The sequence below is a fragment of the Medicago truncatula genome, chromosome 2 (assembly GCF_003473485.1).
Source record: "Medicago truncatula cultivar Jemalong A17 chromosome 2, MtrunA17r5.0-ANR, whole genome shotgun sequence".
In the NCBI taxonomy this organism is placed as follows: domain Eukaryota; kingdom Viridiplantae; phylum Streptophyta; class Magnoliopsida; order Fabales; family Fabaceae; genus Medicago; species Medicago truncatula.
Genome location: NC_053043.1, coordinates 20,564,369 through 20,636,457, shown reverse-complemented (window position 1 = coordinate 20,636,457; position 72,089 = coordinate 20,564,369). Strand labels below are relative to the sequence as shown.

The window sequence follows — 72,089 nt, the reverse complement described above, 5'->3', positions numbered from 1 at the left end:
ATATACGTACATATGCATTTGTCGTTGAGTTGTATGCAGATATACACAAGTGGAGTCAGTTGCATAAGCATAAAAACGATGAGGACTTCGGTCCTGGAACGCCTTGTCGTTCAAAACGATGGAACACTATGTTGTTCAAAACGATGTTAACGATGAGGACTCATGTCCTGATAAAAGAATGCTTTAACCATTCTATAACGATGAGGGCTTCGGCTCTGATATGGTACCACATGCATAGTTGCATTTGTTGAGGAGTCTTAGTGGAGTTGTCATGTCTTGCATGAGTCTTAGCGGTGGTGTCGAGTTGTTGCATGAGTCGTTGTTGTTGGTTTTAATTATCATTTGGTTGATGTTGTTAATGATGATATACTTATATATTGATGAATTATTATTATGACAGGGTGTTAGATTTAATTGATGAGTTAGATATCTATTATTGATGATATTGTTCATTATGAAATATATACATATATTGGATAATTGTAGTTATCGTCGTTGTTGGTTGAATTAGTAACTGTTACTAAAGTTAAAGGAGTAAGAACATTATTGTAAAATATATGTAGTTGTTTATATTGTTATGATGTGATGATTATGTTGTGTCGTTTATAATATTATGAGAAGATGTTTATGATATTGATTACGATGTTATGATGACTATTTATGGTGTTGAATATGAGGTTGTTATGATTTTACATGATGATGATTATGAATGTTGTGATGATGATTATGTGATGTTATCTATGAGTTGTTAAATGTACTTGATGATGGTTATGTTACGTTGATAAGTTGTCTTTTATTCATGAAATGCTAATGGAATGTTTGATGAATAATTATTATTATGAAATAATGATGTTACGTATAGTTGCTAAGTTGTCCCCTATTCATGAGTTGTTAATAAGGTGCTTAGTGGAGAATGTTAATACGAATTAATGATGTTGTTATGTGTATATGAACTATGAATATGATGTTGTTACGTTGTTTATGTCATTGATTATGAAGTTGTCATGTTGTATATGAATTATGAGTATGATGTTATATGATTATGATTAAGATGTTGATTATGAAGTTAAATGATGCTGTTATGATGATTGTTTATGATATCGGGTTATGACTGTTGATATGATGAGTACATGATATGGTTTAGGAGTCGTTAAAAGGATTATTATTACTAACTGATGGAGTTTAAGTTGTTAGATGCATTTGATGAATTATATATTATTATTATTGATTGTGAATCTCACCCCTTCTGCTTGAAAATGTTGCTCTTCGTATGAGTAACTTGTAGGTGATCGAGAGTAGGTTGCTGTGTTTTTGCTGTCGTGAGTGGCTATCCCTTACTGAGTCGTTTAGGTGCTCTGATACGTAACGGGATGGGAACTTTGTTGCATGCTTTTCTATTCCTTACGTATTGTTTATAAATTTACATAATTAAGTTGTTAATTAGATTTTTATGAGATGTTTTGATGAGGCCTTCGTGCCAAGACTTTTGATGTTTATGAATTTAATCCGCTGCAAAGTTTGAATTGATATGTTGAAGGATAAATTAGTTAATTAATTTATTTATGATATTATGAAGTGTAGCATTCCGTTTACATGTTGAATACTCTGATTTATTAAATGAAATTTTTAAGTCGGGAAAACGGGGTGTTACAGCGGCAGAAATCGCCATGAATCGAAGCACAAACAGAAGTTGCCAACAATTAAACCATAGGCAGAAGACACGATTTCATCTAACCACTTAGTAGAAGTTCTCATTTGTAAATCAGTACAAAGTGATTCTTCCAATCGACCCACTTGAGCTGTGATGCCTCTGTTTTTTCATTTTTCATTTCAATTTTTTTTTTTTAATCCCTAACTTTTGCCTGGACCGCCGTTTCGGGTTTTCAATCCACCGGGAATATATTCTTTTTTTGTATGCCCCAAATTTTTGCCTAGACCGCCCTTTCGGGTTTTCAGTCCACCAGGACGCTCATTTTTTTTTTTGCTTAAGCCGCCCTTTCGGGTTTTCGGCTTAGCAAGCTTTTTTTTTTTTTGTATATATATATATATTTTTGACAGAGGTCATCTCACAACTTTTGGTCATGCTTACCTTGCGGAGTTTAACTGTACTGGAAACGGATGTGGATGTATGTTTCACCTACTCATAAGTTCAAAGAAGATGTACCTGTTGTTTATGCTTTTCAGAAGACATGAAAAAAGTTTTTTTTTTTTTTTTTTTTTTTTTTGCTTTACGTATTAACATCAAAAATAGAAGAAAAATTTGCAAACAGAATAAATGAGAAATTCAAATAAATGGGCATAGACTCAAATTAATGTAAATGGAGTGGTGGCCTGCCAAAGGCGTGGCTCCACGGATTTTAAAAAGTTTGGAAAATGGTAATTATATGAAAAAGGTACATTGAACACAATAACTATTGTTTCCTTTACCAACTTTGAATTCCACTGTTCTGAGTCTTTGATTTGCAGACGCTTCAGATCGGAAGCCCTTGAACAGCTAAAATGCCCCAGATGTATCAAATCTGATTTGGTGCAATTACCTTTCAATGAGCCAGAGGTCTTTTGACAGCTGAAATGCCCCAAGTGAGTCATGTCCGACCAGATGCAGTTACTTTGTCATGATCCTTAACTTTTGCATAGATCGCCCTCGCGGGTTTCAACCTATCAGGATAATCTTTTTTTTTTTTTTTATCATTTTTTTGTATAAATGTCTCTAACTTTTGCATGGATCGCCCTTTCGGGTTTTCAGTCCATCGAGACGCTCTATTTTGCCTAAGCCGCCTTTTCAAGTTTGCGACTTATCGAGCTTTTTTATTTTAACAAAGTATTTCTTGACTGCATCAGTATTCACATGACATACAAGTTTACCACCATCTTTTGTAATTTGGCATCCATCTGCCCCTAGAATTTGGTAGCATATTTTTGAGCACAAAGCGTCTTTCTTGACATTCACGGGGACGAGCATTCTTTGTCGAATACTCGTTTTATCCTTTTGATATAAGTGTCCATGACACATAAATTACACTTTTAAATTCAATTAAGCTTAGCTTTCATTGGAACTTCGGTTGACAGGACTTTGACCTCCATGTGGCACAGTGCCTTTGAATACTGAGGGATGGCGGGGGGGCTTCCCCTGTTGAAATGTGCATGAAGTACAATATCCCTGCAAGGCAGATGGTAGCATCTCGTGCCAATCTTTGTACATGAAAGCCTTTTCTGGACATTCTTTCTTGATATTTGCAGCTACGACGGCCAAGATGCCCTAGTAGGCGAGAAATCTCAGTGGAAACTTCTTCACCATCCTCTTCTTCAGCCTCAGATACAAAGAAACTCAAAGTCGAGAGAGAGTACAGGGTTAAAGTGTTCAATGGGTTTATTAATGCATGATTTGATTATTGATATGTATATTATGATTATGCAGATATGTGGAAATGATTAAAGAAAAAGAATTTTTTGGTTTTTGTATTACCATTTTTCCAGAAAAAGCACAAAATAAAAACAAGGTCGGGATCAAGACGACCTTTCATTAATGATGAAAATACATAAAGCAAAAAGCCCTAAACAAATTCACTCTCGCCTCGAGTGGGACGGAAGGATTTTTATTTTTTATTTTTTTTTTGAAAAACATAAAGCAACAAACAAACATATTAATTGAACAAATGAGTAGTAGAAATAAACATCAGCAAAGACCCAATTGTAGCTAAACATTCCATGTATCAACATTAGGCTTCAAGATCCGATAGCGGATTAACTTGCATGTCTGCGTTCAATCTTAGAAGCATAAGACCTTATCTTGGATCAACTTCTGAACTTCATTCCTAAAAGCAAAACAGCGCTCAATATCATGACTAGGTGCCCCTTGATGGAAGACACAAAAGAGGTCGGGCCTATACCCAGCTGGCAATTTCTTAGGCATACAAGGAGGTGGTCTGGACAAGCTTCCTCCTAAGCAAATCGGGAAACAACACTGCATATTTCATGGGGATCAGATCAAACTGTGGTTGTCCCGAAGCTTGTTGTCGAGGCTGTTGTTGATATTGCTGAAATTGGGATTGATAGCCTGGATCTTGAACAACATTGGTGATGGGCCTAAGGGTGGCAACAGAGTGAGAAGACATATGTTGTCGTTTGAAGTAGCACTTTTATATCAGGGTCATCGAAGGACCAGACATTATTTTCAATCAACTTCTGAACTTCTTCCTTCAAAGGATAGCACTTCTCAGTGTCATGACCTGGCGCCCCTTGATGGAATACACAGTTGAGGTCAGGGCGATACCAAGGTGGCAGCGGATTCGGCACCCGAGGAGGTGGCAGGGTTTGAACAAGGTTCTTCTTAAGCAAAATGGGAAGCAAATCCGCATATTTCACCGGAATTGGGTCACACTGAGATGCTTTTCAGACCTGATTTTGAGGAATAAGCGGCTGAGAACCGTGTTGTCGAGGCCGTTTCATGCATGTTGGCTGACATAGTAGCTGAGGCCTTTGCATGGTACAGCAAGGAAAACTGAAAGTTCAACATGTTTGTACAGTTGATCAGCTGGCCGATTGTCTCACCAAACCGCTTTCGAAGTCTCGTCATCAACTGTTATGGAACAAGATTGGTGTTACCGACGGAACACCAATCTTGCGGGGGCGTGTTAGACCAACAAAATAATCCTAATGTTAAGGATAGTGATCTGTCATACATATCTCTTGTTATTATTTCAAATTTGAATTGCACAGCTGTTTGTAGATAAAGCTGTTACCATAGAATAAGCTAGGTAGTTATCTCTTAATGCCAAGGCATATCGTTGTACTTAAATACATGTATCAGCAATACATAATAAAAACAATTGCCATTCAAACTCTTATAGTTACACTTTTTAAAGCATAGAGGAAAACAAACTGAACATATATTCATATGTTTGTTACATTTTTTTTTATTTTGAATTTACTCACATAAATTATTTTTTTTAAGAAATAAGGAAAAGGAAAAAAATTGTTATATCGTGAAAAATAAAGATTGAATTTGTTACATTTTTTTAATATTTAAATATACTCTTATCTATTTGAATTTACCTGTAACAATAACCAAAATAAAATAAAAATCTACAAATCAAATTAGATTGTAAAAAATTTTCAAACTAATACTAAATAAAAGAAAGAGCCTATTCCTTAAAAAAATTGAATAACCTGTTTGTTATAGCTTTTTTTTAATAAAAAATCACTTAAAAAAGAAACCACTTTTAAGAGTTTTGCATCCGTTTGTTACAGTTTTTTAAAAAATTATCAGAATCTTAAATTTTTTTAAAAACAACTTTAAATGAGAATCTGTTAAGAGCAGCTTCTCAAAAAATAGATTTTTTTAAAGGAGAGAAAAAATATGGTTTAAAAGATTAAACTAATTTTGAAACAAAAAATCCCTTTTATATAGTTGTATCTAAATAAACTAGATTATAACCAAGTTGCTTGGGCTCCAGTGGCAAGGAGCTCCTTCCAAGGTTGTATTCGGGGAATACCGGGTTCGATTCTCAGGAGGGAACAACACTTGGCCAGTGCGCATGCCTCTATGCATGAGCCGGGATTAGTCGTCCACCATTGGTGGGTCGGAAACCGGTGCGAAAACCAAAAAAAATAAAAATAAACTAGATTATTTGTTTAAAAAAAAATGATTTTTATTACCGTAAACAAACATAAAATAGGTTCTGATTTTTCATAACATATCTGAATACTTTTATTTTAATCCGTAGTAAACGGGCCATAAATCCTAGGTGAAAATACTAGGTTAAAAAGGTATAATCATTGTGTATTACAAGACACGACGCGGTCTCAATTTCAATGAGTGAAGAAGAAAACGACACCCAGTTTTCTCCTACGGGCGATGGTTTACTTCACCGGCAACCATTTTTACCGGATGAACTTGTTTTTGAAATCCTCTCGAGGCTTCCGGTGAAAACCCTCCTGCAATACAAGTGCGTGTGTAAATCATGGAAAACCCTAATCTCCGATCCTCAGTTTGCACAAACTCACCTTCGGAACTTAATCTTGGATCCAACCGTAACCTATCAACGATTTTTCTATAACCCGAATATTGTACAGTGCAAAATTGCATCTATCCCTTTGAAGCCATTATTGGAAAACATATCAGAGCCTCCTAAAGCTATTAAGTTCAGTATGGAACACAAGTATCGTATTCTTGGTTCATGCAATGGGTTGTTGTGTCTATTTTTTGTCAAAGAAGGTTATGTTAGATTGTTGAACCCTTCTATCGAATGGAAATCCAAAAAATCTCCAACCCTTGATTCTTATGAATCTCATAAATATTGGATCACATATTATGGCTTTGGCTATGATCATGTGAATGACAAATACAAGGTTCTAGCAGTTCATGCTAATGAATTTGGTGGAAAAGTGATACAAATTCATACTTTTGGTGAAAATTCTTGGACAACTATTCCGAATTTCCCTCTTCCTGTCGGTAGCGTTTCATGGTCAGGGAGGTTTGTGAGTGGCACTCTGAATTGGGTAGGTAACAGTTGCAGTTCTAACCGAGACGTGATTCTTTCTTTTGATCTTGCAAATGAGACTTATAAGGAAGTGTTGCTGCCTGAACCTGATGGTGTCAATGTCAGCAAGCCCGTGCTGGGTGTTTTGAGTAACTGTCTTTGTGTATGTTTTGACTCCAATAATACTCATTGGGATTTTTGGTTAATGAAAAAATATGGAATTGCTGAGTCCTGGACTAGATTGATGATCATCCCTCTTAACAAGATATGGCACTGCTTACAATCCCGGCCTTCTTTTATTCAACCCTTGTTCATGTCTGAAAATAGTTCTGTTTTTCTGAGAACATATAGCAAATTTTTCCTATATAACTTAAATAATGGTAGATTGGATTGCTTTCCAGGTTATTATGAGTTTGATCATCATATTTACTACGAGAGTCTCGTATCACCAAAATTTTGAATACACATTTGTGGAGTGGAGTGTTCAAGGTTTTGCTTACATTACTTTTTAGTTCTTTTTGTGAATTTTGTTTCAACTCTCTTTCCAGATAGTGGTTTTGTTATAACTGGTTTGGCATTTTTTAACTCAATAACGAGTTTGTTATTTTGTTTACATTTACTATTATTGGTTTGGATTTTTCTATTGCTCTCAAACATTATTATATTACCAGGAGCAGTTATGTTAATTAATTTTGTAGGTTCATTTTAGTTAGTTTTGTTTGTTTATATTGGGAAAGACATTGGATAGTTTGTTATCTAGAACTTATTTTATCGGTTCTTGCAATCTTGGAAGAAGCATCTCCTTGTTTTCTTTCATTGTAATCTACTTGTTAAGAATTGTACTGTTGCGTGTAAGACACTCTATGATTGAGAACCATTCTCTAGAGAATTTATCAATAAAATTCAAGTATTATTCCTATACAATCAATGTTTTCAAATAACAGTACGATACTCTAGTGGAATTTGAACAAAACGATATTGTTCCAAGATACGCTCTGTATACAAAGTCTTATCAAATAGCGGCTATAGTAGAGTTATAGAAATGTAGCATAGTGGAATTTGAAGAAAACACTATTTTCCACAATCCACAATTGACAACATAGTTACTAACGATTTCAGACTGATTTTGCAGAATGATTTTGCTTCATGTGATTGCAGACCTGATTTCTATTGTTTTTCCTTTTCTGTTAGTAGTGATGCATCCATCGTTTTAGAAATGATTTATAGAAATATATGATGGATAGAGTTTGCGCAGAACTTTGGAAAGACAGTTAGATTATGTTCTTGTGTGTCTTGGAAAATGGAAACAGTGAGCACGTCATTACATTCATAACAAGTAATCGTTTAAAATGTGTTAATTTAATAAAGCTAGCATTTTAAGGGGAAAAGTTTAACAGATCAGCAAATAGAAAGGTTAAAAAAATTCAGCTACATATTAATAGGGTAGGAAATTTTATAGATTAGAATTAGATGATTCTTTTTAGATTCTATTTCCGCAGTGTGCTTGCAGCCTTGAACCAGCTGGGTGACACCTCTATTAGAAACGCTATATCGTTACAACTAGCACATGATTTTCTGGGAATGGTGATGGAGGAATTTGTGCTGCTTGATGGAGAGAGAGAACAACAACTGCGGCCGATCAACGTGTAATGAATATGATACAAGAGCGAAATAGAATTAATCATACAATTTTGTTATGCCTTTTTTTGTTGTCTTTGGAACCTAAACATGCAAGCTGCACACAAACTATTAATGAATTTGTTGGCATACGTAGGGGCCAATGTTGCTAACTTAAACTTGCAAATGTTAAGAGACTATTTTGCAAAATATTAGGGTTTTTATTGGACGATGTCTTCTTCTTACTCAGTCTTTCCTCCATTTTGTCTTCTTAAACCTCTTATCAGTGTTCGTTGAAACCCAAAAAATCCATATTTATTTACAAAAGCAAAATGAAGAGAATGAGTGGTGGTTCTCAAATTTAACCAATCTCTGAATATATTGATCTTTCTCCAAATTTTAATAACTTATTATGACTCATTCAATGAACATTGCAAATTATAGACTTGGGTAAATCTTTAGTGTTCATTTGATTTGTGTGTGTTGATGTAATTTAGGTGGTCTTCTAAGTTTGAACATATAAAATCATCTCCATTCTTACTTGGCTATTGGCTGATCATTGTAATTTAGGTGTTTTTTTTTTTTTTTTTTTTTTTTTTTAATAAAAGATGGTTATAACATTTCATTAATAATAATAGTCTATTCAATACAATGTGGGATACCATAATAAATATTGAGATTGAGACTAGCTAAGGAAGTGGCTTTTCTTGCTAAAGCATGAGCGACCGCATTCTCTTGTTGCCAAAAAACTCAACTCTTGAGTTTGTGAAAGAAATGTAGAACAACTATCGACACGCACCAATAATACTTCCAATTTCTGTAACATCCGTCGTGCGGGAATGGAACACATCTCTTGTGATCTTGGAATCTAGCTAGAAATTGATAGTATCGAGTTGCATATCTTTCATCCATTGGAGAGCATGATAGAGTCCCAAGACTTAACCGATTGCTACTGGATAAATGTGACTAAACTGCTGCACCTTAGCTAACACAAAATTTCCCGTCTCATCCTGAACTTAAACCTCAATACCTGTCTGCTGAAATTGGTCCGAGAAAGCCGTGTCTACATTGCATATAAACCTCCTGTTACTAGGCGGCTGCCACTGTGGAATGGCAGGTTCAGTTTGAGGATGTTGCTGATGTACACTGCTGCACAAACGCGGCAGAATGCATCTGCTGATTGCCCGCCTGCAGCAGCACCTCTGTCCGCAAAAAATTGGCATCCTGCCAAAAATCCAGTAAGTGTCTAGCTCTGTCAACAACTTGTACGCTAGTCTCAGCTACATCTTCCCATATTTTGAGGTTCCGATGCTTCCAAAAACTGAAATAAATTGCGGAAGAACACGGTTGAAGATTCATAGGTGAATTTTGGAGCAAATAGAAAATTGTGTTAACCGCATAATCCGAATTCGTGGCTGCATTTCGGACATCCTGCCAAATTCCAGCTGAATTCCAAACCTGAATAGCAAGCGGACACTCGAATATAAGGAGGTTTAGATCCTCATAATCATAACTACAGTTTGCACAATTCGTTGGACACGAAACCCCCTTGTCTTGCATCCGAACTCTAGTGGGAAAACATCCCTTACCCACACGCCAAACCAAATGCTTGACCTTTGCTGGAATCTTGAGTCGCCAAATGTCTCGCCAATTACCCGGACGATGGAGGTGGGAAGCATCAACCAACTCCTTAACACATAGACGGTAAGCACTTCACACCAAATAACAACTATTCATCTTCGCTTTCGATATAAGGCGATCATTTTGAACTTGTTCATACAAGGGCGTATTCAAAATGGCTTCAACAATGTCATTACTAAACACCTGCCTAATAAGAGGCGCATTCCAAACCTTGCCATGCTCAAACAGTAAACATTGAACTTTATAATCACAAACATGGTAGTCCTCCGCTATATTACCTTCAATAAACTCACCATTAGACAACAAGGGTACATCAAGAATTGGAATTTTTGCACCAGAACCAATACTCCATCTCGCCCTACCCCGCACAATATAACAGGCATGCAAAATGCTACGCCACCCATAACTCGGGTTGTGACTGATGGTAGAAGTAACATAGGGTTTAGTCAGAAAATATCGAGCCTTGAAAATGCGAGAAACAAGAGATGAAGCCTCGGCGGGTTGTGTTGCCGATTGTTTCACTTTGAAGTTATAGATGATTCCGGAAATGCCAAAGTCCAGGATCTCCCGCCGAAAGTTGATATTCCTTCCAGTGATGCGAAAGTAGAGGATGCTCAAACATATGGTCTGTCATTTAGTTTTTTATGCATATTGTTGTTAATTATGCCTCTCGTTAGTAAATATAATCAGACTGTTATTATGTTACCAGGAGCAGTTATGTTAATTAATTATGGAGCCTTTTGCAATTGTTGTTTTGTTTTGTTATTAACCACGAGTTATAGAAATAAGCACTTGCTTGAAAGAGTGGTAGACAATTAATTAATAAGAAAGTTCGATTATATTCTTTGAAAATGGAAAAGGTGAACAACATTTATACCACCATATTGCCTTTCCCTTTCCCAAACTCTAGCCAAACACAACTTTAATTGCGTTTGATCTACCAAAGAGGGTGATTTAGGGTCAATAAAATGAAATCGTTCCTCCGATTTGTTTTTCTTTCTTTTTTAGTTAACTAAGTGATTTTCACATATTTTCAGTTTTCTTTCGTTTGTTTTTGTGATTTCTTCATCTAGCACGACTTTGTTATTTTGATTTCCCATCTTTGTGCGATGTGTTCTTAATTTTCCTTCTTAGTTCGGTGTTTATTTGATTCAGGTTGAAAGATTAGTTTTAATCAAGTGTAGATCCAGCCAATTCACATATTCATCATTTTTATTTTTAGCGACTTTGAATTTGTATTGTATCGATGTTCTCTATCAATTTATATTGACAAGAACCTAAGCATTTCCTTCAAAGACACACCCTCCTCAATCTACTCAAATTTTCACAAAAGCCAAATCTCTAACAACATATACTCTAAGAAACTAGAACTCATCAAATCATAAACCTTTTCTAAATGCTTAGTATAAATCAATCTAAAAAAATAGGTGAATTCTAGGGTGAGGGTTCAATTAAGTCCCTCACCGGTGAACCACTATAAACAATAATTAAGAGCCATTAGATCAATCAAGAGTATAGATTCTATTATACACTATATGCACTAGATCTTTTTATCTCTTCTCTCCCATCTTCCTCTTTCATTTTCGGTTTAAAAATCATTCATGCTTCATTATTCTCATTGAAATTATGAAGATGAAGGGTTTATTTTTAAATTAACAAATTATTTATGCATTGAATTTGAATATAATCAAGGGGGTCATGAATCAATTTTGTAGAGAGGGGACCATACGTGTAACAAATTGTTACTTAAATTTGCTTAACCAAAAATGGTGAGGAGAAACGTATTCGAGAAAGCATAAATGCTTATTAAAATAGAAAAATAAAAAGTGGTGCACATCCATATTTCCATTGCACACCTTCGATTATGGCTTAAATCATTATGTTTTAGTGTGTCGAGGTTAGAATAAGCTATGGCAGAAACCATTTGTGCAGAATTTTGGTTAGAAAGGAACTGGAAGAGAAAAGGAAAAGGATGTAATTGTGTGTAGCAATGTAAAGTTGTTCTCATTTTTTATTTTTAACAAAATCTAACCATTAATTAAATCTAACGTTATTTTATTCACAGTCCATCGGTGAGGGACTTAATTAAACCCTCACCCTAAAATCCACCAAAAAAATAGGGTGTAATGTATAAAAAACAAATGCTAACTTGCTCCCTCGAGGCAAGGGTTTAGAAACTAAACAAGATTTTTTACTAGAAAAGGGTGCATTACATTACATATATTAATGAGAAAATTACACTAAATGTCCTTTATCTTATTTATTTGTAACACATTAGTCCTTTATTTATGTTTTGTCCCGTTTAGATCCTTTATCTATTAAAATGTGCACAAGTTAATCCTTTTGTTCATTTTTCTATTAAAAAAATGAAAATATTAATTTTATTAATAACTATATTTTATAAAATATTTTCGTAATAAATTAATAAAAATAAATGAATTCATAAACCATATGAACATGTTCATCCTCATCTTCATCTTCTTCCATAAGTTAAAAAATTGTCTAAAAGTGATTAGGAATAAAAATAAATGAATCATAAACCATATGAAAACTTGAATTCCAAAAGTGATTTATTTTTTCAGTACCCAGCCTTGTATTCAAAAAAATCCCAGTTCTCATTCATGGAGATAAAGCCATTTGAAAAAAATAATGGTACTCCTTTTATCCTTCCTTCAAATGCTTATGACCGAGCCAGTGCTAGATTTTGGGCTGCATGCATCTGCCTGTTTAAAATTCCAAATTTTAGGTTTTTTTTTTTTAATCCAAAATCAAAATTTATGAGTTTGATAAACTTAGGGGGGTGTATTGGATTAGGATTTTAAAGGATAATTTTTGTTTAAAAAAGTCTTGAGGATTTTAAAAGACTTTTTCATGAGAGAGAGAGAGAGAGAGAGAGGAGGAGAGAAGGGAGGAGAGAGAGGGAGAGATAGTAAAATCTTAAAAGAAAAAAACAATCCTAAGAAATCTCATGTTTTCATGAAAGACTTTTTCATGCTAAAATTTCACTAGAAAATCCCACAAAATCCATCAAAATCTGATTTATTAAACAATCCTTCGAAATTTTAATGATTTTGAATACCACTAGACTTTTTTTAAGTGATTAAGAGTCTTGATTGAATACCACAAGACTTTTTTTAAATGACAAAGAATCTTGATTGAATAACACAAGACTTTTTTTAAATTGGAAAGAGTCTTGATTGAATACCACAAGACTTTTTCATGATTAAAAAGTCTTTTAAAATCCCTTAGAATCATGATCCAATACACCCCATGGTTCATGAAATTTGAGGATTTTGAATGTTGTGTTAAGAAAAAAAGTAGATGTGAAAATATTTAAGGAATTTGAAAGTGTATTTGAATGGACATTTTTTTGATTTAAGGAAGAAGATGACTATGATGAACATGTTTATATGATTTATGAATTCATTTATTTTATTAAAAAAATATTTTATAAAATAAATTTATTAATAAAATTAATATTTTCATTATTTTAATAGAAAAATTAACAAAATGATTAACTTGTGCACATTTTAATAGATAAAGGACTGATGTGTTACAAATAATAAGAAAAAAGATCTTTAATGTAATTTTGCCTCTATTAATATTTTAAATATATCTTTCTAATGCAAAGGTTTTTTTTTTTAAATTCGGTTTTTACTTCTTAGCTTATTATCTGTCCCTTAAAAAAAATAACTCGTTACCCTATAAAGAAAAGTTGTAACAAGAAACAAAATAAACATAAATCCTAGGTTAAAAACTTTTCACCGCTGCGGAGGCATTATCATGGGTGAAGAAAACGACACCTCTAAGAGACAACTATATCTTTCTTCTACTGGTGATGGTTTACTTCACCGGCAACCATTCTTGCCGGATGAACTTGTCTTTGAAATCCTCTCGAGGCTTCCGGTGAAATCCCTCCTTCAATACAAGTGCGTGAGTAAATCCTGGAAAACCCTAATCTCCGATCCTCAATTTACACAAACTCACCTTCGGAACTTAATCGTGGATCCAACCATAAACCATCAACGATTTTTCTATTCCCCAGAGAGTAAACCAAGCAAAATCGCATCTATCCCTGTGAAGCCATTATTCGAAAACCTATCAGAGCCTCCTAAAGCTACTGAGTTCAGCATGGAACATGAGTATGGTATTCTTGGTTCATGCAATGGGTTGTTGTGTCTATTTTCTTTCAAAGAAGGTTATGTTACATTGTTGAACCCTTCTATCGAATGGAAATCCAAAATATCTCCAACCCTTGATTCTTATGAATATCATAAATATTGGATCACATATCATGGCTTTGGCTATGATCATGTGAATGACCGATACAAGGTGCTAGCAGTTGTGTGTGTTGTGGCTAATGGAATTGTTAAAAAATTGACACAAATTCATACTTTTGGTGAAAATTCTTGGACAAGTATTCCGAATTTCCCTTCCCCTTCTCCTATGATCAGCCGCTTTTCGTGGGTAGGGAAATTTGTGAGTGGCACTTTAAATTGGGTAATAATTAAAACAGGGGTCATTCCTAAACGAAACGTGATTCTTTCTTTTGATCTTGCAAAGGAGACTTATAAGGAAGTGTTGCTGCCTGAACCTGATGGTGTCGATGTCAGCAACCACGTGCTGGGTGTTTTGAGTAACTGTCTTTGTGTATGTTTTGACTCCAATAAAACTCATTCGGATTTTTGGTTAATGAAAAAATATGGAGTTGCTGAGTCATGGACTAGATTGATGATGATCCCTCTTAACAAGATATGGCACTGCTTACAATCCCGACCTGATTTTATTCAACCCTTGTTCATGTCTGAAAATAGTTCTGTTTTGCTTAGAACATATAGCAAATTTTTGCTATATAACTTAAATAATGGTAGATTGGATTGCCTTCAAGGTTATAATGAGTTTGATCCTGATATTTATCACGAGAGTCTCGTATCACCGAAATTTTGAATACACATTTGAGGAGTTGAGTCTTCAAGGTTTTGCTTACATTGCTTTTTTGTTCTCTTTGTGAATTTTGTTTCAACTCTCTTCCAGATAGTGGTTTTGTTGTTTGGCATTTTTGAACTCTATAACGAGTTTGGTATTATTGGTTTGGATTTATCTATTGCTCTCAAACATATGGCCTATCATTTAGTTTTGTATGCATACCGTTGTTAATTATACCTCTCGTTAGTAAATATAATCAAACATTATTATATTACCAGGATCAGTAATGTTAATTAATTTTGTCGGTTCATTTTAGTTAGTTTTGTTTGTTTATATTGGGAAAGACATTGGATAGTTTGTTATCTAGAAGTTATTTTAGTGGTTCCTGAAATACTTGGAAGAAACATCTTCTTGTTTCTCTCTTTCATTGGAATCTATTTGGCAAGAATTGTACCGATGCATTTAAGAAACTCTATAATTGAGAACCATTCTTTAGAGAAGTTATCAAAAAGATTTAAGCATTAATCCGATACAATCAGTGTTGTCAAATAGCAGCGCTATAGTGTAGTGGAAATTGAACAAATCAATATTGTTCCAAGATACGCTTTGTATACAAAGTCTTATCAAATAGCGGCTATAGCAGAGTTATAGAAATTTAGCATAGTGGAATTTGAAGAAACCACTATTTTCCACAATCCACAGTTGACAACATGGTTACTAACGATTGCAGACTGATTTTGCAGAATGGTTTTGCTTCATGTGATGGCAGACCTGATTTCTATTGTTTTTCCTTTTCTATGGATAGAGTTTGCGCAGAACTTTGGAAAGACAGTTAGATTATGTTCTTGTGTGTCTTGGAAAATGGGAACAGTGAGCATGTCATTACATTCATAACAAGTAATCGTTTAAAATGTGTTAATTCAATAAAAAGCTAGCAATTTAAGGGGGAAAAGTTAAACAAAGCAAATAGAAAGGATAAAAAATTTCAGCTACATATTAATCGGGTAGGAAATTTTATAGATTAGAATTAGATGGTTCTATTTTTACTGAAGATATGGCTGTTTCTATTAAGATGGAATGGAAATTCTAAGAAACTACAAAATGGATTCTTTTATAGATTCTATTTCCGCAGTGTGCTTGCAGCCTTGAACCAGCTGGGTGACACCTCTATTGGAAACGATATATCCGTAGAACTAGCACATGATTTTCCGGGAATGGTGATGGAGGAATTTGCGGTCGTTGATTATGATATGCCTGATGAAGGGAGAGAACAAAAACTGCTGCCGATCAACGTGTAATGACTATGAGACAAGAGCGAAATAGCATTAATCATACTCATACAAATACAATTTTGTTATGCCTTATTTTTTGTTGTCTTTCGAATCCAAACATGGTCTTATGCAAGCTGCACACGAACTATTAATCAATTTATATATTAGGGTTTTTATTGGACAATGTCTTTTTCTTACTTATTCTTTCCTCCATTTTGTCTTCTTAAACCTCTTATCAGTTTTCGTTGAAACCTAAAAAACCCATATTGTTTACAAAAGCAAAATGAAGAGAATGAGCGGTGGTTCTCAAATTTAACGATCTCAGAATATATTTTCTTGTTCTAACATTCTCCTTCTTTTTGATGATGACAAACACAAGTATTTAGAACAATTGTTGTTAATTTAATTAACAGTTAAACTTCAGGGTCTAAGGTTTACAAACTCCCCTGAATCTGTGATAGTTCATTCAGGTGATATTTTCTCCAAATTATGACTCATTCAATGAACTTTGTAAATTATAGACTTGGGTAAATCTTTAGTGTTCATTTCATTTGTGTATGTTGATTTAATTAGGTGATTTTCTAAGTTTGAACAAATAAAAAGGGTATTGGCCGATATGTTAAAATTTGTAAAAGTGTGCAAATGGCTCTTTTAATCCAAGTGCTTGCGATCATTTTAGTGGCACATAATTTATAATTACTTTTTAGATCCCACACTTTGGTAAATATTAGTAAACTCTTACCAGTTCACGAAAACTCTGAGAACATTGGCGAACTCTCGATTTTTTTTGTGTAACTTGTGTTTTATGAATTCACGATTTTACATAAGTTTTTGAATTCACGATTTAATTATTTACATGTTGCGATATTTTTTGGTTGACCATTGCTATCAAGGGAGGATATGGATATAATTTAAGAAAGGTATTTAACGAATAGAATGACGTGAAATTTTCTCTAGGCAGTGTTTCGTTGTAACTATCAATTCTCTTATTGGTTTTAAAAAACAAATTTACGTCTTCAGTGTTGTGTGATGAACAACATTCCTCATGAGTCATTTGAGAGCACGAACAAATCATCATTCTTTGCACAAGTGGTTACAAATTCTCTGGTTGCTACACAAAATGACCCACTGCCCTCTCAACCTATCAAGGGAGATTCCCTTTGTATGAAGATCGCACAAAAAGCATATGAGAAGGGGATAGTGGATTGTCAGCAGAAGCTTCATGGCATAATGGTGCTCAATAAAGGGGAGAGGCCTTACAGAACGAAGGAAGTATCATTGAAGTTGTCACAATTATGGAAGACAAGCAACCCTCAATGGAAGACATAAGAATTGTATGGGACAAGGGCACTCTCAATATAAACTCGGGTGTTCTTCGATTTTCTCAACATACTAAGGATTTCAACAAACGTTCTCAAAGGCAGACTCATCCTCATATTAGAATGATGGAGAAAACTCAGAAGTTTGAGGGTACTATCTTGGAGATTGCTGGTGCAATAGCTACACCTTTAACTATAGATACTGCCACATAAAATCGAGTTCGGTCATTATGCTCGCATTTTGGGTGATATTGATTTTTCTTACCGTATATTTGATGAAATAATGGTTGAAAGAGACGTCTTCGCTTTCAAATTGGAAATGGTTTACGAATGGCTCCCAGGCATCTTCTCTCATTGTCGGATTATTGGTCGTGATGTTACGGATTGTCGATGGGTGCACCCTAAGAAGGTTGTAGAAACGGTAGATCGTGGTAAAACACCATCATGTGTTTGAACATTTCAGACCAACGGACAAAACATAATGTCTCTGGTGATTGGAAGTTGATATGGTCACTACGTGGTCCGCCTAAAATCAAACATTTTTGTTGGAGATTGCTTTGCAGCTGCCTACCTACGAGGTTTAACCTGAAAATTCGTAGAGTCCATTGCTAGTTAGCTTGTGTGGTTTCCAATAACGACTTGGAAGATGAAATGCACATGTTTTTGCATTGTAAGTTTGTTGGTGATTGTTCGAAAGAAGCGAACCTTTTGGGCAAGATAGAGCCGTACATGACATCAAGTGGTTGTTTTTCCTCTCTTATCTTTGCCATTCTTAGAGTGTTTGAAGTGGATATTTCTCCAGCAGGAGGCAACTTTGAATTCACTTTTGCCTCGATGGAAGACATAAGAATTGTATGGGCGAAGGGTACTCGCTCGCAATATAAAGCCGGGTGTTCTTCGATTGTCTCAGTGGACTAAGGATTTCAACACACCTTCTCAAAGGCCGACTCACACACAAGTTTGGATTATACTGATGGAGAAAACTCAGAAGTATTAGGGTACTCTCTTGAAGATTGCTGGTGCAATACCTACACCATTAACTATAGATACTGCCACATAAAATCGAGTTCGGTCAATATGCTCGCATTTTGGTTGATATTGATTTTTCTTGCTGTATATTTGATGAGATAATGGTTGAAAGAGACTTCTTCGCTTTCAAATTAGAAATGGTTTACGAATGGCTCCCAAACATCTGCTCTCATTGTTGGATTATTGGTCGTGATGTTACGGATTGTCGATGGCTGCACCCTATAAGAAGGTTGTTGAAAAGGTAGATCGTGGTAAAACACCATCATGTGTTTGAACATTTTAGACCAACGGACAAACCATAATGTCTCTGGTAATTGGAAGTTGAACATTGCAATTTATAGACTTGAGTAGTTCTTTAGTGTTCATTTCATTTCTGTGTTGATGTAATTTAGGTATTTTTCTAAGTTTGAACATATAAGGAGGGTGTTGGCTAATCATATTAATTATATAAAAATATTGTAAAACCATCTCCGTTAGTAACAACATTCTAGTCATAATTTCTGCAGAAAAATGACAACATTGTAGACATAATTCCATTCATACAAGATACAACATAATGGACAGAACATGGTTGGGTCTCATTTTCCATTCTTACTTTTCACTCATTTTTTAATAAAACCATGAGCCTGCTCTAAAATTTTCTTATGTTAAAATTTGTCATCAAGCAATGTGAAACATCATGTACAAATGGCTCTTTTAATCCAATTGCTTGTGATCATTTTAGTTTGACATAATTCATTTTAGTAAACTACTAGTTCACGAAAACTCTAATAAAATTAGTGAACTCTCGATTTTTTTTTTATGTAACTAGTGCTTTATGAATTGGAGATTCTACATTTGTTTATGGACACACGAGTTAATTATTTATAGGTTATAAAAAGCGAATTACGTTTTCAGTGTTTTTTGATTAACAACATTTATACCACCATATTGCCTTTCACTTTCCCAAACTCCAACCGACACAACTTTAATCGTGTTTGATCTACTAAAGAGGGATGATTTAAGGTCAATTTTGACATAAAATTGCCCTTCCGAATTGTTTTTCTTTCTCCTTTAGTTAACTAGTGATTGTCACATATTTTCAGTTTTATTACGTTTGTTTTTGTGGTTTCGTCGTCTACCACGACTTTGTTATTTTGATTTTCCTTCTAGTTCGGTGTTTATTTGATTCAGGTTGAAAGATTAGTTTTAATCAAGTGTAGATTCAACCAATGACTTTTGCGTCGTTAACGTTGCCGATATGAAAACATGAATATTTCGGTGGCTTGAATATAGTCATATTTGTATGCATATGTACTATTCATTTTATCCTTTTAACATGTATGTTGTGAGCATGTTCACAAATTCATCATTTTTTGTTTTTAGCGACTTTAAATTTGTATTGTATCGGTGTTTTCTATCAATTTGTATGGACAAGAACAAAAGCATTTTCTTCAAAGACACACCCTCCTCAGTCTGCTCCAATTTTCACAAAAGCCAAATCTCAACAACATATAGACTAAGAAACTCAAACTCATCAAATCATAAACCTTTTCTAAATCAACCTTGATTAAAGGCATGCGTAAAATGTTTTACATCAATGCTTAGTATAAATTAATCTAAAAAAATAGGGTGTAATGTATACAAAAAAAAAAAAATGCTAATTTGCTCTCTTGAGGCAAGGGTTTAGAAACTATTCAAGAATTTTTACTAGAAAATGGTGCATTAAATATATTAATAGTTAAAATTTTCTTTTTCTTTTTTTGGTTACATTAAATTTTATCTTTCTAGTGCAAAGGTTCTTTTTTAAATTCGTTGTATACTTAACATTATCTGTCCCCTAAAAAAAAAAAACTTTGTTACCCTATCTTCTTATGTATTGAAGTTAACCAGTAAGCCCTAATTTTAACTTAAACTCTATTGCATAATTTTACTTTTTTAACCGTACGTAATGCTCACACCTAATCTCCTATTTTCATGAACAACTCTAATGCTCACACCTAATATCCTATTTTCATGAACAAAGCAAATCGGCATCGCTTTATTTCCCCTATTTCTTCAAAACAAATCGCCCTATTTCTTCAACAAAACAAATCGCCCTATTGGAATAAAAGGGTTTTGAAAGATTATAGCAACATTTTTTTTGTTAATATTTCACTTTTCATCCAAATTAGAAATGAACTCTCTTTGTTAAATATCTACCACAAATGCACCAGACATTTGCAATCTATATAAACAGTTGGAAGAAACATTTCAACAAACAGTTAAAGGGTATCATTTACGGTAAAGGCCAAATATTCGATAAAAGAAAAATTATTTAAATAAAACATTTTACATGTTGAGGTTAAGAATGAGTTATTTTTAGGTACATAATATAACATTAACATATAATTTTTACAAAAGAATGAAGTAACATTTTGTCAAAAAAAAAAAAAAAATGAAGTAACATACCAATAATATAACATTGACATATAATTTTAACAAAAGAATGAAGTAACACACGATTTTGATAAAAATTAATATTTTTAAAGTGAATAAGTGTGGTGTGGTTCGAATTCCAACATCTGCATATATTTGCGACCACATATTTCATTCTCTTTGATATACATTGATATTTGTTTTTGTTTACTACATCTACAATGTCAATGTATATGACCCGTGCGGCAGCACGGGTGGAAAGTCTAGTAAAATAAAAGTTTTAACAAGAAACAAAATAAACATAAATCCTAGGTCCAAATACTAGGTTAAAAAAATTTTCACCGCTGCGGAGGCATAATCATGGGTGAAGAAAACGACACCACTAAGAGACAACAATATCTTTCTTCTACTGGTGATGGTTTACTTCACCGGCAACCATTCTTGCCGGATGAACTCGTCTTTGAAATCCTCTCAAGGCTTCAGGTGAAATCCCTCCTCCAATTTCAGAGCGTGTGTAAATCATGGAAAACCCTAATCTCCAATCCTCAATTTGCACAAACTCACCTTCGGAACTTAATCGTGGATCCAACCATAAACCATCAACGATTTTTCTATTCCCCAGAGAGTAAACCATGCAAAATCGCATCTATCCCTGTGAAGCCATTATTCGAAAACCTATCAGAGCCTCCTAAAGCTATTGAGTTCAGCATGGAACATGAGTATGATATTTTTGGTTCATGCAATGGGTTGTTGTGTCTATTTTCTGTCAAAGAAGGTTATGTTACATTGTTGAACCCTTCTATCGAATGGAAATCCAAAATATCTCCAACCCTTGATTCTTATAAATATCATAAATATTGGATCACATATCATGGCTTTGGCTATGATCATGTGAATGACCGATACAAGGTGCTAGCAGTTGCGTGTAGTGTGGCTAATGGAATTATTAAAAATTTGACACAAATTCATACTTTTGGTGAAAATTCTTGGACAACTATTCCGAATTTCCCTTTTCCTATCGGTAGCGTTTCATGCTCAGGGAGATATGTGAGTGGCACTCTAAATTGGGTAATAGTTAAAACAGGGGTCAGTCCTAACCGAAATGTGATTCTTTCTTTCGATCTTGCGAAGGAGACTTGTAAGGAAGTGTTGCTGCCTAAACCTGATGGTGTCAATGTCTGCAACGGCGTGCTGGGTGTTTTGAGTAACTGTCTTTGTGTATGTTTTGTCTCCAATAAAACTCATTGGGATTTTTGGTTAATGAAAAAATATGGAGTTGCTGAGTCATGGACTAGATTGATGATGATCCCTCTTGACAAGATATTGCAATGCTTACAATTCCGACCTTCTTTTATTCGACCCTTGTTCATGTCTGAAAATAGTTCTGTCCTGCTGAGAGCATATAACAAATTTTTCATATATAATTTAAATAATGGTAGATTGGATTGCCTTCCTGGTAGTTTTTTGTATGATTATTATATTTATCACGAGAGTCTTGTATCACAAAACTTCTGAATTACACATTAGTGGTATTTTTTGTTCATGTCTGCGTACTGCTTGGCATTTTGTTTACATTTTACTATTATTGGTATGGATTTTTCTATTGCTCTCAAACATATGGATTTTCATTTAGTTTTGTCACGAGATAATGGTTTTGCATTCTCTGATTGCAGACTGATTCCTCCTATTGTTATTAACCGTGTAGCCTTTTGCAATTGTTGTTTTTCCTTTTCTATTATAAGTGCTTTGCATACATCGTTTTGGAAATGATTTATAGAAATAAACACTTGCTTGTATGAGTGGTAGGCAATTAATTGATATCTAGAGTTTGGGGAGAACTTTGGAAAGATAGTTATATTATGTTTTTGTGTGTCTTTGAAAATGGAAAAGGTGAGCAAGTTTTCTTTGTCTTCATGCTTGGCTTTACTTGGATCAGAATTGTGCAATACTTGGCTCTTTTCTTTGCTTGTTCTACTGCTATATACATTGGAGCATTCTCAACAACCATATTTGTGATCTCTGTTACTACATTTTGGACGATTGCAGCAACACTATTTCGGCTTCCTCGTCCCTTTCTCTTTTATTGCGTAGATATTGGGTATGAATAAGTTTGATATTCTGTTGCTACTACATGGTTTCGAATAGAAATGGATGTTTTATTGCTGCATGTTGTCAAATAGAAATGCTAATTTGCTTCATGTGTTCACTCATATTTCATTAGTTCCCTTGTTGGTGTGTGAGGCTATGGTGTAATTGAATTCGATTCTTTCTCGCCGTCTATTCTCTTCTTACTGAACATCATTTTTATTTAGGAAGGAAACTTCCTAAATCGGTGAACTAGTTAATTTAATTGTTCCATTGTGCTTAATTGTGGTTTCTAATATAATATGTGATCATTTGTGATCTCAAAGCTTATCATGGTTTTGGTAATGGGTGAAATTTCTCATCTAGCATTTTAATTTAGGGAGGATACTTATGTTATTAAATAAAAGGGCTGAAGAAGAAAAATAAACACAATCACAACACAAGAATATAACGTGAAAACTCCAAAATCAAAGAAAAAACTACAACCGTTGTCTAAACCGGCAACCAGGAATTTATTATTATTATGTGAAAAAATTTACAACACATAACCTTCTCTCATTCTCACCCCAATCCTCCAGTACAACCACACTCTCACAAAACAAATATTTAAACTATGTCAGATATAAGCTTAGAGTGTTATTGACCGGTGCATCTAAAAATAAAGAACCTAGGTTCAATATATAGTCTTGGTCTTCCCCTTGCTTCACCAAACTTTGAATTTATTAAATTTATTCCTATTATTAAATTTATTCTTATTATTTTATAATTATCGTCGGAAAATAGGATGTTACAGGAAGTCGTGGGAATGTTTTGTTGCTTGGCCGATCTTTGAAATTTGTGTCTTGGTTATTTTCCACAAAAAAAAAGAGTCCAGCCATTGGGTATTTCAATTAGTTCCATTATTGATTGAAACTTGTTGTGTTTTAGAAATATAGCAATTAAAGTTACGATTTAATTTCTTGGAGCACCAAACAAATCGATCGAATGTTATTGTTTGGCATTTAAATTACTAACGGCAGCAAGCAAAATAAAGTGAAATTGATTAGCTTTTAGGTCTGTAATTCTCTACTTGTGGGGGTGTTTGAGTCTTGAAATGTGTTTGTCTCTATTGTTCTTTTGGTTTAGTCTAGTTTGAATCATTTTGGTTCACATCGGTTTCAGTTTGTGTTGGTTTAGTTTTGCTAGATTTGGTTTGGTTCAGTTGGATTTGGTTTTTCTTGTTTCATTTTATTGGTTATTGGATGAGTTGAGACAGTGTTCAAAATTTGGTTGTTTGATGAGTTAAGTGTTCACAATTTGGTTGTTTGATTGGTTCTCTTCTCTCTGTTTGACTGCCGCTCTCCCTCTTAGTTTCTTATGTTTGATTGTCGTCTCTCTCCCTGTTGATTCTTACGATTGATCGATTTCACTTCTCCCTGTCGATTCTTCTGTTTGATTGCACTTCTTCCTATTTATTCGCACTTCTCCATATTAATTCTTCTGTTTTGATGCTTCTCTTTCCTGTTCGGTTTTTGTTTTACTTGGTTCTTTTGTTTATATGATTTCTCTCTTTGGCTGGTTGATGGTGATGGTTCTTACTGGTCTCTCTCTATGATGATAACTCACTTTGGTTGCTGCTCTTCGTTGATTCTACTATCAGCTGATTTGGTTTATTTTTTGGATTAATTTGTAACAAGCTTAAACTTAGTAAACTTCAACTTTAGGGGTAGTTTAGAACTTCATATTACGTAGTATGTTTTTCATTTTTGTTTGACAAACCCTTGATGGCATCGTGAGTTTGAAAGGAGGTATTAGGTAATAAAGATATTTGGCTTATGTCATTCGACTCGTCAAGCTTATGTCCATTAGGTTTTATTATATAATCTATTGTAACTGTTTTTTAATAAAGCAATGTCATTGTGATATTATTGGAAACCCTAGTCATCACTATGTTATTCTATATGAAACCCCTGGAATTGTTAACATCTTTAATCTTAGTGCTTGTGATCTTTTTAGTGGCACATCATTTATAAATCAAACACTTCCCACAAACATATGTAACTGTTGATAAGCCTGACGAAATCACTAACAAAACCTAACCTTAAACAATTTTGAAACTACACAAAGCATATAACAATGGACCAAATTCATCATTATCAGCTATCAAAGTATATTTGCGAACATTAAAGAGTAGGGGAGAGAAAAACACTAGATTTATCAGCTAACAATGAACAATGAACCTTAAACAATTTTCAAACCAAAGCTAACCTTAAACAACAAATCACTAACAAAAGAAACTACACAATTTTGATATATGTAAAGAATTAATCAACAAGTTAATCTCAAGTGTGTAAGTTGGTTGAAATGATGAAAAAATAAGTTCTTGACAATTTGTTTTTAGAAAATATTCAATCACGAAACATATAACAATGAACCAAATTCATCATTATCAGCTATCAAAGTATATTTGCGATAATTAAAGAGTAAGGGAGAGAAAAACACTGGATTTATAGAGGTTCCCCATTTTTGTCCTTGCTTCGTAGAATAATATGCCTCCTCATCTACGAACTTCCACTATAATGTTAAAAATGTTTACAAGAGTCAATTACAAAGGTTCCTTCAATTTACGAATCACCACACGATCCTAAATCTTCTACACTATGCAATCACTCTAACACCTCCAATCTTCAAGCTCCTTGAAATTGGATTCTAGAGCCTCCAATCTTCGATCTCCTTGAAATTGGATGAATCCAAAGGTCTTCAAATCAAGATAGCATGAAATCCTTCGATCTTCTTACCCAATAAATCTTCTTTGATATGACTCCGCTTCAATCCCATTCAACCTTAATTGTTTGAGTGTTGTGAATTCGATGAAAAAATCACACCAATAAAATACGTGATGTGTAGAGCAAGTAATAATCAAGCAACCAAAACAAAGTGTATGGAAGTTATAATCACAAGCAAAAGTAGAAAATATCAAGAGAAAGAAAGAGAGAACACACGAAATTTGTTTATCCAATTCGGTCCAATACTGACCTAGTCTGGGGGAGAGAGAAGTGTAACACCCCGACTTCCCAACAATTATATTAATAATAAAATCAGAGTTAAATCATCAACGGAGTGTTACACTGCCTTTCAAAATTTCTTAAACAGAATATAAAACTATTTAATAAAACAACATTTATAAACAACAATAATTCGCAGCGAAAAAATATCTTTCAATGTTAAAACAACTTCCAATAACACCTTGGCACATGGCCTCAACAAAATATCTTGAAAGATTAAATCAACATCAACGGGTTCATAATGATACATAAGGAATGAAAACATGACAACAATTCCCCATCCCGTATGTATCAGAGCCCTAAGACACTTGAGCCACCACTTCTAAAATACTTCAATACCTGCAAGTTACCCATACGAAGGGCAACAATTCCAAGCAGAAGGGGTGAGATTCACAAACAATAATAATAGTTATTTAAATCATCAACTTAATTAAATAACATAATTAGCAGCATATATTCAACAATAATATTCATACTTCTTCATCTTTAAAAACACTTACTAAATCAACCAACGACGACAACAACAACTCAATCAACGACAACAACAATAACAACAACTCCCTCTACAACAACGACAACAATACAATCAACAACAACGACGACAAATTCTCCATCAACAACAACGACAACAATACAATCAACGACAACGACGACAAATTCTCCATCAACAACGACGACAACAACAACATCGAGGTAACACCATTTCCATCGTGTTGAATGACTAAGCATTCCGGGGCATAAGCCCCCAACAATTTGAATGACATGGCATTCCAGGGCATAAGCCCTCCACGGTTGAATGACAAAGCATTTCAGGGTATGAGCCCTCAACGGTTTCCTAATCATGAAAAGACTCGACTTGTGTATATCAACATACAACTCAACTACGACAACGACAACGACAACATAGGCAACGACAACGACTGTGCATAATAACTTATGACTTACTCCCCAACTTGGTCAACATCAACAACCTATGACTCCGTTACTTAGAACGACAACTTGCAGCCTTACAACCTAAACCAACATCTTGTATAATCCAATTGAATGCATTTATGCATACACCAACAATCAGCAGCAAATCATATTCAATCAACAGCAACATATAATAACAAGCAGCGAGACAACAATAATAATAACCATCATATACAACAAGTAGGACTCATATCAAAATCTTTCATATTATATAACTATCTCCTCATTTGTTCATCAACCTAAGTCGACGTCATTAAACATTATAAACATTCTCTCCGAATCTCTGTATAATCAAGAATAACTTCTCTCCTACCTCAAGGGTCTACTCATAACATGGGTTAAATACTCTTAGACACCTTAATTGAACTCATATTACTTCTAGTCTTGAGTCTTGGAATTATCCCGTAAGTTTTGGATTAACTTAAAAAGGGTTATGCTGAATTTTCATAAGATTTCAGTAAGACCTCCTTGGAGTATTTTCATGATAACTCAAAAACCAAAAATCATTTTCACGTCAAACCAAAGCCATTGGAAAGATAACAAAATTATCTACAGCTTTCATGTTTACACCAAAACCCAGTTCAAAGTAGAAACATGTGAAACAGACGCAAGAACATAAAACAGGGAATGCTGTCACTGGTCAATTTCGCTAATGGCGAAAACTGAGCTAATAGCGAAATAGTTACAGGGAGTTTCGCTAATAGCGAACTCCTAGCGAGTTTTTCCCTTGCTGTTACGATTTCTTCACAATTTTCACCTAGAAAAACCAAATTTCATCTACCCAAACCCCAAATTTGATAGAAAACTTAACCTATGATTATTCTACCACCTGAACATCAATTCTTTACACAATTGCCATGGTTTCTACACTTTTCAATCCAATAATCATACTCCCAAAACCTAACCCCCAATTCCCTATTCACCAAATTTATTCATAACTTTTGCCAAACAGATGCAGAATTATATAAACTAAAATCATTGCAAGTTAGCCTCACCCTTACCTTAATTCAGATGAACAAAGCTCTACAATTCTGATTCTCTTCACCTGGCTCTCCCTTGGTTCTCTTGCTTTCTCTTGTTTTCTCCCAAAACTGATGTACGTGAAAACAGTTTCTCTGACTCTTTCTAACTTCTCCCTTTTCTTTTCTAAACCTAATTCAACTTCCTCTATTTCCACTTAATCCCACACAACTCTCCTTATTTCTAAATCAGCCCCTTGAACTCCAAATATTCTAAATTCCCACTTATTCTATTAAATAGTAAAATAACTCATTTAATAAAATATAACACACCACATAATCAACATAATTATATAAAATCATATATAAAAAGACTTTAAATCAACCAATAATAATTAAATAAAATTGGGGCGTTACAAGAACCACTCCGTTACACTATAATGATGAGTAACTTCACAAAAGAGATATCAATGGGTTAAAAGAATAAGTCTCCAAACCTAATTCTACCCAAAGTCTCAATCTCTTCCCGTGACCAAGAGACTCAATCCTAACAGTGTTTTGTTCAAGGTGAACCAAAACAATCACAACCATAGTGCCTCCCGCTAGAGAAATCTCTCTAAACCCTAGTTTATTCTTTGTTTCTAAACCATTGTTTTCAGCCCTGTCTACTCTCTCTCTCTCTCTCTCTCTCTCTCTCTCTCAAGGTTTCATCTGATACAAGGTCTATATTTATAGTAAAAGCAATCCCTCAAAAATTGGAACAAATCGCACGCTGAAAATTACGTTTTATTATGCACCAGCGTAAAATCGTACTGCGATTTTTCCAGATCGTACTACGATTTTTCCAGAATCAGAAGTCCAAAAACTAGTCCAAAAATCATACTACGATTTTCCGAATCCTGCTACGATTATAACAAATTCCAAACTTCAATTTTGAGTCAATTTTACAACATTGAGAAACAACCTCCACAATTACATTTGGAGGGGAAAAGTACTCGTTTTGCTTTATATTCTCGATTCTCCATCAAGATCCATGAATGAAATCAAACCTATAATTTTCCTAAAGTACCCTAACAAACTAGATCTCAAATCATTCAAGTGTTCTTAGAAAAAGTATTTAATCTGAAGAAATTAAAAAGAGAGAGTAAAGACTTTAGAGTGATTTTGCAAATTGATTCAATAGTTTGTGAAATGAGTGGAGGCAACTATATATATATATATATATATATAGAGAGAGAGAGAGAGAGAGAGAGATAGGATCTGTTGACATCAGGTGTCAACGGATTTGTTGATTTTATTAACCGTTGATTTTATTTGATCTAAAGGTTTATATTTATTCAAATAAAAGTATCATATGACCATATCTTTTGAGATTTCCATGCCATAAATATTCATAATTTTTTTTTGGGAATAATTCATATTCCTAATTAGTTTTGTCGGTTTCCCTATCAGGAATCAGGAAGTTCATTGTTTGTTTATACACATGGTAAGAAGAAGATAAACTGGACTATCAGACTTTGATAGAGACAGCTACAGAAGTGGACAAATATGACATGGAGTCTGGGTCCATCAATATCTTCTGAGTATGGAGGTAATCCAAGTTTGATGGAGATCTTCCAAGTCTGATGAGGTCTTCTGAGTTTGATTATTCTTGAGAGTCCAATGAGAGTCTTCAACTTATGAGTAGCATCATTTCTTCTCATCCAATGGTTGACCTTTCTTAAGATCTTCTACCATAGTCTTTGAGCTTCTCTTTTGCATCTGATGCTCTCATGCATGTACAAACTTTGTTAAAATTTAATGGCTTAAATATGTAAAACGTCCCTGTAATTTCGCGTGTTTTTGCAAATCGTCTCTGTATCTTTTTTTGTTTCAAAATCATCCTTGTAAGTTGCCAATCGTTTGCAATTCGTCCCTCCCGTTAACTCCCGTTACAAAAACGTTGTGGTGGCAGACGAAGACACACGTGGTGAAGTGTGAGTTGGCAAAAGCTTGCTTATGTGTCAAGAGAGATGATGAGTGGCTAGAAAGGAGGGACCAAAACCAAAAGCGCAAAATTGCAGAGGGATGAAATTAAAAAAAAAAAAAATTAGTTCATTCCTCTCCCTCTATTTTTTCTTCTTCATCTCCAACCCCAATTTCTTCATCTCCAACCCCAGTTAAAAATGTGTATGTGTTGGATTTTTTATGATAAGAGTGCATCAACATATTCTTAGTTTTTCTCCCCAAAATCAAGAACACATCACACTAGGTAAAGGCTCATGATAGCACTTGAATTCCTTGATTTCATGTGAAGAATAGAAAAAAAGGGTGAGCTGAGTGTGTTGTTGAATTGGTTCAAAAAGAGAAGTAACATGGGGAATCACCAACAGAAACATGGCTGAACGAATTTCAAATATCTACTTCTTTTTCTTTCTTTTCTATTGAAACAAGAAAAAGAATCATGGAAGGAAAGGAGAAGAAGAAACATTGCACATCTAGGTGTATTTTTGGATCAAGCGTTTGAGATTTGATACTCTGAAATTATCCCTCTCAAACCTGTAGAACAATCACTCATTCTCCATTACAACAATGGGGGTCAATAATTTGTGGGACATTCTCGAATCCTGCAAGTAAACGGTTCCTTTTCACCCATCTCTAGTTAACTCACTTACTCACAATTTCTCCTTTCAAGTTTCTCCTCCAAAATTTGCCTTTTCTTGTTGAATCGAGTACCCTTTTGGATGAATTAAAACGTGTATGTGTTGGATTTTTTAGTTGTTGCATGAACAAAAAGGTGCTTTTGGATCTGTCTTCTTTGAGGATTTATGAATTTTTGGGTTTGGGTTTAACACTAAATGGGAAAAATGGGTTTATTTATGTTCATATTGTGGTTTAACATGTGAGTAATGCTTGGTACTTGCAGACTAAAATATGTTAATGCTTAAGATGGTAGAGTTTTAATTGGGGTTGGAGATGAAGAAGAAAAAATAGAGGGAGAGGAATGAACAAAATGTACGTTTTTTTAATTTCATCTCTCTGCAATTTTGCGTTATTGGTTTTTGTCCCTCCTTTCTAACCACTCATCATCTCTCTTGACACATAAGCAAGCTTTTGCCAACTCACACTTCGCCGCGTGTGTCTCCGTCTGCCACCACAACGTTTTTGTAACGGGAGTTAACAGGAGGGACGAATTGCAAACGGCTAGTAACTTACAAGGATGATTTTGAAACAAAAAAAGATACAGGGACGATTTGCAAAAACACGCGAAATTACAGGGACGTTTTACATATTTAAGCCAAAATTAATTTATGGTCCTGCACACTTGAACTTATATTAACATATCTAATTTTTCTTTTGTACTTTGCTATCATCAAAACCATAGAGGAATTGTACACAAACCAATTTTGCTCCAACATAATTTTCTTATAGCACCCTAACAATGTTGATCTCAAATCCCACAAGTGTTATTAGAAAAAGTGTATAATGTAAAGAAGTTTATAGAAAAGAGAGAGTAAAGACTTTAGAGTGATTTTACAAATTGATTTAATAGTTTGTGAAATGAGTAGAGCCAATTATATGTAGGTGAACAAGTTGGGCTAAAAATTTAACTGAAAAACAGAGAAAATTTTACTTGAAAATGGTCATTAAGGGACAAAAGGCACAAGCGTAACCTATAACAAAATTGTAACAAGAACCAAAATTAAAAAAATCTACAAATCAAATCAGATCGCAAAAACTTTTAAAACTACTACTATAAATTCCCTAAAAATAAAGTCTTAATTGCAGTTTTTGTCCCCCTATTTTCAAAATTGATAGTTTTGAACCCTCCATCATATTTTTGAACTAAAAAAAGGTGATGTGATATGTTTTAAATGTCGTAGTATATGATATAAAGATGGAAAAAATCAATATCGATGAAATCGCAAGATAGTTTCCTTAAAAAATTCATTTAAAATATGGTATATCATTGTAATTTTTGACAAAATATTTGATGACGGGACCAAAACTGGCGAAAATGAAAATAGGGGAACCAATTTTATAAAATTGTGAAAATAAGGAGACCGAAAGCCAAAAAAAACTATTATAATCCTAGGTCAAAATACCAGTTAAAAATTCTTCAACACTTCGGAGGCATAATCATTGTGTTCTACACGAGTCTCAATTTCAATGGGTGAAGAAGAAAACGACACCGGCAACCATTCTCCTACTGGTGATAGTTTACTTCACCGGCAACCATTCTTGCTGGATGAACTTGTCTTTGAAATCCTCTCGAGGCTTCCGGTGAAAACCCTCCTCCAATTCCAGAGCGTGTGTAAATCATGGAAAACCCTAATCTCCGATCCTCAATTTGCACAAACTCACCTTCGGAACTTAATCGTGGATCCAACCATAACCCATCAACTATTTTTCTATTCCCCGGCTAGTGAGCAATACAGAATCACATTTATCGCTGTGAAGCCATTATTCGAAAACCTACCAGAGCCTCCTAAAGAAATTGAGTTCAGCATGGAACACAAGTATCGTATTCTTGGTTCATGCAATGGGTTGTTGTGTCTATTTTCTGTCAATAAAGGTTATGTTAGACTGTTGAACCCTTCTATCGAATGGAAATCCAAAAAATCTCCAACCCTTGATTGTTATGATGATGATAAATGGATCACATATGATGGCTTTGGCTATGATCATGTGCATGACAAATACAAGTTGCTAGCAGTTCTGGCTAATGGATTTGGGGGACAAGTGACACAAATTCATACTTTTGGTGAAAATTCTTGGACAACTATTCCGAATTTCCCTTTTCCTGTCGGTAGATTTTCATTCTCAGGGAGCTTTGTGAGTGGCACTCTGAATTGGGTAGGCAGCCGTTGCAGTCCTAACGGAGACGTGATTCTTTCTTTTGATCTTGCAAATGAGACTTATAAGGAAGTGTTGCTGCCTGAACCTGATGGTGTCAATGTCCGCAGCAACTGTGTGCTGGATGTGTTGAGTAACTGTCTTTGTGTATGTTTTGAGTCCAATAATACTCATTGGGATTTTTGGTTAATGAAAAAATATGGAGTTGCTGAGTCATGGACTAGATTGATGATGATCCCTCTTGACAAGATATTGCAATGCTTACAATTCCGACCTTCTTTTATTCAACCCTTGTTCATGTCTGAAAATAGTTATGTCCTGCTGAGAACATATACCAAATTTTTCATATATAACTTAAATAATGATAGATTAGATTGCCTTCCAGGTAGTTATTATTTGTATCCTCATATTTATCACGAGAGTCTCGTATCACTAAAATTTTGAATACACATTTGAGGAGTGGAGTCTTCAAGGTTTTGCTTACATTGCTTTTTTGTTCTCTTTGTGAATTTTGTTTCAACTCTATTTACAGATAGTATTTTTGTTATAACTGGTTTGGCATTTTTGAAATATATAAATTTAATCAGTTTGGTATTTTGGAACTCTATTTACTGATGACTGCATAGTGGTCTCAAACATATGGTCTGTCATTTAATTTTGTATGCATATTGTTGTAAATTATAAATATAATCACACATTTTTTATGCTAGTCCCAGTTATTATATTACCAGGAGCACTTATGTTAATTAATTGTGTCAGTTCATTTTTAGTTGTGTTTGTTTATATTGGGAAAGACATTGTTATCTTGAAGTTATTTTAGTGGTTATTGGGAGGGAGATACCAAGTTCTTGAAATCTTGGGAGAAGCATATCCTTGTTTCTTTCTTTCATTGTAATCTTTTTGTTAAGAATTGTACTGTTGCGTGTAAGAAACTCTAGAGCAGTTACAGAATCATGCACAACACACACTTTCTTGTATTAAACCAGTGCTCATTCTTGAAAATCATGTTGTTCTGCTTATAAGTAACAAGTTGGTCTTCTACACCGTGGATAATGGTAGGGTGGATTGGACGTTTAGTTTGCATTTTGTTTTCCTTTTACAATTGCTTTCGGACGTTTAGTTTGCATTTGACTAATGTTATAACTGATAGCATACCATTTGCATTTTTGAATCAATGACTGCAAACTGGTTTTCCATCATGTCATTGCTATGACTATCTGATTGCTTTGGAATCAATGAGCTGTGAAGGGTGGTAATGCCTCTGTGCAAGATGGAAAAGCCTTTATTACAGTTTCTGCATATGAATGAAATTAGGTTGTTCAACTTCAATCGTAGTTTTTATTTTAATTTTTGTGGATAGACGAAATTACAATAGGTATTGAAAACTCTCACATAAATAGAGGAGTCAGGGTACGGACCTTGGTCACCGCGTCTGGTCTAGCAATTCCGGCATTTTTATCAGTTGAGATTATAGCTATTCTTGCGGGCAAAATCGTAGCTTTTCTTTCAATGTGAGATTTAATCCGGGATCAGCTATATCAACAACCAGTCACACGTTGTTTCCAACCCTTTAGCATAATAACCCTTTAGCATCGGTTAGCATTTCCCTTTTTACATTTGTTTTCATGGCTGATGGTCGTGAATTTTGGTATATTCAATGTTACGTACACAATGTTTTCATATCATTAGTTTTGTACATTTACTGGTTTGACATCTTGTTTGCACTTTAATTTCCTATCACACATTTGGTAAGCCTTGTGTTAATGTTATTACTAATTGCTTGGTTTATTGTGAGCAAAGTCTATTGCAACTTAAGCGTAAGAACAAAGACAAGTCACACTCTACACATCTTCTTGATAATGTAGTTTTACAAAATTCTATGCATTTGTCCCACCGTTCTCTATGATTGATGTACCTAACTAAACTCCAAAATATAACATTTTCAAGTCCATCATAATAATACATTACTACCCCTCAATGTTTACTAATTGCCCATTATCGCCCTTCCTTGCTATTATATATCAATCAAAATATGCATATTTCATACCACAAGATCACACAATCCATATCATTCCAATCTTTTGGAAGACCGTAGTAGTGACTCTTTCCCTCTTTAATCATCATGACTAAATTTGAGGTAGTTTTCATCTCAACACCAACCATTGGAAACATGGTTCCCACAGTTGAATTTGCTAACCATCTAACCAAACACTACCCTCAACTCTCTCCAACCATTCTCATCATCACCATACCAAAGCTACCACTCGTTAACACTTACCTCCAATCACGTCCTTCCTCCGCTGCTAATCTCCGTTTCATCCACCTCCCTACCATAGACCCTCCCACACCCGATCAATACCAATCCTTAATCGCTTACATATCCCTCCTCATACAAAAACACAAAAACAACATCAAAAACACACTCCTCAATCTCACAAAAACCAACTCGCTCGTTGCTTTGTTTGTTGACATGTTCTCCACCACCATCATCGATGTTGCGAATGAGATATTCGTACCTTGCTACCTCTTCTTTGCATCGCCTGCGAGTTTTCTGGGATTCACGCTCCACATTCCGCGACTCAAATCAGTTGAATTGGAAAATGAATTTGAAATTCCGACTTTCCAAAACTTGCTTCCGAAACTTGTTTTGCCTGACTTGGTTTTGGACACGAAAACTGAAGAAGACGGTTATTCGTGGGTTTCATACCATGCAAGGAGGTACAGAGAAACAAAGGGTATTGTGGTAAATACATTACAAGAGCTTGAACCTTATGCTCTACAATCACTTTACAAGGATTTGCAGCTTCCACCTGTTTACCCAATTGGACCGGTTCTCGACCTTGTTGGACCGGTCCAATGGGACCCAAACCCAGTCCAGTATAATTATATCATGGAGTGGTTAGATTTGCAGTCTGTTGGGTCTGTGGTTTTTCTTTGCTTTGGTAGCTTGGGTAGTCTAAAAGTAAAACAAGTACAGGAAATTGCTATTGGACTTGAACGGGTTGGGATTAGATTTTTATGGGCTTTACGTGGACCTCCGAAGGCCCAATTAGCAGACCCGAGAGACTATGCGAGTTACGAGAATGTTCTACCGGATGGGTTTTTGGAGCGGACTGTGGGAATGGGTATAGTATGTGGATGGGTCCCACAAGCCAAGGTACTGGCCCACAAGGCAGTGGGTGGATTCGTGTCGCATTGTGGTTGGAACTCGATTTTAGAGAGTTTGTGGTTTGGTGTGCCAATTGCCACGTGGCCGGTCTATGCAGAGCAACAAATGAATGCATTCCAGATGGTTAGGGAATTGGGATTAGCAGTGGAGATTAGGCTGGATTATAGGGTGGGTGGGGATCTGGTGTTGGCAGAAGAAGTTAAGAATGGTGTTAGTACCTTGATGAACAATAGTGATGAGATTAGGAGGAAGGTAAAAGAAATGAGTGAAAAGTGTAAGGTTAGTTTGATGGAGAATGGATCATCTTATACCAACCTTATGTCTCTGATTCAAGAATTGACAAAATGATCAACCCATATTAGATATATCATTTAATTAAAAAAAGATATTAGATATATCAATAGAACTTTGTATCTTGTAGGTTTAGCTTATGGCTTTGAAACCAAAGCTAGATTGATAATGCCTCTATGAAAACTGAATAAGCCTTTTGTACTGTTTCTCCAAATGAATGAATGAAACAATTTGTTCACTATGAAAAAAATGCAGCTCTGTTTCGAAGTGATATAGACACAACTTTGATCAGTATATAATACGTTCGACCACATAAACATAGTCATAAATTAAATAGATCAATTAAGTAGAAATTCATGGTAGTATTAGTCCTCACAACTTAGACATGTGCTCAATAAGCATTGTTTCAACAAAAAAACAAAACAAACGTATATTTGTGTCTCAACTCTACCGAAGTTTTATCTTATTTTTGTTGAATAAACATGGATCAAGTTCCATTTTTTCCGTAAAAACTTGGAGAATCCTGAACATCTACTTAAGGTGATTAAGGGTGACGGTCGTCGTCAAAGTTTTAAGAAATTTTCAAACATCGGACCAATATGTGACCCTTTCTCATAGAAAATGGAACTTGATCCATGTTGATTCAACAAAAGCAAGATAAAACTTCGGTAGAATTGAAAAATAAATTCTTTTTCTTGCTCTCTTTGTTAGTTTATCTGCTATGAAATTGAAAAATAAATTCCCAATAATAATTATTAAAGCATTATCTTATTAAATGCACTAATCCTTCAAAGTATAATTTCCATCAAAATTCTGACCATGATAAACACAAAGTGCTTGAACAACACTACTAACTCACCAAAACTCCCCAACCCAACAAAACTCATTATTGCTAAACTAACTTCACTCCTTTCCCTTAAGAACCTTATTCCAAAGAAAATTCCCACAACAGAAAACATTAAACTATCAACTTCCATAGCAGGGACAACACTAGCAGGAGCAATATTCTCAGCACAACAGATAGCTGAAATAGCAGAAGGATCATCAGACAACCGCGGTTAAGCACTTCTGTTACCATTAATTCCAGCCATAGCTTCGGTTCTGTTCAACATTCTTCAACCAGCACTTAACCAAATCAACCGTATGCGTAACGATAAAGGAGTTATCATTGGTTTGGGTCTTGGTGGTGGGTTAGCAGCTTCAGGGTTTGTGTCAACACAAGATGCAATGGCTAGTGAAATGGTTGTGTCAACACAAGAAACCAAAGAACACTTCGACAATTAGTTCAGCTCGATTATTGGCATAGAATATGGAATCTTTTTCATTGTGCAAAGTTTGTTTTTCATAATTGTGTTATCCATGCAATTCGTACTGTATGACGAGATTCCTCTACCACTCTATAAATGGAGGCTCGAAAAGTGTCTTCACTTCATCAAAAGTGCTAAAAAGAGCCCTTGAATGCAGACCAATCCCCCAATGGACTAAGCGCATTCAGTTATCTTTAAAAGAGCTTATTCGAAAACAACCTATTTTTCAGAATCAAAGAAGTTTTTATTATTAGTTGTTGCAACCCATTTGAATTTGAAAACAACTTATTCTGATTCACTTCCTTCAGCACCCGCAACGGATAGGACCATTTTCTCGACAGCTCTTACTATAACAGAAAATACTTGCACCGGTTATTCAACAGAAAGAGGAACTTGAATTAGCCCTCGGGCTGTGAACCATTGTCACTCGTTACGTAACGAAGTGAAGCATCCGTATGTTAGCCAAGATCGGTAACTTTTCACAAAATATTTTAGAGATACAGATTGAATATAAAGGAAGGAAGCAATTAGAATAGACCAAGAAAAGAACCAAGGAAGGGGTAAAAAGCTCTCCTACGGTCACTGGCTTCTCTCCTATGTTTTCAGAACGAAGTAGTTCCCAACAGCCAACAGAAGCACGGGTCTAACGGTCTATAGAGCATCCCTGGGCTGATGACTTTTCTTCCAAGAATATACCTCAAATATTTTGAATGGATTTAGGCTAGCTTTTTCTTTTCAAAAATGCACTCAATATTAAGAATACATTTAAATATTAAAATAAAGAGTTAAATATGTTTTTAGTCTCTATAAATATACCAACTTTTCATTTTAGTCCCTCTAAAATTTCCTTCAACTTTTAGTCCTTATAAAATTTTCAATCACTACTTTTGGTCCCTATTTTTAAGTTAATTTTTGTATTTTTAAATGAAATTGTGCAGAAATGTTAAGAATATTGTAAAAAAAATTCCCAAAAAAAAACTAGAATTTTTTAGCAAAACACAAATTAAATATGAATTTTTAACCTCAAAAATATAAAAATTCATATTAAATTCATGTTTTGTTAAAAAATTCTAATTTTTTTTGGTAGAGATTCTTATAACAATTAGAATTTTTCTGGAAAATTTCATTAAAAAAATATTAATTCTATATATGAGTTTACTTTAAAAGAGGGACCAAAAGTAAAGATGAAAAAAATTTAAGGGACTAAAAGTTAAAGCAAAATTTTAGAGGGACTAAAACGAAAAGTTAGTATATTTATAGGGACTAAAAACATATTTAACCCGTGTAATAAACATAAATGTCCTGTCTTTTTCTATAATAAAGATTGTTTTTGGTGTCATTAAAAAATAAGAATTTAGATTATATTTTTTGTTATATTGTTGTTTTCATTAAAATTTTCAAACGTTAGCGCAATAAAAAGAGCGAAAAACAAACAGGTGAGTGTCGTATATATAACAAATATAACCAAAAAAGATTATATAACAAACAAATCCGCTTCCCCCACCCTTTTATATATTCACAATATTATCTAGTCCATCATCAAACAAAACCTCGTTTATCCCCAACCTTAACTTTCATCTGCAATCAATTCACAGCACATATCCTCAAATTCAATGAGAGACAGTTTACTTCACTGGCGACCATCGCCCGTCTTACCGGACGATGTCATCTTTCAGATCCTCTTAAGGCTTCCAGTGAGATCCCTACTGAAATTGAAACGTGTTTGCAAATCATGGAAAACCCTAATCTCTGATCCTTGTTTCGCAAAATGTCACCTTCAGAGCTTAACCATGAATCCAAGCATAAGTCACCAACATTTATTCTCTTCAAAAAGACTGCTTCTTAACCATGACCATATCGTATCTCTCCCTGTTGAGTCATTGTTTGAAAACCTATCACAACCTACCAAATCTGTTAGCTTCCGCATGAAACGTTTTTTTCGTAATCTTTTGTCAAGCAACAATGGATCGTTCAAAGACTCATTAAAACCTACAAAAGCCGTTGAGTTTGACCTAGATCATAGTTTTACTATTTTTGGTTCATGCAATGGGTTGTTGTGTCTATTTGATAGGGATCATGGTTGTTTTCGACTGTGGAACCCTTTAATTAGATTGATATCCAAAAAATCTCCCACCCTTGGTTGTTATGAATATACCACATATGGTGGATTTGGCTATGATCATGTTAGTGATAAGTACAAGGTTCTAGTAGGTTTTAATATTTTCACTAATGGTATTAGAAAATCTATGACCAAAATTTATACTTTTGGTGAGAATTCTTTGAAAACCATTCCAAATTTCCCTTTCCCCGACATTTGGTGGGATGGGAAATTTGTGAGTGGCACTTTGAATTGGGTAATGTTGAAAATGGGTGTTAGTTCTAGTCAAAATGCGATTATTTCGTTTGATCTTGAAAAGGAGAATTATAAGGAATTGTTGCTGCCTGAACATGATGGTATCAATGTCAGTATTCCTACGTTGTGTGTTTCCGATAACCGTCTTTATGTGTGTTTTGACGAGAACAAAACTCATTTGGCTCTGTGGTTGATGAAAACATATGGAGTTGCTGAATCCTGGACTAAGTTGATGATGATCCCTCATGAGGATCCTGTACATCACCTGCTTCAACTTAATGAACCCGTGCTCATTTTTGAAGATCGTATTGTTCTGATAAGAACGGAAGAAAAATTTGTCCTCTATAACTTCAATAATGGTAGGGTGGATTCTCCTTGGATTAGTAGTGACAATTATTTGTATAAACAACATGTTTACAATGAGAGTCTTGTATCACCACTACTGTAAGTACACATTACATTTTAGTTTGCATTTCGCTACTGGTTGCATAATTGTATTCATACCATTTGTTTGCATTTTTGAATCAATGACTGCAAACTAGTTTTTAATTTTCCTATTATTATTATTATTATTATATATATGGACTTCAGAGTACCTAATTACTTGTATTATTGGTTTCATTGAATAAATTATGTATCTAAACTATATATTATAAACTAAATACATCAATTATACGATCAACCTGAAAAATATATATTTGTTCTCATATGGTCTACGAATGAAAAATACATGAAAATCGTAGAAATTCAAGGTAGTCCTCACAACTTAGACACGAACTCCATAAGCATTGCTTCAACAAAAAACAAAACAAACCTATATTTGTGTCTCAAAACTCTACCAAAGTTTTATCTTGCTTTTGTTGAATCAACATGGATCAAGTTTCACTTCTGCCCTAAAAACTTGGACAGTCCATAAGATTACTATGCTACTTGAATTCATCTTTTTTCCTAGCTTGTTTGATGAATTTTGCTAATTCCGCAAAGAAAATGATCACAAAGATGTGAGAAATGAGACACTACTCCTCCAACCCACAATGGAAATTGGAAATGACTACAATAGAATACCATATGCAGCAGAAGTTGACATCTTAATCATTGTATAATTAAAAAAACAGTAACAGCAACTTCATTAGACTGTATGTAAGAAAGAATTAAAGAATACATCATCATCAACATCAAACTGAAAATGTTCTTAAGTCACTGCCTATACTGAAAAGAATCCCTTTAAAATATGTTAATATTAACTTCATCAAACTTCATTATAATCTATGACTGACTCAGAGTTCACAAACTTGTTTAGCTGACAATTGGAATTATATCTTAAGCTAAGAGACTGTTGTAAGTTTAGTTACATGTACAACTACTTGAAACCATAGAAGAAAACAGAAATAATTGTATAACATATCAAATCAAGTCGAACAACCAAACTTTAATGCTCACTTTGTGTACATGAACCAACACTTGTCACAACACCAAAAGGAGCTTTCGCTAGAGGATCTACAATCCGACCTCCTAGGACACGCATACTCGAATCAGCTCCAGAAAGATCAATGTCAGTGTGAAGTGCCTGAATCTGCTGAAGAGCATTCTCAAATCCATCCTCATAACTATCGAAAGCGGTGTCTTCCAGTTTGAGAATTTCCTCCAGCTTTTCATTACAGCCAATTCGAAAAGAACTCAACTCCGACTCCAATTTGGAGTAACTCTCATCCAAAGTACTATACTCCTCACGATAAGTTGTGAGTTCCTCCTGATTGTTTTTTAAAGTTTCCTCGATGGCGCCAAGAGACTGTTGCATGACACAGTTTTGAGCTTCAACCCGAGTCAAAGAGCCCCTCAAATCAGTAAGTGTGGAAAGATAGCCAGAGCGCTCCGTCTCGAAAGTTTTGCTAACCCGAGTCAAAGAGCCCCTCAAATCAGTAAATGTGACACACTTCTTGTTTTATATTTTTATCCATCAGAAAATAGTTAGGTTTTATTTGATCTTTAAAACTTAATTTGATTCACATTTTATGAAAATTGTCATGATCATGTCCATTTCAACTGAATATTACTTCTTTTAGGTGCAGTCAAATGGTAGTACTATAGTTAGGTTTTAGTTGCGATCACAAAATGTCACCGTCAGAGCTTAACCATGAATCCAAGCATATGTCACCAACATTTATTCTCTTCAAAAAGACTGCTTCTTAACCATGAGCAGATTGTATCTCTCCCTGTTGAGTCATTGTTTGAAAATCACAACCTACCAAATCTGTTAGCTTCCGCATGAAACGCTTTTTCCGGAATCTTTTGTCATGCAACAATGGACCGTTCATAGACTCATTAGAACCTACAAAAGCCGTTGAGTTCGACCTAGATCACAGTTTTACTATTTTTGGTTCATGCATTGGGTTGTTGTGTCTATTTGATAGGGATCATGGTTGTTTTCGACTCTGGAGCCCTTCAATTAGATTGATATCCAAAAAATCTCCCACCCTTGATTGTTATGAATATAATCAATGCATTACCACATATCGTGGATTTGGCTATGATCATGTTAGTGATAAGTACACGGTTCTAGTAACTTTGGATATTTTCACTAAGGTATTAGAAAATCTATGACCAAAATTTATACTTTTGGTGAGAAATTCTTTGAAAACCATTCCAAATTTCCCTTGCCCCGACATTTGGGATGGGAAATTTGTGAGTGGCACTTTGAATTGGGTAATATTGAAAATAATCGGTGTTAGTTCTAATCAAAATGTGATTATTTCATTTGATTTTGAAAAGGAGATTTATAATCTTACGTTGTGTGTTTCCAATAACTGTCTTTATGTGTGTTTTGACGAGAACAAAACTCATTTGGTTTCATGGTTGATGAAAATATATGGAATTGCTGAATCTTGGACTAGGTTGATGATGATCCCTCATGAGAAGTTATGGAATAGTTTACATCACTCGCTTCATTTTATTGAACCCGTGCTCATTTTTTAAAATCGTATTGTTCTGATAAGGAACCCGTGCTCATTTTTTAAAATCGTATTGTTCTGATAAGAACGGAAGAAAAATTTGTCCTCTATAACTTAGATAGTGGTAGGGTGGATTCTCCTTGGATTAGTAGTGACAATTATTTGTATAAACAGCATGTTTACCACGAGAGTCTTGTATCACCACTATTGTAAGTACACATTTATGGAGTGGAGTCTTCCAAGTTTAGCATACATTACTTTTTAGTTACTCCTTTTTGTTATAACTAATTTGATATTGCTATTACTGACTGCATTACTGGTTTGGGATTTTGTTTGCCTTCGGACATATAGTTTGGCGTTTAGTTTTCATTTCGCTAATGCTATTATTGATTGCGTACCATTTGCATTTTTTCAATTTATGGCTGCAAACTAGTTTTTTATCATGTCATTGCAAAGACTATCTGCTTTGTTCTTTTCTTTTTGTAAATGAGTTAAGGAAATAAGCACTTGCTTGTAAGAGTGGTATACAAATAATTGATAGATAGAGGTTGCATCATTTTTTTACATTATAGTATGGAAATGTATGTGTTTTGTAAGGATAGTTTCTTTGATATAGAGTGTGTGTGATATTGTTTATGAAGTTCTAATTTTGCTTTTAACAATCTAATAACTTCTCCTTCATAGTAACTACTTTTGATTAGTGGAAATGGAAAAACTGAGCAAGCCATTACACTCATAATATAAATTCTCATTGAAATGGAAAATACTTAAATTCAAATTACTAGTATAAAGACAATCATGTTTCTCTTCTGAATGTCACATTTATCCTATGCACTGCCTCTTCAATGAATTTAAAGTAAGCATGCCTTCGACCCTTCTTCAACAAGAAAACTCCAATAAAGACCCAAAACCCAGTAGCAAACCCAAGTACTACCACAAAGTAAAACCACAATTTCTCAGTTCTATCATGTTTACTATCATCATCATCTCCACTTTCATCTCTATCATCAACATGGCAATGATTCGACAGTGGTGCACCACAAAGATATTTGTTGCCAACATAAATAGATGGATCATTAAGTGTTAAGAACTGGTTTCCTTGTGGAATCGGTCCTGAAAGGTTGTTGTAGGACAAGTTTAGTACAGATAGAAAAGTTAAATTAGACATGGTGTATGGAATTGGGCCTGAAAGTTGACCGGTCCAAAGATTCAAGTGACTCCATGTCCCCTATGGCTGTAGGAATTTCACCTGACAGATGATTGTGTGACAGATTTAGTTCTCGTAAAGCAGTAAGAAGAGTTATTTCTTTTGGAATAGATCCAGTCAAACTGTTGTTTGATAAATCCACATTGGCCACAAATTTCAAATTTCTTGTATAATGATCTTCTCTTCCTTTAATGACCTGGCTGACATCTTGCTCATACCATTCAATATACCTCAACTCACCGGGAGCAAAGGAAACGAATGGTTTCCATCCTTGAATCATTGCTGTAAGATTCCCAACGCAGTGAGGGATTGACCCCATCAAAATGTTGTTGGATAGGTCCAAGATTTGCAATGCTGAAAGTTTGCATAGATGTGATGGAATATTACCTTGGAACTTGTTTTGTCTTAACCTGAGAATCTGCATTGAGGAGAAAATGTCACCTATCCATGAAGGTATAGTCCCTGACAATTTATTATCTCCAATATCTAAGATTAACAGTTGCTTTAAATTCCTCAAGACTGATGGAAACTCCCCATGAAGACTGTTATTATTCAAATGCAGCCATGCCAAAGTTGAAAGATGACCGAACGAGCTTGGAATAACACCTGATAATTTGTTCGATGAGAGGTTTATCTCATTCAATCTTTGAGTTGAATTCCAGCAATCAGGAATGTTGCCAACTAAATTGTTCCCTGAAAGGTTAAGATTGTACAGATTTTAGATTACCGACGAGTGCATCTCCTTCAAGTCTGTTTCCAGACAAATCTAGTGACAGAAGCTGACACATATTTCCTAGCATTGTTGGTATAGAACCCTCAATATGGTTCACATGATTCCATGAAATATTGAGGTACAAAATACTCTTTAACCCACCTAACCATAATGGAACAGATTCAATGTTGTTTTGGGAAAGGTCAAGCAACGTCAAGGAAGTCAAATTTCGAAGAGCTAATGGAAGTGAGCCATTGAGAGCATTGCTTCCGAGAGAAAGATAACCCAGTTTTGCACAATTACCTAACCAAAATGGAACTGAACTGATTCTATTGTTAGAAAGGTCAATAGTTTCAATTGAAGTCATGTTTCTAAAAGCATTCAGATTTGGACCATTAAGTCCATTATCTGCAAGATTGAGTGACTTAATGCTAGAAAAATTTGTGTAACTTAAATAGGGCATCTCGTGTTGGTTGGATTCCCAAATTCTATTTTAAAAGGGAATATCTATCGAAATTGTTACTAGATTGAGTCACGATCATATTTATAAGTAATTATTTATTTTTTGGCACCCGTTTTTCACAATGATTTGACTCAAACAATATGCTTATCTTTGTACAAAAACAAAAAGAACAATATGCTTATCTTGTATCCTATTTTCATCAATCAAATTTGGCTCCCTCATCATCTCTTTTTGTTGGTCCTAGCTTAAATCATTTTGCTTTAAATTCCGTACTCGTTCATCATATGAAGCCTCTACCTCAAGTATCAATACCATTATCTTATGCTCACCGAATGGAAAACCATAAATTTGGTTATTGATTGTGGCACAAATGAGCATATATTGTTCCTCTTTCATTATTTTAGTATATTCTCTATAAAATTCAACCGGTTTCCAATAGTTTAGCGAATAATCAATTTATCGTTGCCAATCATGCTAGTAATATAACTTTTTCACCATTTTTTGTAACAACAAATTTTATTTAAAAACCACATCTCTCCTCAAAACGAACAGAGACCGATGATTCAGAGAATAGAAACAAAATGTGTCGTATATAGGTGAAACACTCAAAATAAACACCATAAAAGACACCCCTACACACAACACTTACTCATACCCTACCTTCAACACCCATGAGGACAACACCCACGAAAACGACCACTGAAAAACGATATCCATAACCACCATCGCCACTACTCACCTCAAAAGAACACCCCTCTAAATGAAACTCTCATTCCTCATCACTAAAGCTAAACCATATCCGAAAAGTACATATCTAAAGATCGTTCAGTTTCAAGCATCTCTCAACTTCTGATCCACCGAAAGAACACCAAAAAAACCCAAAATCAAACTTAAGTCAAAGAACTAACTCACAACCCCCTTTATACCCCCCCGCAAAGCGTTCCGACACCAAAATCGAGTCCAAAATTATCCACGACCACTCATCCCAACCACACCATTACAACCCCACACACCCCAATCAAAGCCACCACCACCATTTATATCTTCAACATGTTTTAATCTCAAATTAAAATCATTTAAACACCCATTTTTAATCTCCTATTTTTATTATACTTTTATTTTCTCTCCAACTTTTTCTTTATTGTTATTATCCAATGAAAAAAGATGAAATATGTGTTTGGAAACCTGACTGGTTAGAAATTTCCGCATTTCGAAGCGTTTTTACCGTGAAAATTGAGAAGCTAAAAAAAGCAGCATCAATCTAAACACCGATTTTTCTTATCCCCACCACTTCAACAAACACGTACCAAAAAAATGTCGTCATAAAAATTATTCAAAATGTATAAACATCATTCTTCAAAAGAAAATACTCATCAATTTATTTATCTTCTAGTGTTGTTTTCTCTCAGGCACTGTTGTTGAAAATTCGCTGATCTCCAAAACGTGATGTGACCTCCCTCCTTGGTATCTTGCATCGTGTTGCGTGCATTTTTTTTTCTTTCCAAAACGTGATTCATCCTCATCACAAAACGTACGGCCTTTATTTATCTTCATTTTTTGTGGAAAAGGAAGTACGTACTCCTCCTTGGTTGTGAATTGTGATGATATATATAGAGTATAGAGTGACACACACCTAAAAAATACTACCTAAACTCTAAACTGGTAAACACTAGTAAAATTATTTGTCATACATACATACTGCTGGTTATATAAGAAGGGTGAAGAGATGTCTCATCATTTATCCGTGCTAGTTTTGTTTCTTGCAATTATCACTCTTACCAATATTGCAGGGAATCCAAAGCATCAAATACATGCCCAAACCGATGGACCGATCATTTACCAGCCACCAACAACTGATTTACAAAAATCGGTTGGTCTGAACAAACATCGACCTAGACACAGAAAACTACTCTATAATAACCCTTCAATTTACATCCCAGGAGTACCACACATAGGGAACGGCGGAGATCCATTTCACCCTTAATTAAGATGTACAAATTTAGAACGCACCAATTCTTCAATCGGGCGCGGTTATGGTGCATAAGGATTTGCACCCTGCATAAATCTAAAAATGGTTTCTGTAAGTTGTACTTCAAAACCATTAGACGTACTTAATTGTTTCCAGCACCCTATATAAGGATTTTCAGTACCCTACATAAAATGAGGTCAAAACTATTTTGCTGTGGAATTGGTTTCTATGAGTTGTACTGCAAAACCATTTCTAAATTTATGCATCCTTATGCACCATAACCGCACCTGCTAGGATGTTGGTTTCTTGCCTTATTTGAATAAGCTTTTTTTCTTTTCCTCTTCGAGAAGAAATAAAAAAAAAAAAAAAAAAAAAAAAACGTTGCCAAGATTTCCTTTGTTGTATGTATGCTTAGGGTCCTGCTTTCAAGTTTGGTTTTGCCAGCCTTTTATATATTTGGTTGTTAGTGCTCCTAATACTCTTCCCATCAATTGTCGACACACGTTATCGCATTTTATTTCATCTCCTTGAACACAACATTATAACATGTCCCTTCAAAAAAACATGTTACTTCATCTCACCATTAATGACTTTATAACACAATTAACTTGTCTTACTATATTTTTATTTTTTTTACAACAATAAACGATATTCATCCATTTAAGTTGATAAAATACATTGATACAATTCAAATTCAAAATCGCTAAAAACAAAAATGATGAATATGCGAACAAACTCACAGCATCTATGTTAATAGCATAAAACGACAAAGTAGCTATGCTTACAACTATGACTATATTCAAGTCTTCGGAATATTCATGTCTCCGGATCTGTAACGTTAACGACGCAAAAGTCAATGATCGGATCTGCACTTGCTCAAAGCTAATCTTGTGAGGTTATTCTGAGTGTAACTACGTTATTTTAAATGAATTTAATTAACTTGTATAGAACGTATGAAGAGCTTACAAACCTCACCTTAAAGAGCTATAGGACTTAGGGGGAGCTTACAAACCTCATACCCTAATAGTCAACTTGTTAATTAGATTAACAACAATTGAACATTTTAATACAAGTGTTTGTCATCATCAAAAAGGGGGAAATTGTTGTAACAAAATTTGTTTGACAATACCACTTTGAATTTTGATGATAACAAGGTATTAAAAATATCAATTGGATATGTTAACATTTGTTCAAGTGTGAAGAACCATAGACAAATTTAAGTGTTTTTAAATCAAGCATAGGTTCTGGAAGAACAAATGAGAGCAATGGAATCTACAAAAAGGAAGCTTATGTTGCAAGAAAGCATCTGAAGAAAAGAGCCTTTGAAGAAAAGAGGTTACGAAGATCATCAGAAGCAGTCTCATCAAAAGCACTCACATCAGAAGCTGTCTACCAAAAGATGACGTCTCCAAGGTGAGAAAAACACAAGAAGGGGGGTTGAATTGTGTTAACTTTTTCTTCGTTTTCTCCTAAGCTGAAAACACTGATCAGAAGCAAATAGAGTTATGCTTCTGAAGTGATTTCCAGAACTAAATAGCAACGGATAAAAGAGAGAGAAAGAAGAAAGACACAAAGCAATTATACAGGTTCCTTCCACAAACCGGAAGTCAGTCTTGTCCCCCTAGCACTTCCAAGGAGAGTTCACTAAAATGTAATATCTGATTACAACTGGTCACTGCTAAAACTAGCAAGAGACTTCAAATGCTCAAGCACAACTGCAAGAGACTTCCTATGCTCCTGAACACAATCAAGAGACTTCTAATGCTCAGGCACAACTGCAAGAGACTTCCAAATTCAAACAAAATTACAAAGAAAAATGTTTGAGGCTGAACACTTGATATACAATCAGTGGTGTTCACAATACAAATCAGATACAAACTTTTAAGACTCTAGAATTTCTAAGATCTGAAAGTTGTTAAGAAATTCTAAGTGAACTTTTGATGCAGAACAATTTGGATAGAGTTTAGGCGCTTTCAAATTGTTGTTGAGTCTTGTCATTCTCTAAGTCTTCACTCTTTTATATAGAGGTGTGAAAGAGACGTTGTGAATTTTCAGCACATCAAAATAGAGTCGTTTGAAGCTTTGATCAATCGCCAATGATCTTTTGCCTGATATGGTTATTGGCCTATGAAGGATGAATTTCAAATTTGTTCCCAGTATGTAGGAACATTGTTGTAAGCAGAGTTGTTATTCTTGTCTTATAGCAGATACACAAACTGAGTAGTGGGGATAGTGGTTGTACACTTCGTACAATTGTACTTTGTCAACGCTCTTCAAAGAACAAGCATCCAATGCCTTCAAATCCTTTCAAAATTGTTGTTGCTTCACTCTTCCAGTCTTCTGCAATGCTTAGACGAGATTAAATCCATGGAACAGCCTTTAAAGCTTTAAGTCTTGCATCTCCTGATGAACTACAGCTTCTGGTGATCTTGAACTTCTTATGAGATGCTTCTGATGAACTTGCTTCAAATGACGTCATCACCTCATGAGCACTTTTGTCTTCAGGAGCACTTATCTTCAGACGTCTTAAGCTTCCTTTTTGTTGATTCCTTTACTCTCTTTTGTTCTTCAAGAACCTAATAATGATTCCAAATTTTTTGTCTATGGTCATGTACACTTGAACAAATATTAGCATATTCAATTGACAATTTTTAATACCTTGTTGTCATCAAAACTCTCAATGGGTAATGTTAAGCACATTTTGTTCCAACAACGTCATCAGAAGGTGAAGATCATCAGAATCTGAAGACTGGAAGCTGAAGTTAGTTAAATGTTGTCATTTGATTGCACATCATTGTAGAAGGAATAGAAGCCTGGAGCAACGGCTATTTTATAGGAATTAGAAGGCATTGGATGCTTATCCGCTAAAGAGCAATGGAAAAGGACAATAGTACAATTGTACAACCACTACCTCCACTACTCTGTTTTTTGTGTCTGCAATAGTACAAGACAACAGTTGTGACTACGTTGGTAATTCTCTATACAAGGAATTGATTTAAAATTGTTCCTTCTTAGGACAATAACCAAATAAAGCAACAGATCATTGGTGATTTGATCAAGCTTCAACAACGACTCTTTTGATGTGTTGGCAATCAACAACGTCTCATTCACACCTCTATATAAAGGAGTGAAGACTTGAAGATTTCCAACAGACTAACAACAATTTTACAAGAGCCAAACCTCTGCAGAAATTGTTCCACATCAAAGTTCACTTAGAATTTCTTAACAACTTTCATATCTTAAAAATTTTAGAGTCTTATCTGATTTTTATTTGTGAACATCAAGTGTTCAACCTCAAACATTTTCTTTGTAATTTTGTTTGAATAGAAGTCTCTTGTAGTTGTGCTTGAGCATAAGAAGTCTCTTGATTTTGTCCTTGAGCATGGGAAATCTCTTGCAGTTGTGCTTGAGTAGTTTGATGTCTCTTGCTATTGAGCTTGAGCAATGGTAATCAGATATTGACTTTAGTGAACTCTATTTGGAAGTGCAAGGGGTACATGACTACTTCCAGATCGTGGAAGGAACCTGTATAATTGCTCTTTCTTCTTTCTCTCTCTCTCTTTAGTGTGAACTCAGTTTTAGGAGAAGAAAAAGAAAACACAATTCAACCCCCCCCCCCCCCCCTCTTGTGTTTTTCTCACCTTCAGTTGGTATCAGAGCCTATGTCTGTTGTTTTAACACTTAACAGTGTAACATATAAAGATCTGAGAAAAACATGTCTGGTGAAAGCTCCACTCCTTGAAAAAATAATATTGTTCAATATGACTATGGTACTTCTGATGATAAGAAGTCTGACTCCAGCAAAGCTCCAAAGTTTAATGGAAATCCTGAAGAATTTTCGTGGTGGAAAACCAATATGTATAGTCACATCATGGGTTTCGATGATGAATACTGTTTATTTGAAAGATGGTTATCTATTACGATCATCGTGTACAGAGGGAAAGCTATATGAGATTGGTGAGGCTGATAAATGGAAAATTGAGTTTATGATAGACAAAGTTTGTTCTGAGACCTCATGACTAAAGTAGAGAAACCGCCGAAAAAAGAATCAAATCAACTCAATTCAATTTTGTGTGACACTCGTAGAAAGAAAAAGAAGAATTTGAAGTTATAGAAAAAGATAAAGATGATCCAATTTCACTAGATAGACTACGACACTTTTTTGTTGGTGTTCATCTTTTTTTTTTGTCAATATTACACCGACATATTTTTTGCGGTCGATAATATAACGCCATTTTTTTCGCCAATTTGTAGCCGACATTATATAAATTATATAAATGTATGACTTTATGCGGTGGACAAAGCACCGACAGTTTATGTGGTTATTATCACTCAACAATTTATTTTATCTTTCATTTGGTTTTATTATAATATATGTTATTCCATCAACTTATGTGCAGTGAAACATGTCTGAAGATGCACGAATTGAAGCTCGTGTCGGATACTCCGCCTTCAAGAGGACAATTAAGTTTTTTTTAACTCCATCCGACAATTGGATGGGTTGAAAATACTACTTAACAAATACTTTGTCTATCTTGGTAAAAATCAAACTACGTCTCATATTATTGTTCATGTACCATACGTAGATCTGGGGGAGGATATATATGAAGACATTTGGAAACCGCTTATTTTCCTCATGTTATTCATGACGATGGCGATGTACAATTCATGTTTAGGTTGATGGTTGAAAATAATAAATTATATTTTTGTGTTCGTTCCAACTTAGACTTTTAAATTTTTTTAAATATTGATATTTAATATGTTGGAAAATATCCGTAATGTTGCCCTTTTATTGAATTTTAATCTATTGTGTATTGTGTCTCTAAGGCCGAATTCATGTAGTTTGGATAAATTATTAATGATTGGGTCTGTCTAACATGTGCAATATTGCACATGTTAAAGTAACTAAAAATAGCAACTATTTATTGAAAAACAACAATTATTTATTAAAATATTATCTATTTAATAAAAAATACACAAGTTCCAATACAAACATAATACTTTAAACTTCTTAACATGTGCAAATTTGCACATGATAGAAAAACTCTTAATGATTATGTAATGTTGGGGCTTATGAGTAAGTTTTGTTGTCGAAATTGTTGTGCAAATTGTGTTTATAAGTTACAAGTCATTAATGTTCTGATTTTGAGGTAATAAAAGTTGTTATGCAGCATACCAAAAGTTAGGGACGGTTTTTTTTTTTTTTTGAAAGAAAAAGTTAGGGACGGTTAACATGTCATTATTTTCTTTTTAAATGCACACGTTAAAGTATATATTGATGGGACTAACTTTTCGGATTACTATCATTAGAGTCATTGAATTTTTAATAGGTACATTCGTCAAAAAAAAAATTATAAATAAGTGACATATACACATATAGTACCTACTTAGACACTCTTTTTCGTTTATTATCATTGTCAATGATTTAAATGTAGATTTATGGATGTGAATGCGAGGTTAAATCCCAACCACTTCAGGTATTCAACTTAAAAGTGGATTTCTAGCGACAAAATTACTTAAAAAAATCAACCATTTTGTATGCAATAAAGGATTGAAAGTAGGGGTGTTCGTGGGTGGGTTTGGGTTGGATTTGGCCAAATCCAAACCCAATTCAAATAGGGTACTCCAGTTTGGGTGGGGTAAAATAACCACCCGTTATACTATTGGGTGGGTTTGGGCAAACCCACTAATTTTTGGGTTAGGTTGGATTGGGTAATGGGTTACCCAACTTATTTTTCTATTTTGTTAAATGACTAAATGACAAGTCCTCGTAATTTTGTTTTAAAATATTACTCTACTTTTTATTTTATTTTTAAAAAAAATGTTTAACTTATTTTACTATAATTTTATGCATCATAGAATATCAAATAATAAACTCCATCATAAAATACTTGCAACAAACTAAAGTTGTATGACATAATTCTCGTGAGCTTAGCTCAGTTGGTAGGGACAATGCATAATATATGCAAGGTCCGGGGTTCAAACCCCAACCACCACAAAAAAAAAAAAAAAAAAAAAAAAAGTTGCATAACATGAAACTGCATTAGTATCAAAATAACCAAAAAGTGCAACATATTAATTTGTAACTCTAGTATGTTTTGATTTTTAATATATATGGTACAATGTATATGTTTTGGAAATATAACTTTCTTCTACTCTATGAAAATAAAGATAAAAAATATCAATATTATTGGATAAGTGAGTTTTTTTGGGTTTGGGTCTGGTTTTACCCGAAATCCATTTATTTTTATGGATTTTCCATTTTTAGAAACCATACCCACCCAATTACCCAACCCAGCCTATTTTTTTAGGTTTTTTAGGTGGGTTTGACCGGATTTTCTGAGTTGACCCAAACCTATGAACACCCCTAATTGGAAGGGTACAACTTTGTGCTCCATTGCCTACGTGCTTTGCATTTATTCTTCTTCTGAGCATGCTGGGAGAGTGGCAGTATATGCATATGTGGTGGACCTTAACATCCAAATTAAATGTCTAATAAAACTACTACCATCCTTCACCTCCAAAAAAAAACTACTACCATCCTCTCAAAAAAATAAAAAAAAATACTACTACTTTCACACCTCCTCAATCAATTATTATTTTTGAATTTATTTAAATTTATTCCTAACATAAATTAATTTATACATGCATGACTTTGACTGGGACAAGGACCAGAAAAGGTAATACAGAAAATATGCATAGTGTGACTTTGACTAGTGATATATAAATATCAAAACATGCTAAAATATTCATACCACACGCAACAAAATTGTTTTTATCTATTTACATCTTAAGAATTAATATATCATTGTATTGTAGTGACTCTATCCTATCCATCCCATAATCATCAATCATCATGACCAAATTTGAGGTAGTTTTTGTATCAACACCAGCTATTGGAAACATTGTTCCCATTGTTGAATTTGCTAACCTCATAACCAAACTAAACCCTCAATTCTCTGCAACCATTCTCATCATCACCATGCCACAACGACCACTTGTTAACACTTACATCCAATCACGTCCTTCATCCGCGACTAATATTCGTTTCCTCCACCTTCCTACAGTTGACCCTCCCACACCAGATCAGTATCAATCATCTATAGCTTTCATTTCTCTTCTTATACAAAACCACAAAAACAACATAAAAGATGCACTCCGAAATATCACATCAACTGAGTCAGAAGGTTCTGACTCGGTTAAACTTGTTGCTTTGTTTGTTGACATGTTCTCCACCACCATAATTGACGTTGCTGCTGAAATTTCCGTTCCTTGCTACCTCTTCTTTGCGTCACCTGCGAGTTTTCTTGGATTCATGCTCCACCTACCCCGAGTAGAATCGGTTGAATCGGAAATGGAGTTTGAAATCCCGTGTTTCAAAAACCCGCTTCCGAAACTTGTTTTGCCTAACTTCTTGTCCAAGGAAGATGCTTATTTTTGGGTTTCATACCATGCAAGAAGGTACAAAGAAACAAAGGGTATTATCGTAAATACATTAAAAGAGCTTGAACCATACGCTCTTGAATCACTTCACAATGATTTGCAGCTTCCACCTGTTTACCCAATTGGACCGGTTCTTGATCTTGTTGGACCGGTCCAATGGGATCCAAACCCGGTACAGTATAATTACATCGTGGAGTGGCTTGATTTGCAGCCTGTTAAATCTGTGGTTTTTCTATGTTTCGGAAGTTTGGGAAGTCTTGAAGCAAAACAGGTTGAGCAAATTGCTATTGGGCTTGAACAGGCTGGGATTAGATTTTTGTGGGCTATAAGGGAACCTCCTAAGGCCCAATTGGAGGACCCAAGAGATTTTATGAGTTATGAGAATGTTCTACCGGATGGATTTTTGAGACGAACCATGGGGATGGGTATTGTGTGTGGGTGGATTCCACAAGCAAAGGTGCTAGCCCATAAGGCAGTGGGTGGATTCGTGTCGCATTGTGGTTGGAACTCGATATTGGAGAGTTTGTGGTATGGTGTGCCAATTGCCACGTGGCCAGTTTATGCGGAGCAACAAATGAATGCATTCGAGATGGTTAGGGAATCGGGACTAGCCGTGGAGATTAGGTTGGATTATAGGGTGGGTGGGGATTTGGTGCAGGCAGAAGAAGTCAAGAATGGTGTAACTACCTTGATGAACAATAGTCATGAGATTAGGAGGAAGGTTAAAGAAATGAGTGAAAAGTGTAGATTTGCTTTGATGGATAATGGATCATCTTATACTAATCTTGTATCTCTCATTCAAGAGTTAACAAAATGACCAACTTATGTTATCATCTAGTAATAATAAAAATCATTCCAAGAAATAAAATAATTAGTTCTCTTATTGTTTTTTGAGAACAAGTTCTCTTATTGTTCTAATGTAAAGCTTTGGCTTTTACCTTAAAACTAAAATTGATGTATAATTACACCCCATCAATATCCTAGTTACACCATTGGTACAATTTAATCACAAATTTCTAAGAACATCATGTTCATATTTCATATTCAAAACACTCTTCCGGAATTCTGAAAACTCTTCACCACTTTCTCACTCTATGTTCAAATATTGAGGAAAACTCATTGGAGAAATTTGCACAGCTTCTTCACGATCACTCTCACCAATTATTGTCATTCATGTTAATTTTAATCCAAACTCTTTTTAGTAAAATAAGAAAAAGGATAAATGAGCTTGAGAACACTATATATTGGCTCAATCTTAAAACACAAATTAGATACCCAAAGTAGATGTATCTTGTTGATGTGGTATTCGGATGGTGCTAAATAAGGTTTATCGTACGAAAATTCCTTTTTGGACACATAACAATTGCTTACAAGTACCCGAAAATGCCCCTAATTGTAGTTAACTACCATTCCGTTCCATGGATGAAGACGGTGCATATGTTGTCGCCACTGCAGCTCCTTGATTTATCAGCTTGTAACCACAATTAAATGGAAACCCTTTTCAACTCTAAAAGTAATTGCAACGAGTGGTGGATCAATTTACATCATAGTTTCTACTGGCGGGACTATTTCTTATTTGGTTGATTGAAGTATGAGTTTCGAACGGTTCCTAACTCTCGTTCAACAACGAACGGTAGTTAACTATACTTGATGGTATTTTTATAGGTTGAAGTGTTTGTGAGCGATTGCTAGATGTGTAAAGAGCAATTTTCCTATGGTAAATCCTGTGCATTATATGTTCACCTTAGAAGTTAGAATGATCCCATAAAACTAGGCATCCACATATATTATATTCTTCTCTTCATCACTCTCATATTGTGTTTATAAGGTGAAATTACACCTGAAATGTAGATTTGGAGTGCATTTCATGTTGTCAGCAATGTTATCAACATGGTAATTGCCATTCAGATGTCAATTTGCATCCATAACTTAGTTTTGATAAGAAGATATGTATCGGTGACCGCATAATTTTAAGAAAGGATATATTAACTTTCTTAATGACTTTAAATGGTAAGATTTTGTGAAAATCTATGCATTGTAAATTGTAGTATTTGACTTTTTTTAGAAATAATTTTTTAATTTAAAATGCTTAAAAGGTGTCCCGAAAACATTGTTAGCATGATTATAGGGCTTAATTACTTATGGGACAGTCACATTACATGTACATATGATGTAAACAGAATAGGTGAATTTTTTTTAGGGAAGAATAGGTGAATTTTTTTTAGGGAAGAATAGGTGATTGTTAGCATGACAAACTTATTATATTTATACTCTCTCCCCCTTTCTTCCTCTCTCTTCCCTCCTTCTCAAACCCTAGCCGTCACCCTTTTTTTTCTTCTGTTCAGAGGGGTGATTTAGGGTCAATTTTGACCCAAAAATCACCCCTCCGAATTGTTTTTCCTTCTATCCAAATCGAATAAGTGGTTTCACATATTTTCTGTTTTCTTTCGTTTGTTTTTGTGATTTCGTCGTCTCTGAACGACTCTGTTTGTTTTGATTTCCCGTCTTTGTGCAGTGTGTTTTTTATTTCCCATCTTAGTGCGGTGTTCATTTGATTCAGGTTGAAAGATTAGCTTTGAGCAAGAGTAGATCCGATCAATGACAATGACTTTGGCGTCGTCAACGTTGCAAATCCGGAGACATGGGTATTCCGGAAACATAATATAGTCATATTAGTCATATTTGTAGGCATGTGTACTTTGCCGTTTTATACTATTAACATGGATGTTGTGAGTTTGTTCACAGATTCATCCTTTTTGTTTTTAGCGAATTTGGATTTGTATTGTATCGATGTACTCTATCAATTTGAATGAATGAATATCGTTTATTTTTGTAAAAAAAAAAAAAAAAAAAAACTTAAAATATTAGACCTTCGTTAAAAATTAACTATTGGTTCAATAATAAATAAATGCAATGGTCAAATTTTAATATGGATAACTTATTAATCAAGTATATAGACAAAAAACATTAAAAATTTTGATCATTGAATTTGTTTGTTAGTAATTATTTTTTAACTTCACTATAATGATCCAACCTTTTATTTTCACCATTTTAACCATCATCAACAAAGTAATACCTAAATAATTTCAATAATGTTTTTTAATTTTTAAATCATTATTTTCAAACTTTTTTCTACTAAAACAAACATGGTTATAAGAGGAACATAAATTCTTGTAGACATCACCTATTATTCTACCTGCTGGTGAATTTGACCAGCTTAACATTTCATTCCCTATTATTTCTTTTTATTAGGAAACATGCACAAAGGTAATCAATTGATACCAAAGAGAAAGCGATGCTAATGAGTGTAGAATCAGGTTCTTTTGCGACACAAAGGGCATGCAAGAATTAACCCTTTAAGCTTTAACGACTACTTGATAAGATTGGTCCCCAAATGGCCTACCACTTAATTTAAGGCCCCCTAGGGTTAAAAGCAAGACATTATAAACACTGCATAAATGGTTTTAATTTGTCATTGCATGGTAATTTGATGGTAAAATTATCGTATGCTTTTTTTTAGTTTTAGAATGAGTCATTCATATACTCCTTCTGTGTTAAAATATAAACAAAAGTCGATCAACTTAAGTTGATGTTTTAGGTATAAATTTCAAACTAAATACATTAATTTTTGTTGACGATTATTGTTTATATTTTTTAACTGAGAGAATATAATATATGAAGTTTGGCTAGGAGGCAAGTAAATACTAGTCGAAAATTATTTCACTAATTTTCGTATGAATTTCTATCTTATAAAAAATATTGTTTAAAACACTTGTGAAGAATAATGCTAAATATATATATGTTTTAGTTCCTAAAAAACGACATTTGAAGCCTAATTAATCATTCTCCTAAAACAAAAGTTTAATTAATCCTTGAATAAATTTAATTTACTTTTAAACCCTACTTTAGAAACTTTTTACAAAAAAATTGGCACTTTAGTTCTTCGAGAGCTTTTGAAAGAACCAAAACCAAAACCAAAAGAGAGACCGAAAGTGAATAAAATAATTTAAAAACTAAACTTATAAAACTATGATTTCATATGAATAAAAACTTATTAATCAATAGCTGTTCTTTATTTTTTTGACGTTACAAGACAATTTCAATAACGAAAGTCATAAATTAAATGTCAAGACTGCAGAAATATAAGGCGGAGTTTCTTCAACCCATATGTAATCTAAATTCTTAAGAGCATATTTAGCTAAATAATAAGAAGCTTGGTTGGCTTCACACCTAACATAAGTTATTGTTCTTTAGAAAAATAAATGAACAAAAATTGTGGATGATTTTATTTTTGCAGGCGATCTTTTGTTAACTAGTTTACTGGTATTTTAAAATTAATTTAATTAACAATTACGTAACCAACAAAATAAATTGAGAAAAAACAAACCTACAAAAGTGAACTATGATTACATAGCTGACAACTTCACCTCAAGAACTATAGTAACTTTTTTATTCGAAAAAAGCATCTAAAATGTTATTTGAATAACTATTTTCAAATAACTAAAGATATATAAGGTAATGTGTGTTTTTTAATCATATTTTTGCTTGTTTTAGTTTTTATATCAATACCCACTTATTTATATATCTTTTGTTATCCGATAAGTCCTGTTAAAATGGTTGTTCAAATAAAATATCTCAAAAACTATATTTAATCCTTAAAAAAAAGGCTTAAATGTTCTTTTGGTCCCTTAAGTATTTAGTTGGCATCATTTGGTCCCTTAACTAAAAACAAAAGATTGTTTGAGTACTTTAAGTTTTTTTTTAGTCTCATTTTGGTCTCTTCTGTTAGGTTTCCGTTAGGTTTAATAAAAAACGTTAAGTGTGAACACATGTCACCTTGTCATTGGCTCTGAGAATTTTTTTTACAAAAAAAAATAATATTTTTTTGTAAAAAAATTCTCATAAGCAATGACAAGGTGACAGTGTCACTTTGTCATTGGCTTTGGGTTTTTCTAAAAAAATATATATATTTATAAAAATAAAATAAAAAACTCAGAGCCAATGACAAGGTGACACGTGTCTAGAAGTTAACTTTTTTTCAAATCCTAATGGAAACCTAACAGAAAGGACCAAAACGGGACTAAAAAAAAAACTTAAAAGTACTCAAACAATCGTTTTTTTTAGTTAAGGATCAAAAAGATACCAACTAAATACTTAAGGGACCAAAAAAGCATCTAAGCCTAAAAAAAAAACTATATTTACTTCCACAATAAAGTCAAATTGACCAAATTCATATATAATTGGACAACATAATACATATAGCTAAAACAAAAGGAAAGATTCCAAACATGCAATTTAACAATGTGTTAACGCTTTATTTTCTTCAGTGGTAACGCACTACTATGGCATGTGCACAAAGGCAAATATAGCACTTGATATGCCACCGTTTCATAATGTGATCAAAAAAGAAAGTGTAACATGCAAAAGAAATGCTTAAAATAGAGTCATCATAACTTCACATTCTAAATGCAATATTTTTTTTCAAAGTTTGGAGAAGATTTTTTTTTTATATAATTAAAATGAGTTAATAATCATTTCATAAAATTAAGATTTTGTCATTAAACGTACCTTAATATTATTATTATTATTTTTTGACAAAAAACGTACCTTAATATTGAAACCCTACAATTTTATCTTTCACTTATTTTTTTCATCGATGTTTAAATTTCGTTTTCCTTTTAAATTTAATCCTACAATTTATAGTAGAAATTTTACGCTTTACGTTAATAACTATAAAAATAACAAATTTTCAAATGAAAAATTATTGCTTGCATTAATCTACTTAAGCAATTTCAAAGATTAACTGAGTTATATATATATATAAACATAATAATGTGATCAATGGTATTTTATTTTAGGAATCATTTAAAAATGTGTTAGTTTCACAATTTTTCACCATCTAAATTGGCTGAATTACCCGGTTAATTATTGTCTTTCTAAAATATTTGAAACGTTGAAAATAAAATGTGTGTGTCGACAAATGGAGAAAAAGCCACCGAAACGGGAAAAGGCTTGATTCTTCAAACCTTCCATCATTTTCTTGTTAGGGCCACCACCCCCCAAAATTGTCTTCTCCTAGCTCAAAATGTCCCTATTTCCAAAAGTTAAGGTTTTTTTTTACTGGTTTTGTTTCATGATTGATCTTATAAAGTAGAAAGTTTAATTACGTTTTTACATCCTTAGCTTACTTGGTATCCATGTTTTTCTTTTTGGCTTAATTGGAGTTTATATCCCCTTAAAACATGTTCATATTTAGAAAATTAAATTGGAAATGCTAACAAGTGCCTCAGAGGCACTCGTTAAGGAAATAAATATAATAGTTTGTGCTTAGATTATTGTGTAATCAATTTCTCTAAAGTCAAAAAAATGTCATTTTAAATTTAATTTTTCCTGTTTTAATACCTTAATCAGTACCTTAGGGCACCCGTTAACATGATTTCCTAAAGAGATAGAGAGATCAGAAATTGAAGCAAAGAAATTAGTTACAATTCCTTCTCAATTTGCATGATAGTCCTTGTGATCACTCTCTTAATCTATCTCTTTTAATAATTAATTAAAATCTCAAAGCCATTAACTTTCCTCGACTAAATCAATTTAATTAATGTCTAATGATACAATTCCTAACATCAAATGATGTTGTAGATTTTTGGTTCTTATACCAATCGGACTAACGAAATGAGTTAGTTTTTATGAGGGTCATGTTAACTTCTACCTTTAAAATACAAGTTAAGAATCTAAAAGAAGAATTAAAACATAAGTTTTGTATTGAAAAAATAAGTTTTAAATTTTCAAGACATTGAATGCACGATTTCCAAAATTAAGTTTCTACATTTAGTTTCTAAACTTGTGTCTTAAAAGCACAAGTTAGTATTTTCCTTTCTATAATATTACTCCCTCCGTTTTCAAATATAAGCAAAATTGATTTTTTAGGTTCATTCATTTAATAATATATGTGGTTTATAATATGGATCACATACATCATTAAATCAATGAACGTAAAAAGTCAATTTTCCTTATATTTAAAAACGAAAGGATTATAAAATTATGTTTGAATTCTAACTGATTCCACATATAACATCTTGTGTCAAACAAGATTGTTTTCATCATGGAGAACTTAGTAACTCTTTAAGATATTATGTATGTGGATGTAAAGCTCTCAAATAGTTCACACACTCATAATGAATTTCATTTTGAATGTGATTTTGCATGAAGATATTTCAACAATTGATTATGAAAATTGCACAACTAGTTATGACTTGAAAACATTTTTAAGATGTTATTCAGTTAGTCCATACCTGATCAAGGAAAATATAATACTTACACTTTCGGATCTCAAGGCAATATCATTAGGTCAATCCAAATGGGTTGAAAACATAATACTACTAATCACTATGCCTAATTTTAAATACTTGTTGTAGGTATATTAAAATCGCAAAATAATTTATATTTTCAAAAACATTTTTATCATTTTTTAATGGGTTAATTAAGTAAATGGTCTTTATAAATATTCAGAATTTTGTTTTTAGTCTCTACAAAATAAAATCACACTTTTTAGTCTCTATAAAAAATTTCATCAACATTTTTAGTCCCTATAAAATATTTCCATCAGCATTTTTAGTCCCTATAAAAAAATTTCATCAACATTTTTAATCCCTAAAATGTTTAAGGAAAATGTCACACGAACTAAAAAATGTAATTTTATTTTGTAGGAATTAAAAACTAACACAGTGAATATTTACAGGACTAAACTTAATTAACCCTTTCTTAATTTTAACTTGCCAAAAACAAGCATTAACTCCCTAAAAATGTGTATGCTCCTTTTCAAAGTTATGTCGTTGACTACCTAATGGCCCGTTGCATTTGCATAAATCGGTGGTCATTCTCAAAGATGACGTAAGTGACACATACAGTTGCAGCCAATACACTACCGACATGTAGTTGGTACTACTTGGTGCATCTGGTCAAACCAGATCGATCTTCTATTTGAAAAGGAAAATAATAAAATGGTGATGGTTAGGAAAATACTATAGTCTTGTTAACGAGTGCTTTGGACACTCTATAAAGATTCTAAAATTAAAAAATATTTATTAAAAAAAGTTAAATGTTATAAATTCCAATACATTGATTACACATTTTTTGTATTTATAAAAAGTTATTATTAATGGTTCTTAAAGAGTGTTATAGATGCACTCCTTCACATTTTCCAAAATATTACTCCCTCCGGTCCTATTTATAGGAAACATTTAACTTTTTTATTCATTACATAAATAATGTATTTGGTCTATATTCTAGACAAGATACATCAATTATTCAATGTATCTAAAAAATTAATTTTTTCTTATAAATAGGACCGGAGATAGTATCTCACTGTTTATAATTCTTTTCATTTTTAAAGAGATACACATAAAAAAGTTTAAAAAAAGTTATAAAATAATTAAGTATAGTGGAGATATGGGTGAGAATATGTCAGGTCGCTTGTCAGAAGTCTATGATCGGACCTATATAAAATTTAAATCGACCTAGATTATTTATTAAATAGGCTAGTCTCAAAAGTTCATTAATTTAAATAAGTCAGACTCAGATTTATTTAAAAACCTACTAGACCTACCAGAACAGCTAATATATGTGTAATTACATCTACTCCACTATATTATTAAATTTTTGGCTCCTTAAAAATGTCAATATGACAAAAAAAAAAAAAAAAACACAATTTAAGGTTTTCAATAAGTTACAAAACTCTTGGTATTACTCTCTTATTTTAAGAAACCCATTTGCAATCAAAATAAAAGGCAATAGATCAAATATATGTAATACAGGTTTATTAGCCTCTAACAAATGGATATATATGCGTTATAAAAATTTATTATATATACATGCAATATATGCTTGTAAGTGGAAAAAGGGTAAATTTAATGCCATCCATTTTAACCAAAAACACTAACACGACATTTATTTTATTTTATTTTTATAAAAAAGGCAGTGTCTGACCACTTACCTTCTTTATTCTCCAACAATATGAAATTCTTCTTCTCTATTACTATTAAAACGTGTTTCTTCCTTTTAAACCATGAACATCGCCATTATGACTTAAAACCCCCAACTTGTTACCCTTTTGATGAAAAAACTTAGGGTAAATAGTTGGTGTTCATGACGGTAAAGACATTAGGACTCAGAGGACATTTATAAAAGTATTTGCATTTAGTCGAATTCGGACCTTTTAAATTTAATGTTTATCTTTTTACCATTAAACCAAATTTTTTGAAGTTCACAATTCATACCTTAATTTCAAAACGACAAACAAATATTATTTTTATAAAATGCAAGTCGAATGACACTATTTAATGTTTTTAATTTTTTAAAATTAATTTTTACATTTTCAATCTAACTGATTAACATCAAACACCGGTAAAAAAAATCCACGTTAGTGTTTTTTAGTCAAAATGTCCATGGAAGCTAGCAAATGTAAAATTAGATAAAGTTGGGTGGCTAAAATTGAGCAATTAAAACTTGATGGGGCAAAGTTGAACAATTATAAAACTTAAAAGCCCAAAATTTAGAAATTGAAACTTGGGAGCCAAAATATAACAACTGTGAATTTCGATTGGACAAAATGTGCATTTAAGCTTTTTTTTTTTTGTCAAAAAAAAAGTGTAAGTGCATTTAAGCCTTTAATTTTGAAATAAAACTATTTGTAAATATGATAATATTTAGTGTACATGTGTGATAATATTGCAAATTGGTTTCTTCAAAAAAAAAATTGCAAATTGGATCATCTCCTTTCAATCGCTCTCTCCTTCTCCCTCCTTTCATATTATGTGTTTATCTCTCTCTCTCTCTCGATTTTGATCTTATCTCTAAAATTTAGAAAGAGATAGACTCAAGTAGTGGAAGGAGGAAGAAGGAGAGAGTGGGGAGAATGAGATGATCAATATTTTCCTCCATAAACAACGTTTCTTATGAATCGATGCTAACTAAAATGATGTTGTTTCACGTTGTCTCCAACGAGATATTCAAATTTCTGCTAATTAATTCAAATTCCCAAAGTAATTTTGTGCATACTTATGAAACTCCATCATTTACTTTTTAGTTCTTAAACTTCAAAATCAAAATGAGAACGAAAAATGAGTAGTTCAGGATAATACAATTACGATTTCTATGAATTTCACATGAATGAAACTATTTCACAATTAGTTTGAACCCAATCTGTACCTCCAAACTATTTCACAATTCAAACTGTTTCTATTTTAAAATGGTATGTTTTATCAAACTAAAATCATAAAATAAGTTAGTTAACATTGCTCGGTCGGTCATACATATCTTTAAAATTTTATTCCACATAGTTAGCTCGATTGATGAACTAAGAGACATCGAAGGAGTTTGAAAGAGGAGGTCATGAGTTCAATCTCCAAAAACTTACATTTATATTTATAAGTACTAACATTTCTCTATAACATCCCTAACATTTGCATATAAAAAGATAGACACCCCTAAAATAAATAAGGGTCCTGCTAACCGGTGCCCCCGGGGCACTGGTTAAGCATACCATAAAAGGGAATTATTACCATAAAAGGAAACTGTTTTTGACTTTATTATCAATTAATTACACAATTTCAATGCATTAATTACTATATAATTTCCTTTTTCATATCCTTAACCAGTGCCCCCGGGGCACCGGTTAGCATTTCCCAATAAATAATTACCAATAAAATAACTAAATAAAAAGTAAATTCATTTCAACATCTCATGAAGGAAAGTAAAAAGCAGCAAAAAAGAAATAGAAAGGTAGTTTGTCATTTACACATGTCACGGGAAAACCTGCCAACATACAAAAATTGACAACCAACGACTCACAAAATGTCCAAAAACCTAATAAATCCAAATTAAACGTTCATTTTCTCATTCTACTTTCACACTATTTTCTAGATCATACTACCCTACATCCACCAATTAACACATTCACGCATTTAAAACATCAAAGATCATTCGATCAAAATCAAACGACTTAAACTTCAACTTCATAATTTAAATTATTAAATTAAATCTAAAATTTACATTTTTTTAAACCGTCCAATCTTGATCAAACGATCACAAATATTCCGAATGCAAAATTCTCTACTAATCCAATTTCATATTTTCATGTTCTTGTTTGATTAAACAAACTTTTTCTTTTTCAAATACACAAAACCCAACAAGTACAAAGCTTTGCTTCCAGATTCTCCAAACTAAACTCTTCACTTCAACTTTCTCTCTCTAAACTTAAAAAGTAACAAAAAGGGTTCTTCTTCATTCACTCTTACACCAAAAAAGTTTCATGCTTTATTCACTCTCCACCATCTATCTCTTTCATAAACAAATCACATTGTTATTTTTTTTTTGGTGGGGGGTGTAGAAAGTAAGTCTTGAACTTGAGAATGGTGCATGTGTGTTAGTGAACAAGTTTCAAACTTTCTTCTTGATACTTTCTGGGTTTGGTTTGGATTTAACTGGGTCATCTTCAGTTTTTCTAGAAACCCTGATGGGGAAAAATTATATGACACATTTGGTGTTGTTTTTGTTGCTTTGTTTAGTGATTTTTGTACCTTGTTTGTGTCAACAAGATGGTTTTGATAATGCTACTACTTCTGTTTATGTTGTTACTTTGAAACAAGCTCCTACTTCTCATTACCATGGTGATGTAACAAGTTTGAATGATAATGATGGGTTTAAAGATAGTGGAAGAACTCAATTTCAGAAACCAAGGTATCATTTTTCTAACTTTTTTTTTGTTGCCTTTTTTTTTTTTATTTGGGGTTTTGTGGAAATGTTTTGCTTATTTTGTTGTGATTTATTTATATATATATTTTTTTAAAAAATTACTTTTTCAATTTTGGTTTTGTTTTGTTTTACTATCTCCTGAAATTGTTGTTGCATTTGATTTGGATGGTTTGTTCTTCATTCTTTCAGATCACAAATGTTTAGGTTTTTAATTATGTGTTTCTTTTATACCAAATCATTCATTAGGCTTCTTATGGAAGCTGCACTATTTACTTAAGATGATAAGTATTGGTTAAATGATTGCTTATATAATCTATAAATGATATTTACTGGATTATTTATTTGAAATGAATCATTATATTTGTTAATGATTTGTTAATATTTTGATTTTTATGGATTATTTGTTAATCTTTGTTAATGATATTATCAATTGTTGAGTACTTTGCATCATCCTTACTTTACTTTTCTCAATTTCAAGCTTGTTTATGAAATCTATTGCTGTTGCTCTTTTTTCTAGATATGCAAATATTACAAAGACGGATAAGAGATTTAGCTCATATGTTACCCGAGTGCACGATTCATTGTTGAAGAAAGTGTTGAAAGGAGAGAAATATCTGAAGCTCTATAGCTACCATTACCTGATTAATGGATTTGCTGTGCTTGTTACCCAACAGCAGGTATGATGATAGTTTTCAGCATCATGATTATGTCCATAGACATATGCTGTATACATGTTTGTTTGTTATTATTTATTTTGTATTCATGATTTGACTTTAGCACCTATGAAACACTAACACAGACATGGACATCAAACATGACACTAACAGGTTAACACCGGTCAAAATTTAATAAAACGGAAAAATTGAATATAACCACACTTGTCAATGTCACGTCGGTATCAGACACCATACATGTCTTTAATGAGAAGTGTTGGTGCTACATAGTTCAACACTACTACTTCCTTATTTTATTTTTGTTTCATTTGCTTTAACAAATGTATTCTTGACTTTCGAATTTACTGAATTATGAAGGCAGAGAGGCTATCATGGAGCAATGAAGTTGCCAATGTGGTTTTGGATTTTTCTGTTAGAACTGCAACTACACATACTCCACAATTTTTGGGTCTGCCACAAGGAGCATGGTCTCAAAATGGTGGATTTGAAACAGCCGGAGAAGGAGTTGTTATTGGGTTGGTTGACACCGGCATAGATCCAACACACCCTAGTTTTAGCGATAGTAAATCTGAAAATCCGTATCCTGTTCCTGCTCATTTTTCTGGTATCTGCGAGGTTACTCGTGATTTTCCATCTGGCTCTTGCAATAGGAAACTTGTTGGGGCACGACACTTCGCAGCATCTGCTATAACCAGGGGAATTTTTAATATGTCTCAAGACTATGCTTCTCCCTTTGATGGCGATGGCCATGGCACGTGAGTTTTTGTCATTTCAAAATCAGTGTTATGTTTTACTCTAATTTATCATGATTACTTAACTGGTTTATTCTATCAAATTCCATTCATCTTCTAATATCGTTTTGAAGTTTTCTCTCTTCTACTTCAACATCAGTGTGTTATGTCTAGTTTCTATTTGTTGTAGCTTTGAGCTCTTTAAGGCCTTGGACCTTTAACAATTTTTTTGGAAAAAATAATAATATTTGAGAGTTGTTCTGGAATTGCGATGCCTCAGATTATCTTAGGCATCATTTGAAAATGAAACTATTGTCAAACTTTACGTTTATTTGATTCACACCAACAAACTTAGATTTGTTGAATTTCTTCTCCTTTAACTGAATGTTCATTTTGATGTGTATCTTATACAGGCATACCGCATCTGTTGCAGCAGGAAACCATGGGATTCCAGTGATTGTTGCTGGACATCACTTTGGGAATGCTAGTGGGATGGCTCCTCGTTCACAGTAATTAATCTCAAACTATGTCTAAGCTGTTTTCTTTTTTGTGTTATCGTCATTACTTTTAACACTTGTAGCAATTTTTTTGGGATCCATAGTTATACATGATGTTATGGAGTTGTTCATTATTCTATTTCATCTTCACATTTTTATGCATGGGTTACATTTCAATTTTGTACAGCATTGCTGTGTACAAGGCATTATACAAGAGCTTTGGAGGATTTGCTGCAGATGTTGTTGCAGCAATTGACCAGGTACATATGCAGTTAATCCACATGATATCGAATTGAATGAGTTAATATTATTATCTACAATTAATTTCCTTATATGTTGCATTCACAACCCGTTTTTCTAAAATTGCACCGAGTTTTGCTTTTTCCTCTAAGGCTAATTATAGTATGTTTGGTCGAATTTTACCAGGCAGCTATGGATGGTGTCGACATAATAAGTTTATCGATCACTCCAAATAGGCGTCCTCCTGGTGTCGCAACTTTCTTTAATCCTATAGACATGGCATTGCTGTCAGCTGTAAAGGCTGGTATTTTTGTTGTGCAAGCTGCTGGAAATACTGGACCATCACCAATGAGCATGTCTTCTTTCAGTCCATGGATTCTTACTGTTGGCGCTGCCTCTCATGATCGGCTTTACAGTAACTCAATATTCCTAGGAAATAATGTGACGATACCTGGAGTTGGACTTGCACGTAAGTTTATGTTTCTCTGTTCGTGGTTAAGAATATCCAAAAAATTGAGTAATGAAGGGTTTCAATGAGGCTGAGGTGTTAATTCTCGAAATATAAATTTCAGTGGAAAATCAATATAAAGTTAATCCTTTTGGACTTTGCGTGCATCTGTACGTCTTTTTTTTTTGTATGACCAATGACCATTTTTTCCTTTGATTATTTTCATCAGCTGGAACAGATGAAAACAAGCTTTACAGACTAATTCATGCACACGATGCTTTGAACAATGACACAACAGTCACTGACGATATGTATGTTGGTGAGTGCCAAGATGCAAGCAAGTACAATCACGATTTGATCAAAGGAAACCTTTTGATCTGCAGCTATTCAATTCGATTTGTGCTTGGTATTTCCACTATCAAACGAGCTTCAGAAACAGCCAAGAACCATAGTGCAGCTGGTGTTGTCTTTTATATGGATCCTTATGTGATTGGTTTTCAGCTTAACCCAGTTGCAATGAAAATGCCTGGCATAATAATTCCATCTACAAATGACTCAAAGGTGCATTCTCCATTATTGTCCCTCTTATATATTCACAACTATTCTCTTACTTTCTGTTGTTTTAGTGTATAGCATTTTCTTTGATGCACTTGATACACACATGTAAGTATATGTTTTCTATGTGAAAAGCATAGCATTGTGTTAGAATATAAGAAAACATAGGATATCTTGATATTATGTTTGAGTATCTTAGTTTATGTCGTAGAATCTGTTTATAATCTTAAAACATCTTAGATTATCTCTTAGGATTAGTTTTCATATTACTTGGTTATTATCGTGATAAATTGATACTAAACTGATATACTCTAGTATAATCTAAATATATTTTCTTATATTCTAATACATATTTGGTCAATATTAACTTATCTCCCTCTCTCTATCTCTATGTCTCTCCTCCCCCCCACCCCCACCCCACATTTGAAGAATGATCTGATTGCTGACAGTTTCATTTCTCAATTTGTCAGATTTTAATGCAATACTACAATTCTTCGTTGGAAATAGATTCGGTTTCGAAGAAAGTTGTTAAATTTGGGGCTGTTGCTGCACTCTGTGGTGGACTAAAAGCAAACTACAGTTACGGTGCCCCAAAGGTTATGTATTACTCTGCCAGAGGACCGGATCCCGAGGACAGTCTTCCTCGCCAAGCAGACATTTTAAAACCTAACTTGTTAGCTCCTGGAAATTTTATATGGGCAGCTTGGAGTTCTCTTGGAACTGACTCAGTTGAATTTCAAGGTTTGTAACTACTTAAGTTTTTGTAAGTTCTTTTGTTTTAAGAGTTAGGGACCAAAATGTGTTTTTATCAGGAAATAAATATATCCATGTTTAAGGGGAGAAATTTGCATTGTTATCAGGGGAGAATTTTGCTATGATGTCTGGCACAAGTATGGCTGCACCACATATTGCAGGTCTTGCTGCGCTAATTAAGCAAAAGTTTCCAAATTTCAGTCCCGCGGCCATTGGTTCTGCACTTTCGACTACTGCTTCTCAGAATGACAAGAGTGGTGGACCAATAATGGCTCAGCGATCATATGCCTTTCCAGATCTAAGCCAAACTCCAGCTACTTCTTTTGACATGGGAAGCGGTTTTGTGAATGCAACTGGAGCATTGAATCCGGGTTTAATCTTCGATACCAGTAAGTCACTCAAGTGTTTCAGTAATCACATTTCAGTAAAAGTCATGTTTCATTATGCAAATATGGTATGTGAATTTGGCTATGTAGTTTAGTTAGATTGGTATAATACATCATGATACCACATATTGGTATCTTTCGCTATAGGTGATAATTAAAACCTTGCAAAAACAGTTCTATTTTGTGATAAGTTGTAGATAAGTTGTATTCCTATATCCTTGCTATGCAGTATGTGCTCCAAATATATCTATGACTTTTACCTCTTTAGGTTCTATTTCCTTTAAAAACTAATAACAGGACTTGTTCCTTCAAATCTTAAATGTTTGGAAATTGGAAATTTTATTCGGAAAAATTCCTTTGCTCTTTGAAGCTGCTAAGTTTATTCTGATTGCCAACAGTGTTGTTAAATAGCGGCTATAGGGTTGTGGAATTTGAAGAAATCGCCATTGTTCTGCAATATGCTCTTTAGCACAAAATGTTGTCAAGTAACGGCTATATCACTGTTGTGTTCGAAATTTAAACAAACTATTATTTTTTTCGATTGATAACATTGATTGCCAAATTGTGCAATGATAGAATGAATAAGTTGATAATTTATTTAATTGTAACTGTTCACATGTAGCTACCCAATTTGTACCAACTGCATCAAAATATTATTTATACCAGTTATTAACAAACATATTTCTTTGTAGGTTATGATGATTACATGTCATTTTTATGTGGTATCAACGGTTCAGCTCCTGTGGTACTAAACTACACTGGTCAAAATTGCGGCATCTATAATTCAACTCGATATGGTCCTGATCTAAACTTGCCGTCAATCACTATCGCAAAGCTAAACCAATCTACATCGTTGCAAAGGACAGTTCAAAACATTGCTGGAAATAATGAAACATACAGTGTTGGTTGGAGTGCTCCTTTTGGTGTCTCGGTAAAAGTAACTCCGACTCACTTTTCTATTGCCAACGGCGAAAAGCAAGTGTTGTCTGTGATCTTGAATGCAACTGCTAATAATTCTGTTGCTAGCTTTGGGAAGATTGGTCTGTTTGGTAATCAAGGCCATGTTGTTAACATTCCTGTTTCAGTTATTTTTAAAATCTCATATAATAACATCACTACTAGCTAACTAATAGAGATTGAAATTTTTTGTTGTTTAAAGTAATTAATTATTTAGTGTATTTATGTGTTTTTTGTAGTATTTTTTGGAGTCTCGAAATGTATTAACTCTTTATTCATTCATTATTATGTAAAGCTCTTATAGGTTTTTCTTGTATAAAAATAGATGTGATCAGTCCTTGGATCAGGGTTTACTATCTCTTGCAGGATGATTCTCTAACATGTGACATTTTTGTGAGACTAAAATATGATTGTTTCATTTCAAAATCAATAACCTTGAATCATTGCAACTCATCTCAGAAGAATTTGGTTTGATACCTTATTTATTGGGTTAGCACACTTATAATGTGATGTCTAATATTTAGCTGATAAGTTAGCTTATTATCGGTGATCCGCTATTTTTTTACCAAAGTCGTTGTTGTCAAATTGCCGAAATATGATTGCAGATGCGAATTAATTTTTCAAATATTGCTTGAACCTATCCAATTCACTTAA

At 33.7% G+C, this 72,089-nt stretch overlaps 7 protein-coding genes across 7 annotated transcripts; 6 read left to right on the top strand and 1 right to left on the bottom strand.

The window, feature by feature from the left end:
* The first annotated feature begins 5,814 nt into the window (after positions 1-5,814).
* On the top strand, positions 5,815-6,942 carry LOC25486654 (F-box/kelch-repeat protein At3g23880). The gene has a single exon (XM_013608273.2). The coding sequence runs from the start codon at positions 5,815-5,817 to the stop codon at positions 6,940-6,942; it is 1,128 nt and encodes a 375-aa protein (XP_013463727.2).
* A 6,581-nt stretch (positions 6,943-13,523) lies between these two features.
* LOC25486653 (F-box/kelch-repeat protein At3g23880) lies at positions 13,524-15,964 on the top strand. The gene is made up of 3 exons (XM_013608272.2): positions 13,524-14,669; positions 15,472-15,536; positions 15,739-15,964. Exons 1-3 carry the CDS (start codon positions 13,524-13,526, stop codon positions 15,962-15,964), a joined length of 1,437 nt encoding a protein of 478 aa, XP_013463726.2.
* Positions 15,965-34,643: 18,679 nt separating this feature from the next.
* LOC25486649 (UDP-glycosyltransferase 43) lies at positions 34,644-36,226 on the top strand. The gene has a single exon (XM_013608268.3). It carries the CDS (start codon positions 34,701-34,703, stop codon positions 36,093-36,095), a length of 1,395 nt encoding a protein of 464 aa, XP_013463722.1. The 5' UTR covers positions 34,644-34,700; the 3' UTR covers positions 36,096-36,226.
* A 2,732-nt stretch (positions 36,227-38,958) lies between these two features.
* Positions 38,959-40,146, top strand: LOC25486647 (F-box/kelch-repeat protein At3g23880). The gene has a single exon (XM_013608266.1). The coding sequence runs from the start codon at positions 38,959-38,961 to the stop codon at positions 40,144-40,146; it is 1,188 nt and encodes a 395-aa protein (XP_013463720.1).
* Positions 40,147-43,540: 3,394 nt separating this feature from the next.
* Positions 43,541-44,552, bottom strand: LOC25486646 (receptor-like protein EIX2). Its single transcript, XM_039830123.1, has one exon. It carries the CDS (start codon positions 44,275-44,277, stop codon positions 43,807-43,809), a length of 471 nt encoding a protein of 156 aa, XP_039686057.1. The 5' UTR covers positions 44,278-44,552; the 3' UTR covers positions 43,541-43,806.
* A 9,277-nt stretch (positions 44,553-53,829) lies between these two features.
* Positions 53,830-55,257, top strand: LOC25486644 (UDP-glycosyltransferase 43). The gene has a single exon (XM_013608263.3). It carries the CDS (start codon positions 53,854-53,856, stop codon positions 55,255-55,257), a length of 1,404 nt encoding a protein of 467 aa, XP_013463717.1. The 5' UTR covers positions 53,830-53,853.
* A 10,366-nt stretch (positions 55,258-65,623) lies between these two features.
* Positions 65,624-71,788, top strand: LOC25486643 (subtilisin-like protease SBT2.2). The gene is made up of 10 exons (XM_013608262.3): positions 65,624-66,179; positions 66,712-66,871; positions 67,226-67,623; positions 68,013-68,108; positions 68,284-68,356; positions 68,523-68,805; positions 69,014-69,345; positions 69,810-70,080; positions 70,200-70,481; positions 71,171-71,788. Exons 1-10 carry the CDS (start codon positions 65,956-65,958, stop codon positions 71,602-71,604), a joined length of 2,553 nt encoding a protein of 850 aa, XP_013463716.1. The 5' UTR covers positions 65,624-65,955; the 3' UTR covers positions 71,605-71,788.
* The last annotated feature ends 301 nt before the right edge of the window (positions 71,789-72,089 follow it).

Coding starts and splice junctions, on each gene's coding strand:
- LOC25486654 (XM_013608273.2), top strand. CDS start 5,815: ATGAGTGAAGAAGAAAACGACACCCAGTTTTCTCCTACGGGCGATGGT.
- LOC25486653 (XM_013608272.2), top strand. CDS start 13,524: ATGGGTGAAGAAAACGACACCTCTAAGAGACAACTATATCTTTCTTCT. Junction 14,670..15,471: donor ATATTTATCACGAGAGTCTC/GTATCACCGAAA, acceptor TTCTATGGATAG/AGTTTGCGCAGAACTTTGGA. Junction 15,537..15,738: donor TGTCTTGGAAAATGGGAACA/GTGAGCATGTCA, acceptor GTTTCTATTAAG/ATGGAATGGAAATTCTAAGA.
- LOC25486649 (XM_013608268.3), top strand. CDS start 34,701: ATGACTAAATTTGAGGTAGTTTTCATCTCAACACCAACCATTGGAAAC.
- LOC25486647 (XM_013608266.1), top strand. CDS start 38,959: ATGAGAGACAGTTTACTTCACTGGCGACCATCGCCCGTCTTACCGGAC.
- LOC25486646 (XM_039830123.1), bottom strand. CDS start 44,277: ATGCAGATTCTCAGGTTAAGACAAAACAAGTTCCAAGGTAATATTCCA.
- LOC25486644 (XM_013608263.3), top strand. CDS start 53,854: ATGACCAAATTTGAGGTAGTTTTTGTATCAACACCAGCTATTGGAAAC.
- LOC25486643 (XM_013608262.3), top strand. CDS start 65,956: ATGGGGAAAAATTATATGACACATTTGGTGTTGTTTTTGTTGCTTTGT. Junction 66,180..66,711: donor ACTCAATTTCAGAAACCAAG/GTATCATTTTTC, acceptor TCTTTTTTCTAG/ATATGCAAATATTACAAAGA. Junction 70,482..71,170: donor GGGTTTAATCTTCGATACCA/GTAAGTCACTCA, acceptor ATTTCTTTGTAG/GTTATGATGATTACATGTCA.